General features: G+C 62.1%; 2 protein-coding genes across 2 annotated transcripts; both read right to left on the bottom strand.

Moving 5' to 3' along the window:
- Window positions 1-3,278: 3,278 nt before the first annotated feature.
- On the bottom strand, window positions 3,279-10,773 carry LHX3 (LIM homeobox 3). The gene is made up of 8 exons (XM_075558847.1): window positions 10,698-10,773; window positions 9,374-9,516; window positions 9,056-9,272; window positions 7,446-7,617; window positions 6,612-6,814; window positions 5,936-6,087; window positions 5,675-5,846; window positions 3,279-4,512 (listed from the first exon to the last, which is right to left on the bottom strand). The coding sequence occupies exons 1-8, from the start codon at window positions 10,771-10,773 to the stop codon at window positions 4,094-4,096; spliced, it is 1,554 nt and encodes a 517-aa protein (XP_075414962.1). The 3' UTR covers window positions 3,279-4,093.
- Window positions 10,774-11,850: 1,077 nt separating this feature from the next.
- Window positions 11,851-28,884, bottom strand: QSOX2 (quiescin sulfhydryl oxidase 2). Its single transcript, XM_075559801.1, has 12 exons — window positions 28,530-28,884; window positions 22,925-23,025; window positions 22,633-22,681; window positions 22,270-22,375; window positions 22,089-22,179; window positions 20,921-21,066; window positions 20,132-20,269; window positions 19,921-20,050; window positions 18,113-18,235; window positions 17,371-17,521; window positions 15,203-15,391; window positions 11,851-13,635 (listed from the first exon to the last, which is right to left on the bottom strand). Exons 1-12 carry the CDS (start codon window positions 28,843-28,845, stop codon window positions 13,169-13,171), a joined length of 2,007 nt encoding a protein of 668 aa, XP_075415916.1. The 5' UTR covers window positions 28,846-28,884; the 3' UTR covers window positions 11,851-13,168.
- Window positions 28,885-61,428: the final 32,544 nt, after the last annotated feature.

A 61,428-nucleotide genomic window follows, 5' to 3' on the forward strand; every position in this document is an offset into this window, starting at 1 on the left:
GTCCACGGTGCTGTGGACAGGACGCCTGTCTCTCCAGCCCTGAGGAGACCACTCCCGACAGCTCCCCACCTGCACCTGATAGAGCAGGGAACCCACTCCTGCCCACCGCCTGCCCTCACAGCAGCCTGTGAAGGAGGGTGAGCTCAGAGAGGCTGAGCGGGGCTACAAGTTCACACAGCGGCAGTGAGTTTGAAGGCAGGACAGGGCGGTGCTGAGGTCCCTCTGGCCCCCAACCTCACCCATGCCTGGCTCTGCTCCATCTGGAGACATGGGGGGGCACTCTGTAGGGAGACAGTGGCACCTCCACACATAGCGCCCATATGTGGGCCCCCACCCTCTCTGTGGCTCCCTAGCTCCCGGTCTACAGTCATGTCCACATCCTGTCACCACAGTCCTCTGGAGAAAACACGTGGACACGGAGAACTAAGGGCTTTGAGCTGGGGCCCCACAGGTCACCTGGTCCTGCAGGACCCCTTAGTCTGTGTCTGGGCAGGGGCGGGGCTGGCGGTCCACCCAGCACCCTCAGTCCAGATATGACAGCTGCCTCACTGACTCTGAGAGCCAGAGACGATATTTTCATGGTAAAGAATGTCTGGGCGTTGTATGGGCCCCGGAGGGAGGGTGGGTGCATCACCGGCAGGTGGTCCCAGCAGACGGATGAGGGTTCTGCTTATGAAGTCGCTGCTCCCCCATTAATTAGGGGGGAGGGGCGCACAGGCCCCACCTCGGACTTACCCAGGGCCAAAAGCCTGTCAACATTTTTCCCGGAGGAATGAAAACGTAAGAACTTTGAGATTACTCAATGTCACCGCAGCATAGCATCAGGGCACCGTGCTGCCTGTCATTTATCTCGTGTGCGTTTAAAGAGCTTTCTTCTATTAAATTTCTTAAAATTAATGTTTTATGTTGCTCACAGCAATTTGAACAATTATGGGCTTAAAGAATTGATCATTACGGCCTCAGGGACTTTGTGCCAGCCAGATCGCCTTAAAGGCCCCTGATTTACGACATGGGTGTGCAAACAGCCCAGGAGCCCCCTCCCCAGCCAGCCCACCCGCACCACCCCCTCTAACCCTGTCTTGTGGGGAGGGCCAGCCCCAGGATAAACTCCTCCGAGGGGAGCAGAAGAGGGAGGGAGTATGTCCCTGCGTCCCAGAGGGCAGGGTTGCTGAAAGGGGAGAGTCCGGAAGTTTCTGATCACAAGGAAAGAGCTGCTCTTGCTCTGGTAGGCATCTGGATCCCTCCTTATTCTCAGGTGGCCGCTCACATCTTCCAAGTGGTGGAATCACCATCTTAAACGTCCACAAGAGATGTCTCTGCCCTGGTCCCGCCAGGGTGCCCCCATGAGGGACCCCAGCGACTTTCCTGCTCCCCTACACACAAAGGGGAGCTGTGCTCCTCTGGCCACCGAGGACCCCGGGCAAGGAGGCTAGAAGAACATCTTGGCACCCACTGGAGAGATGGGAACCACCAGGGTGTGGTCCTCCCCACACGCCCAAGCTCACGTCTCTGCTGCCCCACTTGTGATCCAGGCTTCACCTTCAGCACTGCCCTCCCCCAACTCATTTGAATTAACCAGCTCCAAGGGACCCCTCCCCACAGACGTGCACCCTTGAGATCAGTGGCCTTCTTGCCTCTCACCAGGAGGTCCCTCTGCCCCCCTCGATCGATCCAATAGATCCCAGGATCAGGATCGGTCCAGAAGAATGTGAGGAGCATCGGTGTGGGCATCAGTCAGTGGATGCCCATGGCCCCCAAGGAGCCCAGGGGGCCTCTTTACCCAACTCTGTGTTAGGCAGCCCCAGGGTGCACCCCAGGCCTGGCGTGGGACCATGCTAGGCAGAGCCTTCTCTATCTACTGGTTGCCTATGGCTGCCAGGAAACTGAGGCTGCTGAGGTAGTCACGGTGGGCAGGACAGACCGTAGCTTGTGGCTTCCCTCTGCATCCCCTCCTCCAGGTCCACTCGTGTCCAGCCAGGGAGGAGTTTCGGCTGCCGGACACCCCCTCCCGGGAGAAGGCCCAGGATTATCGACTGGCCGCCAGCTGGAGCGAGCTGCCTGGTCCGGCTGCAAACAGGCCAAGGCCCCTCGGGGACATTTAGCACTTTATTAACCTGTCAGCGCCTAAAAGGTCCCGAGTGGCCTGGGGGCGGGGCTGGAGTGGGGGCCTGTTGGCACAGGGGTGAGACTGAGGATTTATGGCCATCCTGTCCTCCAGCTGCCACGCCTCTCGAAGGATCTGCCCTTGGACCAGAGTTCAGGAGCTGCTGCCTAGACTCCTCTGGCTGCCCCATCGACCACCGTCCGGCCCCTCTGCCCTTGAGCCCCAAATCCCAACTCTGCCCCGAATGTCCTGCTCGGCTGAGTCCATTCAGCCCCTGCCCCTAAGGTCACCATGCGTCTCCAGCTGGCCCAGGACTCCTTCGCTTATCCCTTAAGAATTAGTGCTGGGGACAGGAACCTGGGTGCTGAGGCCCCTTCTCCAGAGCAAGCCCGGGGGACCCTCGGTCCTCTCAGGACTTCCACACCTGCCCTGTCATCCAGGCCTGTCTCAGAGATGAAGCAGGGCTGGGTCTCAGAGGGGAGGGTCTGCCTGGCATCCCTGCTCCTCCTGTCCTCTCAGGGCCCCTATACTACAGGGGGTGTGGGGCTCCCAGGGGCTCAGGAACTTGCCTCACACAGTGGTGAGTAGACAGGTAGAATAAGGGGTCTGTGGGCCAACCCCTGCCATGGGTACACCAGTCATGCCAGGCCTTCCCCTGGCCCTGGGCCGGCTGGGCACGTTCTCCAGCCACCCTCCCAGGGGTCCTGGACATGCTTCCTCTCTGGGAGTCCGTGGTGGGCCCCACCCACCTCAGCATGCTGCACACTATGTACCCCGATCTCCTTCTAGAAGCTGGGGCCATGGGAAATCCAGGGGCCAGAAACCAAATCACACTCCCTGCCATCAAGTGGGTGCTGACTCACAGCATCCCAACGGGACAGGGTAGACCTTCCCCTGTGGGCTTCCCAGACTGTCACTCACCTCTTCTCCCTCAGAGCAGCTGGTAGTTTTGAACTGCCGACCTTGCAGATCTCAGTCCAGGGGCAGGAAGCGTAAAACCCATCCCCCAGAGGCCCCACACCAGGAACCAGCAGCTCCTCCAACAAACCTTCCAAGAACAGCCTGGTCTCGGCCGGTGGGCCAGCCTGCATCCCTGACCAGCATCCCTGCTCTCAGGGAAAACATGGACCTCCATCCACTACAGCCGACAGGTTTATTGAAGTCTTGGAAAGAGAAAGACACTGGACATTCACAGACCAACAGGTAGCTGCCGAGTGAGGGTGTCAGGTGGACGCCGACAACCCTGGCAGGCCAGCTTTGTGTGGTACACAGTTGTGACTTCTCCCAGAAACGGCAGGGCTGCCCATGGCGCCAGGGGTCCCTCCCCACTGCTGCGGGGCAGCTGCCCCGCCTCCCCTGGATAGGGCAGAGCCAGCTCCCTGGACAGAGGGCTGTTTGGCAGCGGGCACCTCAGTTGAGCAGGGTACAGCTCCCATGTGGAGAGTGGCTGTGACGTGGGCGGAGGGTGACAATTTAATGAGGTCTGGGGTGGGGGTGGGGGTGCTCCAAAACTCTGCCTTCAGGACCAGAGTTGCCCTGCAGAGAGGGGTCCCAGGGTGACCTCAGTCATCATTGGCCCTCGATGAACGGTCTGGTCTGCCAGAGCCAGAAAGGGCCCGTGTTTATTTCCCTCTGCACCTGCTGACACTCTGTCACCTTGAACCGACCACCGGGCTTTAAAAATGCGCGTGGGCGGCCTGAGAGTGCCGGCGGCGGCAGCGGCTGTTTTGATTTTGGAGCCGAAGGCTGGGCCAGGAGGGGCGTGGGAGGCGGCGGCAGCAGCGGTCTCTGCCAACCAGAGGGTAAAGGGAGCACTGCTTAGGAAGCAGCAAGGCGGGAGCTGTCCCCCGCGGGCCACGGGGTCCCAAGCTGCGGCCCCTCCGCCACTGTCCTCGGCCTCCGGTCTCTCTCCGAGGCTCCCCGCGGAGCGCGCCCTCGCCGCCGACGATCCTGGGTCCCGGGCGCGCGCTGGGTGGAGCCGGGCGGCGGTCAGAACTGGGCGTGGTCCACCTCGTCCAGCCAGGAGGCCGGGCTGGCGGGGAAGTCGGGGTAGCCCCCGCTGCTGCCGGTCGACAGGTCAGAGCTGGGTCCGTTCCCCGACAAGACCCTCATGGGCTGGGGTCCTCCCGGGGCCCCCGAGGGGACGAGGCCCAAGCCGGCCTCCGGGTACACCAAACTGGAGAGTAGGGGCTGCGGGCCGGCCAGGCCCTGCAGGGCGGCGGGGGACGGGGTCACGCCGAAGGGGCTGCCGGGCCGTAGCTCACCGAACGGTTCCGGGCCCGCCAGGCCTCCGTGCTCCAGCGCGAAGCTGCCCGGCGCCCCCGCGGGCCGGCCCAGCGCGGGGGCTGGCTCCCCGAGGCCGCCATAAAGCCCGTTGGCAGGGCCCATGTCCGCCATGGGGGGTTCATCTGCAAGGGAAGCGAGAGCCACTCTGGGCGCGAGTGCGCGCAGCCCCCTGCCCCACGGGTTCAGCGACTCTCTGCCCTGCGAACCAACCCACACGGCTGCCCTTGGCCGCTCCTGCCTGCCGGCACCCACCCCACCCGGCTCCATCCCTAAAACCACAGGCGGGAGTAGGCCGGGCTCCCAGGAGTGGTAGGAGACCACCGTCCTCCTCACCCCCACCCCCTTTCTCAAACAGGTAAACAGGCCACAGAGGTTGAGGGCCCAGCTCTGCAGGTGGGGTGGGCGCAGGTACAGGTGTCTAACCCAGCTTAGTAGAAAGAACATTTTATTTTAAAGGGGCCTTCACCCCCTGTTAACAGGTAACCCCCCCCCCCACTTTCTCCCATTTTCCTGACAGACCTTGACTCTCAAGATGTCTCCGGACCCTGCCTGCCCAATTAGTAAGAAAGGCAAACTATCCTATTAGACTTTGAAGGATCACCTGCAGCTGTGCTGTTCCCCCTAGCTCCGGGACACTGCCCCCACACCTGCCACCCAATAAAAATGTCACTGCTGAAACATCCCGACCCATAAGCCACCCACCCCCCCCTTAAATGATAAAAACCCTGTACTTTCTTTGGCGGAGCGGAGTTTTCCAGGCTCTAGCCTGCTCTGGAACCAGCTGTCAGAAAGGCTTTTATATTAAATGGCGTGAGAATAATCTCTCTTGGGTGCAAACATACACACGGGGGGAACTTCCCAGGCCTGAGAGTTGGGATTAGCAGACCCTTGCAAATGGGAAGGGGAGCGGCAGCTCTGGTCCCAGCAGCTTGAGTCCAACCCCCTCCCGCACCCCTAACCAAGTAGTTAGCATGCTGCCCTTCACACACACACACACACACACACACACACACACACAACTACCCCTCCTCCTCCAGCTCCCTGCAGCAGCTGGGGGCAGGGCATACCTGGGGCATCTGCTGAGATGGTCCCAGCCAGGGACAGCGGGGTCCTGGGGGCAGGCCCCCCGCTAACCAAGGGGACCAGGATCTCCCCTGCATATGCGCGGACCCAGGATGGAAAGACTGGAGGGGCCTGCAGTGGGGCTCACCAGTCCTTGCAGCCCACCAGTGTCTGCCTCTGGGGACGGCTCCACCAGCGGCCGCGGGGACGAGCCTCACTAACCAGTGAAGGAGACCTCCGCGTCGCTGTCCTGCCCCTCGCCCTGGACGCTGTCCTTGTCGGACTTGGAGCTGCCCCGGGAGCGCTTCACGTTGCGGAAATACTGGCCCCAGCGCTGCCGGCCCGCGTCCTTCTTCAGCCGCTTCTCCTTGGCGCGGCGGTTCTGAAACCAGACCTGGGGGCGGCGGGCGGGGTGAGCAGCAGGCGCGGCGGGCGTGGGCTCCGGTCCCCGGGGTTGGGGGGCGTGCAAGGCGGCCCGCGGACCTGCACGACGCGCATGTCCAGGCCGGTCTCGGAGGAGAGCTGCTCGCGCACGTGGCGCGCCGGCTTGGGCGAGTTGTTGTAGGCGCTCTTCAGCGTCTCCAGCTGCTTGGCGGTGATGGTAGTGCGCGGCCGCTTGGCCGTGGCCTCCGCTTCTGCAGTGGGGACGTGCGGGTGAGGAGGGCCTGCCTCACGGGCTCCCAATCACCTCCCGCAGGCCCCGCTACCGCTCCGGCCGGCCGTAGGGCGGAGGAACGCCCGGGAGGAGAAGAAGCCCGCCGCCGCCGGGCCGGCTGGGTAGGGTGGAAGTAGCGGAGGCGCAAGGGTTTCGGACCGCGCCCTCCGCCTCGCCCGCCCAGCAGCAGCGCGCCCCGCCGGGCACGGCGCCCCATCCTTCCAAGGGCTGCGCGGAGGGTTGGCTTTCCTGGTGCAATTTAGGACCGTTCCCTACCAGCCTCCAGGCGGGCGCAGAGCGCCGAGGGAGGAGAGCCCGAAGCCGGCAGCCCCTGCCTCACTGGAGCCCGAGGGCTCGGTGTCCCAGCGGCGGCACGGCCGCAGGGGAAGGCGTTTGAAAACTCAGCGCCGGAGTCCTTCAACTGCCCGTGTCCCCGAGCTGTGGCCCAATTAATGGGGTGAAAGGCAGGTAGGTGACCAGGCCCGGCCCGGGTTCCTCACTGACCCCGCTGCTTGGCAGTCTCGTAGTCCGCCTTGCAGACAAGCCGGCTGTCCTCCATCAGGTAGAACTCGTCGCCCGTAGCCAGCTGCCGCTTGCACACGACGCAGGCGAAGCAGTGCAGGTGGTACACGAAGTCCTGGGCTCGGCGCACCACCTGCGTGGGCGGGATGCCCAGCTGACACGCGGCGCACTTGGTCCCGAAGCGCCTGCGGGGCACAGGGCGGCGGCCGCTCAGTTCGCCCCGTGCGGGTCCAGAGCTGCGAATGCGCGAGGCGCCGGCGCGCCTCAGCACGAGCTGCCTGAGCTCCGGGACTTGGATTCCCACTGAACCGTTCTGGGACCATGGGGACAAGACCCCACCCCCGCTAGGGGCATCCCCCAGTCCCCCTTCCTCCACGATGGTTTTGTAGTAACAGGACCCCGTTACCATCCCAGGAAGAAGAAAAACAGTCCGTTGCCAAAGTTCTCCTAAAGCCTGCATCTCTTCCTTTTTAAAGGCCTGTCTTGGTGTTCCGAGCTGTGATGGTCCCAGCGTGGGCTATCATCCCCAGGAAGGAAATTGCCGCCCTCAGAACCCCCCTGGGGCAGCCCTGGCTCTGGCCACTCAGAGTCGGAATGGATTAGAAGGCTGCGGGGCTTAGTCAACGGTTAACAGTATAGATGGGATCGTTTCTCTCTTGGCAAAGAATACTTGTTGATGTCCAACCAGGGGCTCCGAGGTGGCTTGGCCTGGTGCAACGGGAGGGACAGGGAATGTGCCAAGTGGGGACGGTAATGGAAGGTTCCCCCACCCCCAGCCCAGGGGCTCCTTTCAGAGGGCAGCTGCAAGGCACTCACTTGAAGAAGTCGTCCTTGCAGTAGACGCTCTCTCCCCGGCTGAAGCAGCGCTCGGACAGTGGCGTGTGGCAGTCGCTGCACTTGAGACACTTGCCGTGCCAGTGACGGTCCAGCGCCTTGAGGATGAAGCGGTCCAGGATGTGCTGGTCGCAGCCGGCACACAGCGGGATCTCTGTGGGTATGGGGCTGCAGTGGGTATGGCCGCCTGGTCCCCCTCACTCGACCCTGAAGGCTGGCTCCCTGGCCCTCTGAGCAGAAATGGGGGAACCACCAGAGGGTGGGCATCAAAAGGTCCCCAGAAAAGCCCGCCCAGGGGCTCTGCTCTCAGAATCCCTGATGGAGGATGGGTCTTCCTGGTGAGCATCCAGAGCCAGTGGGTAGAGGCAGGCCATGCTCCTCTGCCCATCCGCCCTCACTTTGCCCAACTAAGCATCCTCACTGGTGGGAAGAGCCCAGAAATCGTCCCCATGGCCTCTTCTGACGCCCGGAAATATTTGTGAATGCGGGAGCAGTGCTCCCACCAACGGAACGGGGCGCTCCGTGGGCCGTGGCGCCGTCTCTGAGGCGGCTCCTCAGACTAGGACTTACTTAATTGAAAAGGGCCTCTGGACAAGGCCTGCCAAGCAGAGCAGTCACACAAACACGCACGGCCTCGCCCGGGGGTGGGAACTCAGCTGGACCCATATCCAAGGATCCAGTCCCGCTTCGGGCAAAAACAGAGGGACAGCCCTGGTGCGGGCAGCGGCGGTCCTCCGGTGCGCCCCGACCTATCCCGAGCGGCGACCGTCCCTGCTAGAAGTTCAGCACCCAGGCTGGGACAGCGCCGTGGCAGGGCCCCGGAGTCCGCCCGCAGCGCTGCAGCCCCGCACTCCCGCCCGCCCAACCCTGGAAGTCCAGGCGACTCTATCCCCGCGGGGTCTCGCACCCCAGCACTGGAGGGGCCTTTGGGGACTGCACACCCTCCCGGCGGCGCCGAGCAAGCTCTCTGGAGAGGCGTGCTGGGCACGCGCTTTCCCACAGACCCAGTTCCCCTATGCTCCCATCTCTCTCTCAGTTCCTGCTGCCAACCCCTCCCAGGAACCGTCGGGTATAAATAACGGAGAGGACAGGTGGGGGCCCCACAACCTGGATGGAGCACCTTTTCCTGCCAGACCGGCGCCCCCTGCTCCAATTTGCAGAGCCGCGGGGAACCCTAGGTCGGCTGAGCACCTAGGCGCTGAGAGCCCGGCGGACGGAGCAGGTGTGTTCGAGAGGTCTGCTAGACTTGGGCCAGGGACTTTCGCCCGCGGGACCCTGCTTCCTACCCTTTCCGCCCACGTGGGGAAGTTTCGGGGTGGCGCGGCCCTCTCGCAGACCTGGCGATCGTTGTAACGTTCCCGTCTGGGGCCTGGGCAGTCCTGGAGCTGGTCCAGGGCCCCAGAAAGGCTTCGGGCCGCGCGCCACACCGTGAGTCTGTCACAAACTCACGACCGGAGCTCTGAGCTGGGGACGGGGTTCCTGACACCAACGCCCAAGCAGAGCCCCTGGCCCCCGCCGGCCGGCCGTCGCCGCGACCAGGCCAGGAAGAAACGCAGACAGACCTCCCGGTCTCCCCAGGCCCGCTCACCCACCTCGGCGCAGGTCCTCCCTCCGCGCCAGCAGCGCCAGCAGCAGGTCCCCGCCCGCCGACTCCCGGGCGGGACCCAGCTCCCCGCGCGCCTCCATGGTCTCCGGCGCCGCCCGCCGCTCCCCGGCCCGCACTTTCCTGGGCCCTAGTGGCTCGGCGGTGTCCGAGCTACTCCCGGTGCTGCTTGGGCGCAGCGCAGGCGGCCACCCCTGGGCCCCGAGCTTCGGGGCGCGCGGGGGGCGGGGCGCACGGGGGCGGGGCCGGGGCGGGGCTGGGGTGGGTCGCAGGGACGCGCCGCTAGGCTGCTGCAGGTTCTGCTGGCCTGGTGGTCGCAGCGCGGGAACTCGGCCGGCCCGAAGGCGGGGACGAGCAGGTAGCAGCCGCCCGTCCCCGGCGACCCGCTTGCGGTCCGAGGGTGCTCACCGGGCCCCGCGGCTTTCTGGATGGCTTGGCTGGGACCCAGGCCTGGCTTTGTGCGAGCAGAGTGGGAGCGCCCGGAGTGGGGTCCTTGGGTAGATTCAGGGAGGGAGGCTGCGGCCACCTTGCTGGTGACAGTGTGTCCCTGGGCCCCAGCACAACCCGAGCGCGTGGAGGGGTGAGTATAGGTCCTGCTCGGTTCCCACTAGCCTCTGAGTCACCCTGTGGAGGACACTTCTGCAGTCTGTGTGCTCCTCCTGGACTTGGAGGGGGCAAGCCGGAATGCTAGGTTGGGTCCTTGACTCCTGGCCTCTCCCCAGCACCCAGGCCCTCCAGGAACTGGCTCCATCCTGTGTCCCCTTTTCCAGTATCTGCCCCCAAGCCACACAGGAATTCTTAGCCCGAATGTCTGTCCTGAAAGGCAAGCCAAGAAACCCTCTCCCGGCTGCCACCCTGCCCACCTGGCCCCAGCACCCTCGCTGGTGGTGTCCCCTCCAGGTGCCTCGAGGAGTGGGCAGGGCCCAGGAGCCCCCAGGAGGTGTTGGGGACCAGCAAGGGCAGGCCTTGCACCCGGGGTCTGAGGACAAGTCCTGTCTTCTGTGGTCCTGCCTCCTGCTTCTGACTGGGGGGCTTCTGGCCTTCCACAGCCAAAGACCCCCACATGAAGGGGGCAGGACTGTACCACCCCCTCCCGGCAGTGCCTGAGGAAGCATCGCTGTAGCCCAGAAGTGACAGATTGGGTGGGTGTCCATTGTCGCCTGTCGGTGAGTGACTATGGCCTGTCCCTGCTGGGTCCCTGGGCAGCGGTTGGAGGCAGCGACCCCACGCGCTCAGCATCTGGCCCGAGGACCAACAATGCCCTATTATTCCCCCAACGTGCTTAGCGGCGGTGCGCGCTCCGCAGCCCTCTGGCCCTCAGAGAAGACGGTTCAGTCGGGAGACCAGCAGAGCCTAAGCGCTTGCTGCCCGGAGCCGAGGGGTGTCCGTGTGAAGCGGGGGAGTTGGAGGTCGACTGCCCCCCAGCATTGTTCTGTCTCAGAGGTACCTTGCGGAGACGTCCCTCAAACCATAGTCGCGCGCACGGGTCTCTCTCTCTCTCTCTCTCTCTCTCTCTCTCTCTCTCTCTCTCTCTCTCTCTCTCTCTCGCCAGCCGCCCAGTGCCCTCCCTGCATCGGGCACCTCTGCCCAGGTTGGGGCAGGCCTGGCGGGGCTCAGCGCAGCCCGCTTACCCCGGGTTCCGCGGAGGGCGCACACCGTGGCGGCCGCGGGGGCCCCGGGTCTCTCTCTGTCCGCCTCCAACAGCATCGCGGCCGTGGGGTCCCAAGTGCGCAGCGCGGCGGCTGCGCGTTCCTTTTTCCTCTCGGTCCCGAGGCTCTGAGCTCCGAGGCCACCTGCGTCCCGTCTGGCTCCCCAGCCACTGGGCCCGCCCGCTGTCCGCGGTGCTGAAGGACACCGCCGCCCGCCCGCAGACCACGGCCCCGCCCCCACCCGACCCTGGGGGGCCCCGCCCCCGCCCACATGATGTCGCAGCCCCCACCCTCTGGCCCCTGGCCGCCTCCCTGCACCCCCTTGGTCCAGCCCCATCCCCTGGCCTTCCCTTCTTCTCCTAGACACCCCCCTCCTCCTAACCCCCGCTGGTGTCTTGTACTAGTGCAGCCCCCTCGGAGCCCAGCCCTCCCCGCCCCCAGGGCCTGCCCCGCCCCCTTCCTCCAGACCTGAGGTTAGCCCAAAGCCCCGCAGCTTCAGGGTGCCCAGATCCCCAGGTTGCCACGTCTTCGCTGTGAGCGGGCCAGGCAGCTAGTCAAGTCCACAGGGAGGCTCCTGCTGGCCAGCCGAGACCCACCTGCTGCCTGGCCTCCAACTTTCAGCCCTTTCTCCTTCCCTCCCCTCCCCTCAGCCAGGCCCTGGGGGTATGCACCTTACCCAGCCACCCCAAACATCAGTGGAAACCCCCACCCACCATAACTTGGGGCCTAATGGACCCAGGGCCACCAGCAAGGCCCCAGGCCCTGCTCCACCTAGCTGGGGTCCTGGCTGGGCAGGGGCCCTTTCTCTGCTACCCAAGCCCCCCATGCCTAGAAAAGTCCAGCCCTGGCCTTCCAACTATGCAGAAGTTTACAGCTCCTACGAGGCTCCCAGGGCCACCGCTCCCCCTGACCGCAGGTCGAGGTGTGGTCTCCTGCAGGCCTCTCTCCCCTCAGGAGACCCCCAAGGAACCTCACCCTCTACCCTTTTCAAACTCTTCCGAGAAGCTTCCAGTTCATCATCACAAGCCCAGGGCTGACAGGAGCACATGTAGGACGAGGGAGGGCAGGTCCTGGCCCCCAGGCCCTCCTGCCCTCTGGGCAGTCATGACGAACTTCTTAGAAAGAAAGTCTCTCCAAATGTCAGATTTCTTTATTTCAAAAATGTGCACATTATCATGTTCATTTAAATACAAAAGGTTCGCTTCCTCACAGGTCCAAAACTGCAGTGACATATCCATGCCTTTTAATTAAATCTTCCCATGAAAATAAATAGACATTTAAATTACAGAACTATTATATCCATCAGCTTCCATACCTCTTATAATACTTAGAAATCTAGAAAATATACCTTAACCTGTTCAAGGTGGGGTCCAGACTGAAAGCCAGGTCTCCCCCCAGAGCCCAGCTGAGTTGATGCCGAGCTGAGTGGGTGCCAAGCAGCCAAAGAACTCACTTGCTTCCCTTTCTCTGGGGGTCTGGCCACAAGGCCCCCCAGGGACTCACAAAGCCCAGCCCCGAAGGGCAACTTCACACTGCAGCTCTCCTCATGAAACAAGTGCCAGGGTCAAGGGCCCCAGAACGGTCCAAACCCCAGCTCCTTTGCCTGAGGGCCGGCAGTCACAGTGACCCAGCACCCTCCTAACAGGGAGAGGGGGCAGTTTGCCAAATGCAGCGGCTTCCAGGTGCTGAACAAAGTATCCAAGAAGGAAGAAACAGAGCAGGGCCTGGGGGCCCACGGTGGCCCACAGAGGCATGGCTTCCAGAGCTCTGGGGTTCCTCCATTGATCCCTCCCCAGAAGAGGGGCGAACACCTGAGACAGCCTGGGCGGGGCTTGTCCTTGCCCGTCTCCCCAGGTGATTGCATCCCACACAATGGAGAACCTGACACCAGCCATGAGAGGAGCCACCTGCACGCCTGCCAGGGCAGTTTGCTCCGATGCAAGTTCTGCCCGATGCTTTTGGGGGTTTTACACATCGTCTTGTTTCCAATATTAAGGCGTTGCCCAGATCAGGCCCTGAGACCCGATTACAGTTTGGCTACAATCATAGAGGAGGCCCCTCACCTCCCTCCCATCTAAGTTCACCACGGAGGCAGAGGCGGAGCACCGCAGCAGCTCCCCACAGTGTCCCCTCAGGCAGTTAAGGGAGACGCTTCTCAGAGAGGAGGGTGGCAGCTGGGTCAGCCTGGTGCCCACGCAGAAGCACAGGGCTCCATGAGGACAGAGTCCAGAAGAGTCATAAAGGCAAGAGGGGCCGAGGCCCCTTGGGGAGGAGGCAACATGGCCTGACCTCCAGGCAGAGGAGCATCTCAGATGGGCCTCTGCCCCAGAGAGTGCCCACTGGGTCTCTCGGACAGGCCTCTGCCCCCGAAGGTGCCCGATCCCCCAGGGAGGGGCCATCAGGGGCAGACAGCCCGAGGGTAGCTGGGCACAGCTGTGGGGTGGGGGCCCTGCCTACACGGTGGGCGGGCAGTGCTTGACCTTCCAGCGCCTGGAGCGCACGCGGAAGAAGAAGTACATGAGCATGAGGAAGAGGGAGGAGGCCACGTAGAGCAGTACACACAGGCTCATGTCCAGGCTGGAGAAGCCCGCCCCGAGGAAGGCCACTGTGACAGCGGGTGCCACATGGGCCTTGGTGTCCAGTCTGCTGGCCAGGTTCCCCAAAAGAATGGAGTGGGGGCCCAGTGCACCTGGTGGGCTGAGACTCCCGGGGTGCCCTCTCTCGCCCTCCTCGCCGTGGCCCCCGGGGTCTACGGAGTATGTGTCCAGGAGGTTGGCACGGCTGTAGTGTTGCTTCAGGAAGGTGAGCACCTGGCTCTCGTCCCAGCTGTCCACGCCCCGGACTTCCTCATGGCAAGCTGGGCAGAGGTCTGGGGTAGGCCATGGGGCCTTGGGGAACCTGGGGTCCTCACTCGGATGGCCTGGAAAAGTGAGAGGGAGGTGACAGAGCGCCTCCCACCCCTAGGGCACCTGCCCCTGAATGCTCCACCCCCCCCTCTCTACCTCCCACCTGGGGGCCCTGCCCCCGCACACTCCCCGTCTGCATGTCCTCCTTTGCTTTCTGAAGCCCCTCAGGCCTAACCTGGCTGGCACCTAGAACTGCCTGCCTCTCCCCTCAGCAAGCCCATGTCTACCCAGAGAGTGGCCCAACCTCATGCCGACCACACCCAACCAACCCTCAGCCACAAGACCTTCACCGCACTGGGACCAGGCCCCACCACCAACTAGGGCAGTCGCTTTGGGGACATTACGTGCAAGCGTCCTGCAGAGCCCGACACAGGGCACTTCTAAAGGCCAGAGGCCTACTGCCCCGCCCTCCCAAAAGCATACCAACATCACTCGCTCAACCACCCAGACCAGCAGGACTGTCATCTCAGGACAGTCCTCGTGCCCGCAGCCAGACCAGACGCAGCGCACCGGTACAATGACTACTCTCTTGGCTCCGTGACCCTCCGGGAAGCAGGGCCACCCCTTCCCTTGGCTGAACCACTCTCAGGACCGTGGGACCAGATCACTCCTCTGCAGTGCCCCCGTCAGAACAAGGGGGCAAAGAGTACAGAGACCCCACTCCCTTCCTCCTCGGCTAAGCCCTCAGGCCAGTGTCCCCACCAGCACACCTCAGCTGAACTGCCCCACCCATCCTGTGACCACTCCTCCCTCGCTGGACTGCCTGGGCCCCTGAGCACCTGACAAGCACCGCGTCACTAAACGACCCTGGAGAATCCTGCCATTGGGTCTGGGCTGCAGCAAACCCGCTGTGGCCCATCAGTCCCACCCACTGCTGTGCTGAGGGGACCCCTCAGTGCCCCTGTACACATGACCCCGAAGTCCTCACCCTGCCACAGCCCTCCCTCCTTGGTGGCGCACGACCCTCGCCCCTCGCTGTATGGGTGTGTGCACATGGCACAGGCTCTCAGAGAGCCGGGACTCCGGCTAGAGTCAAAGCCCTGTGGTTGGGGAGGGCGAGGCTGTGAGGTCTACGGGGACACTGGGTCCCCCGTGCCCACAGCCTCCATTCGCTGAGGCAGAGGGCAGACACCATCACCATGCAGACAAACCAATTTCCCTTAGTGCTCCTGCCACGACAGCCCGTGACGCTGCGGATCAAGCCGGCTGCGCCGCGCCTGTGTTTCTGTATTTTAAGCCTAATTTTAATCTGTCATTGATTTACGTAGTTTAAATTACTGAATTGAGGAAGGATGTGTGCCCTATTTCCCTCGTTTAAACACCATCAGGCGGACGCAATGGTTCATATTGGCGGGACCTGGTGATGCTGCTACAGCCCCCCACCCTGCGGGGCCAGTGAAGCTCCAGAGACTAAGTGGGGCAGGGCCCAACAACTCTGCTCAGCCGGGGCGAGCCCTGCAGGCCAGCAGGGGTGAGCACTAGGTCCTTGGAGGCCCAAGAAGCCCGAGTGGCCCCAGCGTCTGCAGGTGGACAGTGCCCTTGCTCCCTGGTGGACAGCCCTCCGGAGTGAGGTGCGCTCACCTGCCAGGCGGCTGTTGACGACATTATGTTTCTTCCAGAGCCAGAGCACAGCCTGGTCGGGGGTCTCCACTGCATCCATGGACTCCTTCGCCATCTCCTCAAAGTGCTCCCCACACTCCTTGCACCCAAAGAAGGTGCGGACGTACGCCCTCAGGGTCTGCAGCACCGCCTGGGGGGCGCCTTCGAAACCTGTGGGGTGGGAGTGGCATGGGCAGTGCACGCGGGCAGCAACCTCCCCAAGAGCAGGACCAGTGAGAGCCAGGGCACACGTGCTGCTGAGAACACAAGGCTGTGACACACCAGGGCCGGCACTGCCCAAACACACCCACCCACGCCGCTGGGACAGCGGACAGCCTGTGTGTGCTGTGCGTGTGGGCCCGCACGCCAGCCCTGTGCATGGTGGTGCAGCACGTCCAGTGTCTGCCGTGGCTGGGCGACTCCGACTGAAGACGCCTGAGAGCAGGCCCCTGGGGGCCCCGGCACTCCCTCTGCTCGCCGTCTCAGCCCTGAGAGCCCGCACACCGCTGCAGGGAGCTGAGCTGCTCTGAGAGGGCACAGAGATGCTGGCGGGATGCAGTCGTTCTTCCTAGACATGCCCACGGAAGGCGGCTGCGCCAGGTCCTGAGAGAGACCCTGGCCAGACGTCTAATCAGGGATTGAGAGGGCGCACTGAGAGCCACAAGATTAACACAGATCAGACACGGCATTAGAAGAAACGCAGAACACCGGACCTGCCTGGGGCAGCGCAGGGCCGCGCGGCACGCAGCCCACAGAGCATGCTGGCCCTCTGGGGGGGGGGGGTGCCATGGCTGATGGCAAGGCCTGTGGGAGCTGCACGTGCCTGCATGCAGAGGGCACGGCGGGGTGTCTGGGTGGCACCACGGCTGCTCATCACCGGGTAATCCCTTTCCCGGCCCGCACGGCCGCCACCCTAATCTGTAAAGTGGCCAAGATCCCAGCCTGCACCTGGGAGGATTGGGGCACGCAGGCTTTCGAGAGGGCGGGGACAGGGCTTAGGCAGGAATAAGGAGAGGGGGGACTTCCTAAGACATAATCTGCAGCCCCCCCTGACCCAATTCTCCTGCAGGAGACACATGCTTTGGCTCTGCATCAGCTCTCTTGGCCGAGGGGAAGCGGCCAGCCTCGGCTGCCCAAGCCTTCTCTGCACTGGTACCTGGTGCTCACGGCTTTCTCCAGCTTTACGGAAACGCTGGGCAGAAAGGAGAGCTCCAGACGCCCTTCTCCCACCCACAGCTCCCCCTTCTAGGCTGTCCCCACATTCCCGAGGGAGAGCCAGTGCCCCGGGTGCCAGTACTGGTGCCCGTGACTCACTGTGGGCAGCCAGAATAGACTGTCTCACAGACTCGGGACGTGAGCTTAGAAGGGCCAGTCCCCAGGCATGTGCTGCTGTCAGTGCCTGTCTGGTCCAGGTGGTGCAGGCAGCCAGGATGGGCTGCTGACAATTGGGTCTCAGGGGTCAGGCTTGGGTGTAGAGATGGCCGTGACCAGGGGTCGAAGGTGTGGGTCCAGGGGTCCAATTAGTGATGACCAGGAGTGGGCTGGGTGGGTATCAGAAGTCAGTGCCAGCGTTGTCTCCATTTCACTTGGCAGCCCCTGAGCCCCCCTAAAACACAAGCCCCCTTTCCCTGTGTGACTCTTGAACTGGAGGCTTAGAGCTTGCCTGAGCCCTGGAGATCACCCCGGTGAGTCACGGGGCAGGAGGATCCTCAGTCCAACACTGGTCCCACAGCCCGCCCTCCGCCCTCCGCGATGTGGCCGCTCCTCCCCACGGTGGCTGGGGTCCATTCTCTCACCACGGGGCGCGTCTGACTCTGGCCACTGACGTGCAAGAAGTGGGGCCTTGTGACCCTCCTGAGGGCTGTGCCACTGCAGGGGGGCTGGCTGGCTGTGGGGCCTGAGACCATCTGAGGCCCTGGGACCAGTGGCTCTCACCACGTGCTGTAGTCACCCAGCTGAGCCGAGCCCACACTGCGGCGCCCACAGAACCAGAAGCTGCGAGAAAGCGCCTGTTCTAAGGCGAAACAAACATCAGTGAAAGCAAAACACCGTTTTGCAGCAAACTAAGCCTTGCTCAGCCTTCAGTCCGCACTGGACGCGATGGGCCCTGGATGTGGCATGTGGGACCCAGCACACCTGGGCTGACTCACCTGTGCCAGCTAGCGCTTCTGGGTGAGCTCCGGCCTGAACCGTCAGGGTGTGGAACAACATCCAGAGGCCACACGGGTAGCCCCTCAACTCTGGTCTGCTTCCTTGACACCCAACCCACTTGACGTGATTGGTAAGGGATATTCCAGAAATCTGAGAAAATTAGAAAGACTAGCAGGTCATTTTAAAGTGAAAAATGCTGACCACTGCCCTTGACCGGGGCTTGGGTCCATGTGCGATCTCTGCCTTTCCCCCATGAAAAGCACTCCAAAGAGAGGGGGGCGAGGTGTCCCTGTCACTGGGGACCCCCTAGAGTGTGGGACTGTGCCCTGCTCTTCTTTCACTGGAGAAGTTCTCCCTGGGTTTTGGGGCGTTAGCAGTGCTCAGCATGAAGGACGTCATCTTCTCTCACAGCCAGGAGCAGTGACCCTGAAGCTCAGACCTCTCATTGGCAGAACAAAGGGTCAGGTGGTGGTGAGAGAAGGGAGGGGACTGATTGTCTGAGAGGGCAGCTGCTGAAAGCCCACTGGGGACTCTCTGTCTGGGTCACTGTGTGGAGATCACACAGGAGGCGGCATGTGCTGGGAACCCGGGTCCCGGTCTCCTAAGACGTGCTTTGGGTTACGTGGGTGGCCCGCGGAGCCCAAGGACCCATCTCCTGTTTCTAAGCAGGGCCCCCACTCACTCTCCCTGACTCCAAGCGTGGGCGTGTGTAGCGGGTGTGGCGTGCCCACGGGGACTCACCCGCATCTTGTTGTTGACCAGGTCAAGGACGGCGTTGTAGGGGACCCTGTCCAGGGGCAGGCTGCCCAGCCACTCCTGCAGCATCTCCAGGAGCTTTGTGACGGGCGGCCGGCCAGGGAACAGCTGCAGAGAGTCACACAGACACCCACTGGGGTCTGGGCCCAGAGCCCCTGGGCGACCACAGACCACCCCAAACTCAGCCACAGGGCGCCGGTCTGCAAGTGAGGGGGAGGCTATCCCTTGAGGGGGGTGCCCGAGGGGCTGGAGGGTGAACACGCTGTCCAGCTCTCCCAAGCCGCCCTCGTGTCAAGTACCACTTCAGTGACCAGCCAGAGAGAGGGGGCGTAATACCACCAGATGGAGAGGCCAAGTGCTCAGGGAACCTTCTAGAAACTGCTGCTTCTGGTTCACAGCAACTCGTGCCCCTTGCCTGCCGCTGTGACCCCTATGCAGGGCATGCTCTGGGGCAGGTGTTGACTCAGTGCCCCACCTATGCTATGGCCGGGCCGCAAGCACTCCACTAAAACCACTGTCCGCACGCCCCAGCCGCCTCCGGAGCAAAGAAGAGAGCTCACAACACCACCCCCATCTCCAGCCCCAACTTCAGCAGAGGCTGGAGTTCCCGCTGCCTCAGCTACCCAGGAGCCCCAACTCCCTCCACCCCGCTCTCCACCACAGGAGAGAGACAGGGAGGGCGGGAGGGTGGTGGTGCAGATCTCCCTCCACATGTCAGCCTGGGTGTCCTCTCTCCAACAAATCAAGGGGAGGGGCAGGCGGGGGTGGGGGTGGAGTGTGTATGTGTGTACCCAGGGGGGCCAGCAACTCAGATGTGCCCTGACCACAGGCCTAGCTGCCTGCTGGAATCACATCCCCCACAGCACAGCCCAGCGACATGCCCAGTTTCTGTCCCAGGGGGCCTAAGGGACCAGAAGCATTGCCCCTCCTAGACCAGGAGGCCCAGGCACCCACTCAGAGGGTCTGCCAAGTGAGGGCTGAGGTCAGAGCGTGTCAGGGACAGGTCTGCCCCGGCCAGTAGGGCGGCTTCCTGCTTTACTGCCCAGCCAGTCAGGAGCTGTTCCTAGCAGGGGCCCCCTCCAACCCCCTCCTCTCAAACCCAGCCAGTGCCTAGACCACTTCACTTGCTCCTGAGGCAGGAGGTTCAGTCCCAGCCCCCCAAACCTGTGTGCAGACCTGAGGCTGTTCTTGACCTCTGGCTCCCAGGCCCAAGCCCCTCCCCGTCCTCTCCTTACAGCTGCACCTTCTCAGGGACAAGGCTCTCAGGACCCTGCCTGCCTGGCCACCCTGTGGTCTCCAGCCTCCCTGCATCTGCTGGTTCCTGATGCTCTTGGGCAGGTCCTCCTAGCTGGGCCCCTCGAGGCTCAAGGGCTGGCTGCCTCCTCCTTCCCTGGGTGACCTCAAGAGTCCTCAGCTCCAACACCAGTTAAGGCGACCCCTTCCCTGAACTTCCCTGTCCCAACAGCTTCCCCAGCTCTCCAGGTCTGTCTACCCCCATCACAAGCCCACCAAGCCACCCAACTAGGAGTACAGGCCACCCCTCTTCCTCTGCGCTGCCCTCTGACAGGGCCACACTGAGCCCCATGCTGCACCCACGCCAGGCGGGCACCTGAGGCCAGCTGGGTTTCCGAGGCTGTGAACCTGTGCGGAGCAGAGGGCTGGTGGGTCTGAACCGCAGACTCCGGGCGAGCAGCTGAGTGGCTACGGAGAGTCAGTCTCTGATCTGGCCCTCCCCAGCTTTGCGACAGCTCAGGCATAGCGGTCCGGCGGCAGAGACGGGCACAGGGACCCACCTTGGCAAGTAGTGTGGTGAAGTCCTTGAGTGTCTGGAGCTCCTCCCCCGCCAGCGAGCGGTGGGCGGCCAACTCCACTCGCAGGAGGTAGTGCAGTGCCGATTCCAGGTCTGCAGTGTACAGCCGGGCCCTGGGGGTGGGGCCGCCGTTACCAGGCCTGCCCGCACTGCCCACCTGCCTCAGGGCCCCCATCAAGGAGAAGGGAACCTGCCTGTCAAACTCCCTCCAGACCAGGGTCTCTGTCTCCTCTCCTCCTCCAGGCTCTTCTGGCGGCAGGGAGAGTGGCCTTTTCCTCACACCGGGCAGTGACTTCAGGAAGGCAGAGAAGAAAGAGCGGAGCGGCTTCCCCCTGTGGGGAGTGGGCTCTGTTGGTCAACAGTCCAGACAGACCACGGGCCCATCGAAGAGCTCTGCCCGGAGCCTCTCCTCTGTAGGGACGGCTACTTGCTGGCTGGGGAGGTCAGGACGGCAGGTGGGCAGACTGGACAGCGAGGGGTACAGCTTGGTGGGTGAGGGAAGTAGGACGGATGCTCCCCTCTCTTAGCTGCCTTGCTCAACCCGTCCCTGCCGGGTAAGGTGCATGACACGGGGATTCAGGTGGGTGGGGCCTGCACCCAGTGGACAGGCCAGCCAGGCAGTGGGAGGGTGAGCCCTCACCAGGAGGGTGGAGGGGACCAGCCTCACTGCCAACAGGAGTTAGCAGTCATGGCTGATCTCACCTCCAGGTGCACCTGCAAAGCACCCACAGGTTCGGAGGCCTAAGCAGGGAGGGCCAGGGGCTAGCATGCTGCTTGGGTAGTCAGCTGGCTTGAGAGAACATGCTGAAGGGCCTTGTGGAGACATGAAATACAGCCTGGATGAATGGCCCCCACTGTGGTCAGACCATCACACCTGGGGGGTGGGCCAGGTGCCGTCTTTCCTGGTCCAAGAAGCCTTTTTTTTATCCATAAGTGTCCATATGTGGACGAGTCCCGGGACCCCCAGCAAAGCGGGCACTCACACGTTAACCACACCGCGTGTCCCGTTGGGGTAGCGCAGGTAACAGGAAGGGACGTGGGACACTCCCAGCTTCCTGAGTAGCTCGGGGTCTGAGTCCAGCAGTCTCTTCACCACCACCTCCTCGTAGGGGACCAGATCCAGGGCCACCTGGCAGGAGTGGAGAGCCTGTCAGCGCAGCACGAGCCCCTCCCAGCAGGGGAGAGGGGAGGGGGGAACGCGTGGCAGGAACCACAGCGCAGCCATGCTGACAGACACCAACCAGACACGTCCTCTCTGTACATAACCTTCGTGGGGAGGAGGGGACCCACAGCTGCTGTCGGGTGTCTAGAGGTTGACACCCACTCACAGAGCCCCCTGGGTGCACACTCTATGGGAGCAGACTGCCAGGCCTCCCTGTGGAACTGGGGGGGGGCGTTAAACAGCCAGTCCTTCAATGAGCAGCCGAACGCTTAACCACTGGGCCACCAGGGCTCTTCTCTGTGCACTTTCATGGTCCCTGTGACAGAGGGTCACAGCCAGTCCAGGGCAGGAACCCTGACCACATCAGTCTATGATGGCTGCCTGTGCCCAGTCTGAAATGCGGCCAGTTATGGGTGGGGCCATGCAAACGAGGTGCTCATGCTCCACCAGGGGACAGGATTGTGTGCCGACATCTAATAAAATGTACAGCATCGTGGGGGGCGGGGACAGGATCAAGCATGAGGTGCAGGGGGCCTAAGGGGAGACAGGAGCAGTGTCCTCTGGCTCTGGGGTCCCTGTGTGGGAACCCCCCAGGCCCAGAGAGATGGTGGCAGTGACCAGGGAGAGCCCTGCAAAGAGGGGCAGCAGAGGCCAGCTGGCGGACAAGGCTGATTCTGGCACACGCAGAGCCAGGCTCGGCTTGGGGCCCAGCTTAAGGGCTCTACCATCCGCCATAGAAGGCCCAGGAGGGGGTTTCAATGGGACTCCCCAGGAACCCCAGGATGGGAGCTCGGCCGCAGAGGGTTCCCCTGGGTGGCAGATGCTCACGGGGAGTCCCTAACCAGTCCCTGAAGTGAGAACAGACCCCACTTGGTGGGTCTTGGGGAGGGCGTAGCAGGCGGGAGATCCTCGGGATGGTGCAGTTTGAGATCCACGTGTCCAGAGGCCACCTTCAGGCCACTGTCCAGCTCCGCCTGCGCACATAGTACCTCTCGTCCAACGTAGGAGTCGCTGCTTTCCAGGATCAAAGCCATATAGTGGTCATCGTGGGTGTCCAGCAGGGACAGGGCATCCTGGGGCCTTTTCAGAGAAAAGAAGAGGCTTCGTGTGCAGCTGGGTCTCACTGCACGGTCTCTGTGGACACCACAGGGGACCCAGCATGGGACTTACGGGATGGGCTCCAGAGAGGGGCAGGCAGGGGGGCGGCTTCCCTCCGAGCTGTTCTGCAGGAAGTCAATCATGCTGTGCCTCACCGTCCGCAGCTCCCGGTCACCCCCTGCCGCACAGGGAGACGCTCAGGCCTAGCCACGCTGCCACCCGACATGAGGGGGTGACAAACACAAGCAAGCCCAGCACTGACTGGAGTGGGGGTCACGAGATAGGGGACAGGCCCTGGGAATGAGCACTGTGCCCCATCAAGAGAGCAGTGGCCAGACACTGGGGCTGAACGGGGCAGATACGGGGTGGGGGTGCATGCAGAGCCTGAGACTGGGTGGGACAGACACAGACTCGGAGGTTGGCTGACGCACTCACCTTGGAAACTGTCCCCCGTGGTGAAGTCCTTGGTGAGGGCTTTAAAGTACTAGGAGGAAGGACAGCAGGCAGTGAGGTCCGGGCAGCGCTGGCAGCAGGCCAGGGTGGGCGGGCCGTCCTCCGAGCCTCCCCCTCAGACTGCCGTTCTGCTGGCTGAGAGGGTGCCCGAGCCCACAGGACCAGCAGCCCGGCTGGACCCTGCCCAACCAGCCAGTGTGGGCTGAGTGGCAGCCATGACACGGGGACTCAGAGCCGGGAGGACAAGGAGGGCTGCCCAGCCGGGAGGACTCACCCGGAAGGTGGGGTAGAAGTGGATGTCGTAGGCCCGGCACACCTCATGGTTCTTCTCCTCGGCGCAGTCCAGCGCAGCCACGCGGATGGCGGCTGCCCAGTCTGAAAAGGGACCACGGCTCAGCTTGGCAGCCGGGCGGCCTCTCGGGGCTCGATGCTTGTGGAGGGGCCGCCTGACACAGCCTCACGCTTTCCACCACGAAGCGTTTCTGCGCCCGGACATCGCTTCCACTGACAGCACAGAGGAGGCTCTGCCATGTCAGCTGGGCCTGCACACCGCCCACGGCGCCCTCAGAGCGCCCAGCTGGCCAAGGCCTCGACCCCATGCACGGCCTGGCACCCCCCAGGCAAGAAGCGAGGTGTTGCTTTAGCAGGGTAAACTACTACTGCTGGGGCGAGCACAGCTCCCAGCCAGGCCTGCTGCGTCCCCACCACCAGAAACACCTCAGATGGACAGAGTGGTCAGTGTGCACCTGAGAGGGAAGGGCTCACTCCCCGCTTCAGCGCCCACACACACACCACCCACTGAACCCCAAACCAACAACTGCCCAAAAAAACCCAAACCAAGCACTGCCACCCAGTCGATGCCGACTCAGGTATCACGTCCCCCCCCCCCCCCGCTGCGCACACACCTACAGAGCGCCCTACAGGCACACACTCCGCTCTGAGGGTGAGAGGCAGGGGTACCGGAGAGGCGAGCCAGGCCTGTGCCCACCATCAGCAGTCCCACCTGGGCATCAGAGCTGCCTCTCTCCCGTCACACAGAATTGCTTCACTGCTGCAGGACACAGGGTCCAAGAGTCGCGGACACGGGCCAGCAAACAGGCTGGGGCCCGTCCAGGGCGGGGAGACTGGACCTCAGCATGCACCTCCTGAATCCTCGAAGCCCGGGCTGGTGAGGTTGCAGCCCCCCCCCCCCCCCCGCTCCTCGGCCTCCTCATGTGGTGAGCCAGTCAGTCTCTACCACGGCTGAAGTAGTGGTGACCACCTCCAATTGGGGATGTGCTGGCCACTCTGAGCACACGCCAGCAGCAGTCAGAAGGTCAGGGCATTTTCAGCATTGGGGCGGCAGCAGCCCTCCCACCTGCTGTGGTCCTGTAGGCCCAGGTCACTGCCAGGCCTTCAGTAGGCTCTCTATCTGTGTCTCCAACCCCCACCCTCCCCCCGCAGAGGCCTGCCCTACCACCCACGGTCTCAGACTGGGTCCTCAGACTGGGGTGGGGATACCTGCTGTCCGTCTTAAGCACGTGACTGAGCCCTTAATTCTCAGAGTCCCAGCAGGGTGCAGGCAGCAGTCCCTGTAGAAAGTTTGGGCAAAAATCCTACCAGCCAAAAATCTAGACATGCAGTCGAGCTGGTAGGGGGGCCCTTCCTGGCCCCCAGGTCAGCCTCAGAACACGGGCTGTTAGGCTGCCCACCAACGGCAGCCCTGCGAGCCTTACAGCTGTGCCCACAGCCCACCTGTCACCCCACACGAGGGACAACTCTACCCACCAGCAGCGCAGGCCTCCATCCTGGGGACACAGCCGTTTCAGGCCTTTGTTTCCAGAGCGCAAAGGCCGGGTGGGAGCAGATGCCGGGACTGCAACCCAGCAGATGGGCAGCATTCTCCACCACACAAAGGGTGCACAGCCAGCTCGGCACAGTGAAGCAGGCCGTAGCTTCAGGGTCTCTGCTCCCTCTGCCGGCACCCGCCCTCTCCACCTGTCGAGGGACCAGCCCTTGTCCTGCTCCCCAAGTGCCAGCTGGGGGGTGCAGAGGCTGGGCTAAGAGACAGGCGTGAGGCGGTGTGTCCCCACCTAACCCAGGGCGGTCCAATCCCACCTGTGAGCAGCCGGCGTGCAGCACCCCTACCACCGAGGCCACCCCCCCACCTCTATACTGGCCCAGCAACAGTTAGTTCCGGGCCATCACAGCAAGGCCACCGCGGGCTCTGGGACCGTGGAGGAGAGGGCAGGAGAGGGGAGGGGGCAGCAGTCCTGCCTCCTCCCTGGTGATGCCAGCATGTCCCGGCTCTGGCTCACCTGCCCACTCAGCCAAGGTTTCCATGTGCCAAGTTCAAGTGGCATGCTGGGCCAGCTGGCAGTCCACATGCTAGGGGTCTCGCCTGGCCAGTGCATCCAGGCTCATGGTGGCACAGGGGGTGGGTGGGAGCAGCACAAGGCTGGGGCAGGCAGTGGGAGCTCCCTGCCCCCGGCTGGCCTGCCCTCCAGAGCCCAGTGTGCACCCAGGCCTTCCCGAGCTCCAGCCCCAGAAGACAAAACCCTGAGGCTGAGATGCAGGCGCCAGGCCAGGCCCCAGAGAGAGCTGCCAACTGACCTCAAGTCCACTCCACACTCCTGCTCCCCACCTGTTCCCCTTCCCACCTGTTCCCACAGCCGATTGGCAGCATGTGGGAAGACCCCTGTGGCCACCCCCAGTGGGCCATGCTCAGCAGAGAGGTGGGTTTTTACCACTGAAGGTGGGTGGCGCCCTGTGGGCAGCATGTCTGTGAGCTCACTGCCTGTCCCGTGTCCCATGCCCATCATTCCCACAGCATCTCCAGCTGCTCTGTGACGCAGGTGCACCCTCCCAGGCCACACCACTGCCTGGCCCCACACTGCAGCCACCAGCCTACAGGCAGGTTTCGTCCCCAAAGACCCCACAGCCGGGTCACATGCAGACCCGAGACCACCTCACTGGGACACACAGGGCCGAGGTCGCCAGGCGAGAGTGAGCAGTGTCCTCCTGTCCCAGCCATCGTTAGACACGCCTGAGTAATGGAGACAGACAGCAGACAGGGACCACTTCCTCCTGGGTCTCTGGGCTGTGCCACCAAGGACGTGTGAAACCTGACACGGTCACTGGTACTGCTGAGTGACGTCAGAGGCTGCAGAATCAGCGCTGCCCGCTGGGCTCCGGACACAGGCTTCCCACTCTATCTCCCGGGCAGCGGCAGCGGCACAAATCGGGCCAGCAGCCACCGCTTCAGGCCATGGGATTTTTCAGGGGCGGCCGCGTGTCCTGCCAGGTCCTGGGAGTGACAGGCTAACCCTCGCCCACACAAACACCAGGTGGCACCTGGCTGCTGCAGACAACAGCAGCGCTTTTGTTTAAGCTGCCTCCTTCTGACATGTCTATCCCCAAACCCGGAAAACAGCTCACCAGAGAGGAGCAGCAGGGAGCTGCCAGGGAAGGCGAGGCCCCTGGAGAGTCCGAGCCCCACCACGCGGGCCCAGGATTCCTGGTGGTGCGGGGGCTATCCGCGGGGTTGCCAGCCACAGAGTCAGCAGGCTGGAAACGCCAGCCACTCCTCGGAGGCCGGGGCTCTCTGTCCCTGAAACCCACTGTGAGCCGGCGTCCACTCCATGGCTTCGAGGCAGGCCAGGGCTCAGAGACGTGACAGCGGCGCCTACGGCAGCTCCCCAGAGCTCCAAGAGGCTGCGGCTCGGAATGCCTGTGCCCGCTCTAGGCGGCTTCCTGTGGGCCCGGGGTTCCTCCACACGGCACACAGAGCTCACACTCCTTTCCAATCTGGACACCTTCAGCTCCCTCTCCCACCCGCCTGCTCTGGCTCGGCTATCAGACGGGGCCTTCCTCAGAGCTGCAGTGCACTCTCAAGGCTCCCCACGCCCGGCTCCCACAGCTCCCCAACCAACACCATCAAAGGCGGCATGCACACTTGACCTTCTCACCAGGGCTGCCTGTGCCTGAATTTATGTATTTGCTTCCGTCTCCCAAGAGCTTATGTGGGCTGACCATTCTCTATGGTACTGAGCTGTCTGCTTTCTCGAAGCAAAGGCTGCCTGGGCCAGCCCGCCCACCAGGGGTGCTCAGTTGGCTTCACTGGCCCCAGGCTCAACCTTAGACCTGCAGACGCCCTGGCTTCTGAGGCCTTGGGTCTCAGCAAAGGGAGCAGCTCCTGGGGGCGAGGCCTCAGGCCTCGGTGGCGTGCATGTGCATGCTAGAGACTCGTTCGTGAGGACACGCGAGGCTCAGTGAGAAGGCACCACCGCACAGCAGACACCCTAACTCCACACAGCACCCCCGCTGCACACGCTCCTTTCCCCAGGCACCTCCGCCTTCCTCTGTAGCTTAGTGGTGCCTCCAGCTGGTTGGTCTTCCCCCAAAACGCAGTGAGTGCCCTGCCACTCATGGCCCTCAGACAGGTGGCATGGGCACCCCTGAGGAACTTAAATCCCTGGTCCAGTGGGAACGCTGACTTTGGGGAAGCAGAGGCCCCCGGGCAGGGTGGGGTGAGGCTTCCCAACAAAACCATCTGGGACGGCCCGTGCTGCCCTTGAGAGAAGGACCAGGTGTCCTGTCACAAAGCCAAAATAAAGAAATCACAATAATCCCTCTGCACATGCCGCAGCCTTCTTCCTCACAGGAGCAGCCCCGGCTTTCTGCGCACGCCTTCCTACCAAGAGTCCGGCGAGAAAAGCGACCCAGAGGACGTCCCGAGAACCCCAGACCTCAGCCCCTCACGGGCTGGGCTGACCCCTCATGCCTCGCTGGCCCGCAGACGCCCAGGGAGACCGCCGTGTGGAGCGGCCCTCTTTCTGGAGGTCCCCTAAGGAGACTAATCAACGGCATGGCCCGGAGGACCACCTGTCACCCCCCCCCCCCCCCCCCGCATTCCCCCTCACTGCACACTCGCCTTGGTTGCAACAGCCCCGGTTTGGAGCCCCGGTGACATCCCTTCTGACAGACGTGCGACCAAAAGTCCTGTTCACACGTGGAGCAAAGTTTGTTCAGATATGAGAAAAACACGCGGGCTTGGGCAGGGCCTTACTTAAAATTAAAAAAAAAAACCATGTAGGAAAAGAAAGGTAGCAATTTGTAAACTCTCTTGCCCACTGAGATGTGTAATTAGAGATGAGCCCAGCACTCAGCACAGAGCCCAACCTCCCTCCCGGGGTGTGTGTGGGTGGGTGGGGGGTCTCCTCAGAACCCAGGTGACACTGAAGCAGTGGCGGGAGGCAGGAAGGATGCTGCAGATGCACCCTGCCCCGTTTGCTTTTGCTGGGCGGGCGCCACTGACTCGCTTCAGACCTGACATGACTCGCAGTGCCCATCCATGCCCTGGAGGGCCTTCCTGACATCCTGTGGGGGCCTCAGGAGCCCTGGTGGCAGTCAGCAGTTCAAGGGCACCAGCTGCTCCACAGGAGAAAGACAGAGCCAAGGGTCCACAGGGCGGCACAGCAGTTCCCAGGTGGTCCCGCGCTCCAGCCACCCGCTGCTTGGCATAACGACGGACGGACGGACGGACGGGGCTTCTGCTCCCTTAAAGGAAGCCCACGGAGGGAGGCAGCGCTAACCTGCCCTCAGGGTCACTGAGTCGGGATAAACTCGCGGGCAGCGAGTGCTGAGGTTTCTTGACGGGTCTGGGGTCCCGAGGGCAGTGGGAGCAAGAAGGTTTTGCAGCCAGAAGGTGCGCAAACCTCCCGGGGAGACGCGCCCGGGCGTCCAACGACGCCCCATCCAGGGAACGCACCTGGAACAGGATGGAGACGGGGCTTCCAGGGCCAGGAGTGGCCGGGGGTCGGGCAGGAAGTGGGAAAGCCCGGGGCCCGGGCGGGTCGCCGGGTTCCGGGTGGACAGGGGTCCGGGTCGCCGCGCCTCACCTCGCACGTCCCGGGCCAGGGCCCGCCAGGTGGGCGCATAGCCGATGCAGTGGCCGCACCACGAGGAGTAGAACTGCACGAGCCACGCGGCCGAGCTGTTGGCCGTGGCCTCGCGCACGCCGCCGCTGTCCAGCACCCACACGGCGTCCACGCCGGGCCGGTACAGCCGCGCCGCGCCGCCCGCCGCCGGGCCCGCCGCCGCCGCCGCCGCCGCCGCCAGCAGCACGAGCGGCCACGGCGGCCGCGCGACCCAGGCCTCCGCCGCGGGCCGCGCTCGGGCTCCGGGGCTGCGCGCCGCCGCCCCGGCCGCCGCCATGTTGGGAGTGCGCGCAGACCCCTGACCTTTCACCCTAGCAACCGCCGTCACGTGCGCCGCGCGCGCCCCGATTCCGCCAGGCCCCGCCCCCGGCCCCGCCCCAGCCACTAGGCTCCGCCCACGCCACTCTGTCCCACCGAGCGGCGTCCGGGCCGGTACCCATCGGGCCCACCCCCTCCCGCGCGCCGGCCCCGCCCCCGCATCGCCTCGCCCCGCCCCTCGCCCCGCCCCCGCGCATTCCGGTAGCCCGGGCGTAGGTGGTCGCGAGTTAAGCAATCGGAGCGGCCCCTCCTTATATTTGCATTTCGGATTAACAGCCGCCGGTATTAGCATAAATATGACCCATATCTGACATGCAAATCTGCTGGGATGTTTTCCCTGCCCACCCTGCCCTTGACTTTACCGCGGACCGGAAGGCAGGCGTGTTTTGAGCACTCGGGCGGACCTCGTTCAAACACCTAAGAGATAAAGCTGCCTCTGATTCTGTGTGCTGGTTTAGAAGAACAGGGCATCTGGCTTTTTAAAAATCTCCCTTTTAACCGATTCTCATGCTCGTCAGTTTCCCATCAACCTCAGGGTAAGACAGGAGAGGGCTGGAGCTGACACCTCACTCTGGTGTCTGATTAAATTTCAACAAGCAATCATGTGAATTTAGAATACTTTGTCCGAGGGTACAACTGCCACAAGGTGACACAGTGAAGAGAAGGCGCATGCATTCCACGGGTGATGGGGGGGGGAGAAAATGTGGGAGCAGGGCAAATCTGAACAATGGCTGCCTGAGCCCCAAGACAGTACCAAGCCAACATTATGTCGGCACAGCATCAGTAAGCATTCACCTCTCCACGGGTCTGCTAAAACTACCAGAGCACATGGTGGCTTCTCAGCAATCATCGGTGCGGCGTCGGGACCAGGAGGCTTTTGTGGGTCCAACACACCCCACTTTGTCTTTCATACCCAGGGAAGAAGGCAGGAGCGGGAACAATGTGGCAATTGCCCCCTGTACCCCTTCTGTGGGCAGAGGCGGAGGATAATGGTGGCAGGTTCACTCCCAAGTCACCAGGCAAGTTCTTCAGGTCAGGAGAAGCAGCCCAGGCCAGTTCTCGAAGCTCTGTGTATAAGCCGAGTCTTTCAGCACGTTTTTAATGCAGTTTTTGTGGTTAAAAAAAAAATCAGCCGGGGAGATTGTGAGATTCCTGGAAGTAAACATTGTGTAGTTGGAAAAAGAAACCAAAAACATCAGCTGATGCCTGAGCTGATAATCGGGCGGCTTATACTCTTCCTGAGGGCCAGCTGCCTCTCCCCGGCTGAGCCGGCTTGTCTGAGCAGAGCCAGACCCAGTTTCAGGGCCTGCAGTCCCTGGTGAAGCAGGACAGACAGGGTGTCTGTGCATGCCAAGACGGCAGAGAGAGCTGGGGCCCCAGCTGTAGGCCAGACCAGCACGGAGTGGAGTCCTCTCTGGTTTCAGTTCTCTTTCATATCGAGATAAGGATCTGTTTCTATTTGCTGTACCATCGAATCTGAGATGTTGTTTGCCGCTCAAAGGATGAGTGCAGCCTGCGTAAGCCCATAAAACACTGCTCCTCCCTGAGGTCTCCTCCTTAGTCCCCCTCGTCCTCCCACTCTCTCTGCATCCCTCCTACTTCCCGACCTACCGTGAGAAACGCTGCCTGCCAGCACCCCTATACCGGCTCAGTTCCTCTTGGTAACCCGGACTCGGACCATACCGCAATGGGCCCCAGAGAGCAGGCAGGCTGTCACAGATGTTTGCCAATGAGCAGACACTCGAGAGATCCGGTCGGTACTCACTTTAGCAAGACCAAAGTCGACTTTTGCAAAACAGTTCCCCAAGCCTCCGAAGACCAAACAAGCAAGCGGGGAGCCCCACAAGTGTTTCAAAAGCCTCACACCCACCCCCCATTCTCAAGTCCGGGCCCGCTTCATTAGTTGATGAACAATCCATCCCCCACAAGGTCACCTACTTCTTTGCTGTTTCTACTTCCGGAGTAGATGCCCTCCTGCCACCGGTCACTTGACTCACCTGGTTTACACACACACACACACACACACACACACACACACACACAGCACCGTAACCCAGGTGACTCACACCAGCCTTTGCCTGGCTGGCTACCTGGTAACTTGTTGGCATTTTATTTCCTTAATGGCTGAAGATGGACCATTCTGGAATCCATTTCTCCCCCTCCTTCCCTCCCTCCCTGCCTGCCTCCCGTCCTGGTTGGTGCCCCTGGGTCTGTGTCCCAAGTAGAAGACCCAAAGCAAGTGCAGGAGGAGTGTGGAGGCTGTGGTGGTGCAGTCCAGCAGTGGGGCAGGGGAGGGTCTGACGGGGGTGCGAGTGGAGGGAAAGCTGAGGGCACAGGTCCTCAGGTGGATAGCACTTGGGAAGAACAACTGGAGCAAGTGGGAAACAGGCCAGAGACGAAGTTGGAGAACTGAGCTGAATTCAGGAGCGGTGGTGTGCTGGGGACCCAAAGACCCTGGATCAAAACATGCCCTGCAGAGACTCTCGCATGAAGGCACAGGGCACAGGGCACACAAAGCAAAGCCAGCCCCCTCACCACCACTGCCACCAGAGGGGAGCTGTGGGCATGCAGGCAGTTCTGAGACTGCAGGATCCTGCTGGTCACAGACATGGCCCGTTCCAGAGGATAGAGGCCAGAGGAGCTCACCACAAGGCCAGGATGATGGCTCGTCCATAAACCGGTCGCTGTGCCAGGTGGATGGCCCTACGGGGAGAGGCCCACGGTTGGGGGTCGTGCAGGATTTCAGGTTACAGAAGGCACAGAACTGGTCTTGGGCTCTGATTACCTGGCTACGTGGTGACGCGTGACCATGAAACCTTGAGTTGTAACCTGATGGGACTCGATTTAACTGAGACAGCATTCGCCTGGTTAGGTCTGTCAGGTCCGTTCCAAGTCAAGCCTGCCTGGAAACACTGGCCTGCACCACATCATCCTCACCAGCATGGTGACGTCGGAGGCCATTGTTGTAGCCACTGTGTCTGTCCATCTGGTCCAGGGCTTTCCTCTTTGTCACCGCCCTTTTACTTTACCAAGCATGATGTCCTTCTCCAGGGACTGGTCTCTCCTGAGACCACGTCTGTGGCAGTGACATCATCTCTTGTCAACTTGGGCGAAGGGGTGGAGTCTAGCCTGTCAATGATGTCTCTGTATGGGCGTGGCCTTCTGCTGAGGATTCTGGGAACTCCTGTCTCCCTCCCTGGAGGTGGGACACACACATTTGCTGCAAGACATTCCTGTTGACAAGCCACATGGAGCTACGCTGATGGGGCCAGAGCCCTGGAGCTGGAGAACCCATTTGGAGACCCCTGCCAGCACTGAGATGCTTCCACCGCCACTGGATCCACAAGTTTCCACCCACTGACCTGTGATCTTCCTGCATTTGGCGTCATTGCATGGCTGCATGAGTCTGAAGAGGAATTCATGGCTGGTATCAGACTTATGGGCTTGATCTGGACTGGGATGGTTTATTGATATAAAACTTTCTCACACACACGAGTGTCTCTGGGTTGCTCTAGTCAACCCAGACTAGCATGAGGTTCAAAGCCCATAGGACAACGTCCTACCATCTTCCCTTCAAAAGAGCATCCTCGCTGGAGCTCCTCCAAGACTGATGTGTTTGTTTTGACCATCCATGGTTCTCTCCACAGTGAGCTAGTTTGTTTATTGTGCCAGCCTGACCAATAAACACAGGTGGGGTTAATTGAAGGATGGAGGGATAAATGGCTCGGTGAGCCTCGTCTTTCGAGTTCTCGGGTCTCTTGCTCTCTGATGGTCGGACCAGGGTGCAGCTGCCTTAGCCAGTTCCTGCTTCAGCTGGCAAGACTCACTTCCTGCAAGACATCCCTGAGGAGAAGCCACATGGACCTACCCTATGCAGCCCTGGGTGCTGGAGCAGCTGTGTGGAGACCCCTGCCAGCGCTGAGATGCTCACACATTCACTGACTCAGCTTTCCTTCTGCAGTCAGCATCATTGTGTGTTTTGTGAGCTGGAGGAGGACTTTGTGGATTGGTGTCGGACATATGGGTTAATGTTGGACTTGTGGACTTGGGCAGTACTAGGTTGGGATGTTTTCTTGATGCACACTTACCCTTTATATAAAACTCTCTCTTATACATCTGAGTTTCTGTGGATTTGTTTCTCTAAAGCACCCAGACTCACACAGCCAGCACTGGAACCTCAAAAGCATCCGTTCTTCCTGGGTCTTGCTGCGCTCAGGTTCCCTGGTTCTTGAGCCTGAGGGCAAAGCCGCCTCCCCTTGGCCTTGGCCCCACTTGCCGAAGCAGAGCCACGTTGCCCGTCTAAGGGCTGGCAGGCACTGGGAAAGTCACAGAAGGAACGCTAGTGGAGAATGGACTCGTGTCTAGATTAAAAATGGAGACAGCACTCCCACTGCAGCTGGCAGCTCCCCACAAAATGATCAGCTTGTAGACAGTGGCTGCAGACAATGTCGAGTGGGACCTGGCTCTGCCCTCGGGGCTGCCACGTACGAGGGCAGGAAGGGACGCCGGAGAAAGGGTGGGCCCCTTAGAGAGATGGTGCAGAAGGCTCAGGCTCTAGGCACCTTCTGAAGGCAGAGTCCACCGGATCAGGATGGACTGGAGCACCCGTGTGTGAGCGAGCGTTCTGTGGGCGCTGGGCACCTTGGACGAAAGGTGCCCTCTGGCTTCCTCTGTTTCATGGGCGAGACCAGGGACAGAGAGAGAGAGAGAGAGAGAGAGAGAGAGAGAGATTGATTTCACAGGGGAACGGTTCCCGGGCTTTAACGGAGAAATCCTTTCTGGGGGGATGCTGCGGAAATTTATTGCAGAGGTGAAGAGCATGGCCAGCAAGCAAGACATCACGTGCAAGACCGTGCAGGACAGTCAGCGGGGCACGGGAGCCTTGCCCCGGCTCATACGTCTGAGAACCAAGGCCCTGTCCACACAGGCCCCCAGCGCATCTCTCCACTGCCCGGGTGCCCTCCGGACTGGCTGTGGTGGAGAGTGTGGCCGGGAGTTTCCATTGGCCTGCACAGGAAGACCCCATCACAGTTGAAGTGACCCCTCCCAAGAACTCATCACCACGCAGAAGTTAGGAAACACACCGTCTGAGAGCTGCTTCCCTTTGGAAAAGAACTCACTGCCGGGCCCATTGAAAACCACTCCCTGATACCTGGAAACCCCAGTCAAAACAGAGCCGACGCCCACGCATCCCGCCAGGGCCTTCCTGGTGCAGTCTGTGGATGTGAAGGCACGCCTCGCTGACTCCCTCAGCACAAGCCCAGCACGGCTCCCACACGGGATTTTCTACATTTCTTACACAGCTACCGACACACGTCGCTGACACAAGAACAAAACCGCACCTTTACAGTTTAAACACCACCCAATCGCGCACTCTTGACTTAAACATGGAAACGTGTGATACTTGATAGGAAGTTTATTGTAGACCGCGTGATCTCGCTGCCTTGTCTGTAGGTCTGGTGTGCTTTCTGACGACGTGTATGTTGGTGACTGACGCAACGCTTTCATGAACGAAGCCGATGTACTGGGATTAACGCTGTTTAAGTGCGTGTCAAATGGAGGAGTATCCGTAGAGACAGACCACACAGAAAATTCTGAGATTAGGAGGCAATGTGTCTGTCTCATGAAATGGACAGAAGTCAGCATCAACGGTAGGAGGTAAATGTAAATGATTTCTGTCATTTCCTTCCACCCCCCCAAAATAAACAATTTTTGGGGGGGGCTTTTACAGATGTTCCACATTTTCATCGCATCAATTGCAACTACAATCGGCTTCAAGACAGCTTCTTCCTTCGTGAATTCCTAGATATCAGTCCCCATTTACCCCCGGGTCCCCCACCCAGGTTTCTGTTATTTTCGTTGATGAAGTTGAAATCTGTCAAACTGAGGCTTCCCGTCAACCTGGTGTTACCCAGAAGCCTTCACACCATCGGTGGTTCTGACCGTGTTGGGGAAGAGCCAGTCTGGGCCTGACGGGGCTCAGAAGGACAGCCTCATGGAGCCGGGTGGACACATGGCCGCTTTGTCACCTCCTGGTGCCTACAGACTGGGAGCCCCCCAAGGCTGAGGGCGGTGGCTCCAGACACCGGGCATGGCACCCCTCCCTCCAGGGTCCACTGTCGCCTTGCACTGGCATTTCGAAGGGCACTGTCCCTGGCTATGGTGCCCTGCCCCTCAGGTCCTTGAGGGCCAGCTGTCTGTCCTTACATCTGTCAGGCTATCCTCCTGGGGAGACTGCCAGTGACCAAGTAGTAGCCTGGCCCAGCCTGCTGCCATCCACCCCTGGCCACCACCTGGGGCCAGTTCCCTGGCTAGTCTGAGTCCAGGCTGGGGGTGGGTCCGTCAGGACTTCCTTTCCCACAGGAAGCCGTCCTCATGCCCAGCCAACACCAGCTTCCGGCACGCCTGCATGTGTGCAGCCAAGTGCTCAGCAGGTTCCCACACAGCCTGCGGCTGGGTCATGCACCAAGGATGCAACCCCACCCCGCCCGTTCTCTTGGGAGGGGGGGGTGTGTGGGCTGTCATTGCCAGACGTGTTCCTGAGACAAGGGCTCCAGGTCAACACCCCGCCTCCAGCAAACAGCCCAGCCCCAGCCCTGTCTCTATCACAATCACAGGGCCAGGCCCAGGCCCAGGGCCCACCACCCTGGGTCCACCACCACTGGATCAAAGCTGGCAGCTCTGCTGACCTTCAGAGTGAAATGACCTTGGACCTTCGGCCCAATTAAGGAGCCCCGGATGCAAGCACACCCATGACTGATCAGGGAATCTTCTAGAACTGTGATGATGCCCAGACACAGGCCCCTGGCCCCCAGGAGTCTGTTGAGACCCTCACAGGCCAGTCCTGGGGTGTGGAGCCTGGGCAAGCGCAACTCCCCGGGGCTCCCCCCACCCCCATCCTCCCTCTCCCCCCACACCCTGCCTGGTCTCCACAGGCAGGCCCAAGACTTGCCCGCCCAGCTCTGCGTTGCTCTACACCAGCCTCCTCGGACCTCCCATCTCTGTGGGGCATGAGGCCTCTCCAAGAGCTCAGGGGGCAGCACACTCCAGGCCCCGAGCAAGCAGACAGACCCAGCAGCAGCCAGCAGAACCAAGTCACCGCCCGCCAGCAGCCCTGTGTCCCGTGGCCGCTCCACAAAACCCGGCCACTGCCCTCAGACTCCCAGTGACTTGCATGTGTGCTCTCATGTATACACACGCATGTGCAGATACACAAACGCGTGCACACGAATGAAAACCTGTACACGTGTGGAGACACACATGAGTGCCTACAGGGCACCTGCACACACGAACACAATCACAAGGGCGCACACTCACGTGCACACTGGGGCACACACACAGCACGTTCACAATAAATGCACACGTGCACGCACACACACACCCAAGCGCACGAGCACACACACATGCCCAGTGATGCGCCCACATAGGCAGGTACACAGACACATGCATGCATACACACATGCCTGGGCATCACCCTACTAGGCTTCCCCTCAGCTCAGAGATCCCCAGTGGCCCAAGAGGTCCCCCATTTCAGCTCCCGGGGTGCCTGTGTGTTGTCTGTGGGCCCCCCCACCCCGGGCCAGCTCCGAGAGCGCAGCCAGGGAGTCCTGCAGGATCCTCCTGGTGAGCCTTGTGGAGACCATGGCCACCACCGCTTCTCTGTCCTGGCCACTGTCCCCGTCTCTGGGCCCTGCATCCTCTGCCCCAGTTGGGCCCTCCCCCTGGCAGCCCTGGTCTCCCACATCACCAAGACCGAGGGGTCCAATCCAGCTAGTGGCCACCACCAGCGCCCCTCCTGGGGGAGGGGCTGCTACTGTGGGGTGGGGGGATGAGGCTTCCCTTGTACTCCCACCTGGCACTTCCCTGGGACCTCGGCCCACCCCAGTGACATCCAGCTGACCAACAGGACCTAGGGTGCTCGGGGGCCCCGCCTGGCCCTCCCCACTCTCTGGACACAGCAGGGTGGTCCAGGGCACATCCCAATTGCCCAAGGGCCCGGCGCCTACAGGGCTGCCCGGGGCCTGGCTCTGGTGTTCCACCTCCCCAACCACAAGCCACGTTGGGAGACCCTCCCCTGCAGTCCAGGACAGAGGTGGGGGCTGGGTGGAAGGCCACAGGAGCCCCCCAGGGCAGTCACCAGCCCCCCTGCACAAGGAATACTGGCCACTCACAGACTCCTTTTCAGCCACAGAAACTGACATCCCAGACCCCTCCTTATGGGGTCTGCCTGGCCCAGCCCCCCATGGGCACCCTGACTCTGAGGGCAGGAGGACCTCTGGAACATTCTCCTCGGGCCACGAGGGTAGCTCATCAGTGGTTAGGGAGGTATCCTCCCCGAGGGGACCCGGGGAGGCTCCAGGACCCAGGACTTCCTCGGGCGGGGACGGAAAGTCTCCGGAGCAGATGCTGCTGTCCCAGCCACCGCCCTCAGCAGGAAGGGCCAGCTCCAGGGGCCGGGAGGGCAGGCTGGGGTCCCTGTGGCTAGAGGCCGGGAGGTCGATGCTGCTGTAGGACAGCACCTCGTCCACAGGGGACAGGATCTCTGTCAGGACCCCAGTCCCACGGTGGGGACCGGCTTCCTCAGCGGTGGCTGACGCTCTGGCCCCCGGAAACCATGGTGCCTGGATCTCAGGGTCCCCGGCTACAGCCGGCAGAGTCACTATAGTGCCCTGGGGCCCCTCGGAGCAGCGGCTCCCTGCTGGCGGAGGCCCAGGCTCCCCTCTGTTAAACTCCACCTTTGCAGAGGTCTCTGGAGAAAGGGACAATGAGAGGTCCAGGTCTCTGGCAGGGGACATCCGAGGCGGCCACACTGCTGGAGTGGCCCCCGGGGACTCCTGCTCTGTGCTGCCATGGTTCGACACGCTGGCCAGGCTCAAGCCGGCTCCGGAGGTGTCCCGTGTCTCCCCAGAGCCTGGGGAAGCGGGGGTCTTGCAGGCTGTAGCCTTGTTTTCCAGGCCAGACAAGGGGTGCCCTGATGCCGGCTCTGCTGTAGCACCGCACCCCAGGTCCTCCTCGCTGTCCTCACCCCAAATCTGGCTGGAGGCATCAGAGAGCTCAGAGCCCGACCTGGGCCTGCTGGCGTCTGGGAAGGGTGACAGCCAGCTCTGAGCTGGTCCTGAGCTTCCCGCCTCCGCCATCTCAGAGGACATGCTGGCCTCCGGGCCCTGGCCCCCAGAGGCCCCTCTGACCCTGGGCTCCCCAGGAGGCAGCCCCCAGGTGGGCCATGCCTGCTGCTCAGATAGGGAACAGCCAAGTGCCTGAAGAGCACCCGGCCCGGCCCAGCGGAGGCCTGTGTCCAGGCTGTCCTCAGCTTCCAGGTCGGGCAGGGAGGCCGAGCTCTCAGACAAGTCCACTCGGACCGCCAAGGCCTTCTGGAACTCCTGGAGGGAAGGGCAGCACAGGCTGCCGGAAGAGCCCGCTGAGGACCAACCAGAGCCGGAGCTTAGAGCAGACTCAGGGTCCCTGTCTGAAGGGCCAGAGAGCCCGGTCAGGGGGCTGGCCTCCCGTGGTGGCCTGTCCTCAGCTGCTCCAGGTCCTGCGGGGGGAGGGGGTGTGAGTGCGAGCTGGGCATGGGGGCCAGCACTTCCCAACCTTGCAATCGGGGTCCCCTCTGGGCAGCATCCCACCCCCTAAACTAGGGATAACCGGCTGTCACATGTGGGGCCGGGGACACAGGAGTCCACCTCCCAGACCTGGCAGCCCAGGGCAGAGTCATGCCCTCAGGGCAGCCATGTCTCGCAGATGGGTCCTGTACTACCTCCAGGCAGCTCACTGGCCTGTCCACCCTGTCCATGCCCACTGACCCTGCTCATCCCACTGCCTGCTCTGTCCACTCCATGCCCCCTGCCCACCCTCCCCCTGTGCATCCCTCTATCCCATCCCCCCATGCATGCATGCCCATCCTCACTGTCCACCCTGTCCCTCTGGCCTGGAGGGAGGACACCAGGCCCTGAGCGGGCTGCTTGCTGTTTCTCTGGAGACTGGGCTGGTGTCCACGGATGAACAACCTCCAGCCTCTCGCCCTGCCAGGCTGCCCGGGCTGGGAGAAGGGCGGTAGGGCAAGCAGAGGGGCTACCCTGAATGCCCCCAGCCAGGCAGCAGGGGTGGGGTCCCTGAGCAGTGGGGGAGGCGGCAGGTGCAGACAGGGCGTGGTGAGGACCCTGGCATCACCTGCTGCGATAGCAGGCTGGGCAGCTTCCAGAGGGGCTGAGGGGGCGGGGGGGTCCTCCAGGCGACAGGTCTCCAGTCTGCAAGCACGCCACGCAGAGTTCTCAGTGAACCCCAAGACACCCATGCCCACCCGCACCCAGGCCCTGACCGTCCTGCCCTCCCAGCCAGGGTCACTGGGAGCCACCATGGCCGGGCTGCAGACCTCCGATTCCCTCACCTGGCTGGGTGGGCCCACGCGCCCCGAGAGAGGGTGCTGACCCGCTGCTGTGGTCCAGGGAGCCTGCTTCGGCACCATGGGGAGTTTGGAAAGGGATGGCAGTGGCCCGCTCAGGCACAGAGACATGCTGTGAGCTCACACTCACGGGGCAGTGGTGACGTCACCTGCTCAGTTGCCGCACTCCTGTGATCTAACCCCCACCCCACTGCACCGCACCCCCGTCTCTCTGGGTGGCAACACAGAGGGGCCGGCCTGTGCTGGGTGAAATGTCCCCTAACGGGTACAGGTGGCCATGTGTGTGGCTCCTGCCTGGGTGCCTCTGTGGACCTCGCCACTGGAGAGGGCCAGGGTCACCAGCTGACCCCTTTGTTTCCAAGACTGGGTCAGATCAGACTCAGGGCAAAGGGCACAGGAGGGGTGGGGTCATCAGGAAGGGGGTGGGTCCCACCTCTGGGTATCTGATCGCCAGTGCTGTATGTCCTGGGGCCCCTCCGTGGGGCTCCCTGCCTCGTGCAGACCCAATTCCGACCCCTCTCCGCCTGAGATGCTTTCAGCCACCTGCTGGAGCCAGGGTGGAAAAAGGTCTTAGGGAGACCACATCCCAGACGGGCCCTTCTGTGGAGCATCCGCGCCCCTCAGCTGTGGGCAAGACCCTCTGCTCCCATGTGATTGAAGTCAACCAACAAAGGCCAGCCTGCAGAATCCCAGGGGCCCCCACTCACCAGACACCCCTCCCACAGTGGACTCCAAACACCCAGCCTCACACAGAGGCCACATGGAGGGGGACAGTCACATAGTAGAGTCCTCCCACCTTGGGAAGGGCCCGGTCACCCACTGTGGCTTCCCAGATTAGAAAGGACCAGCCACAGCAAGGCCTTCCACGGATGACAGCACCTGGTTTCTGCCTAGCGTGGAGTCCTGGGGTGCCGAGAACCATCCTCAGCTGTCTGGACGGGGCCTCAGGTGATGGTCCAGATGTCCCCCAGCCCCAGCCACACAGCAGCCCCGGCAACCAAAGCCAGCCCCTTCCCCTGCCCCCTGCTGAGCCTGACTCACACTTGCCTCCTGGGGCTCGGGGGGCCCATCCCCACCTGGGGACCGCTGGCTCTGTGCACGGCTCTCCGTCTGAAGCCATCCCTCCTCTGCTGTCTCAGGGCTGGGCCCGGTCTGGGGATCCCCTGAGGGCAGAGGGGCAGTCAGTGTAGACAGGATGCTGAGGGCACAGAGCCTAGGACTTCTGAATCCGGGGTGGAGGGTCGTGTCTCAACACTCAGAACAGGCCGGGCTGCTGAGGGCCCTGCCTCGAGGCCCAGGGGTTGTCCAGTGGCGTCCATGCACGGTGGCTGGGGGGCGCTCGCTGTGTGTTTAGCAGCTGGTGACTTGGAGATAAATGGCCAGGCCTTTCTTCTGGGGCACTCTGGCTGGGCCAGCCAAGTGACCATGTGCACCACAGCAAGGACCAAAGACCCACTGGGATACCCCCACCCCCACCCCCGGAGACACAGCGGCATCCTGCTTCCGCTCGGAGTAGCTTTTGCTTCTCGGGGGGAAACACCCCACGTGATGTGACCAGAGGTATGATCTCTCCTCTTGGTGCCCTCCCTGCCCGGGACCACAGGGTGAAGTGAGTAGCACCCGGGCAGAGGGAGTGTGGGAGGTCAGGAGGGAAGTGGACGGTGGACACAGCGGGGTGGCCAGCACGTGGGGCTGCTGCTTTCATGGGGACCTCTTACCTGTTCACTATCTTTCCAGACCCTACCCGCCCCAGGACCTGGCTGGGCTCAGGGGTCTGTACTTGCCCAAGGCCATCTAGACTGATATTGAGGGACCCTCAGTGGCAGTGACATCATCTGGTGTCAACTTGAGACTATTCAGAGTGAAGGGGTGGAGTTCAGTCTGTCAATCAGGTCACAGCTTGATGACCTCATCTGGAGGCACTAAGCGGATAAATAGCTCCCTGGAGGCCAGACCCCCACTCTCTGCTTCATATTCCTGCTGACAAGCCACATGGAGCGACCCTGATGGAGCCAGAGCCCTGGAGCTGGAGGAGCCACGTGGAGACCCACACCAGCACTGAGATGCTCCCACCACCACTGGATCCACCAGACTTTCCACCCACTGGCCTGTGATCTTCCTGCATTCTATGTAATTATGTGTGTTTCGAGAGTCTTAAGAGAAACTTACAGACTGGTATTGAACATAGGGGCTAATATCGGACTTATGGACTTGATCTGGACTGGGCTGGGCTGTTTTCTCAATGTACAATTGCTCTTTGATGTAAAACTCTCTCTTACATGCAGATGCATGTCTCTAGACTCGTGTCTCTCGTCTATCCGGACTAACACACCCTCCATCCTTGAGAACATCCCTCTGGTGGGGTGCAGGATGAGAGGCACCCTGGTCTGTAATTCCCCCCGCCCTCTGCCTGTGGGGGGTTACAGGCCGAGCCATGGGATATGCGGGCTTCCCCTGGGGGATCCTGGAGCCCTGAGGGGTCCTTTCCAGGAATCAGCTCTGCACCTCAACTACTGAGAAAGGGGTTCCCTGGGCCAAGGCAGGAAGCCAGTGCCAGGACGACACCCCAGGGTGAATCTGGGGTACCCAGGAGCAGGCGGCAGAGGCATTTGAGCTCTGGCCAGGGGAGGGTAAGTCAGCGGCTGCCCTCTGCCCTGGGGTCCCCGAGGTTGGCAGCTCCGGCCACTCTTCCTGTGAATACGTTTCTGTGTGGGAGCAGAGCAGACATTCGGCTCTTCTCACCCCTTCCTTGGAAGAGGACCACCCCCACAGAAGGGCCCAGCAGGGAGGGTGGTACTGCTGTGGATGTGTGCCTGGATGGCATGGCAGTATCCGAGCTGCAGTGGGCATGCCCCCGACCCCTACTTGAGGGTCTGTGTGGCCCGAGTCTGATGCTGCCCTAGGACATCCAGGGCCCAGGTGTGGGGCCGCTGTCCCAGCCAGAGGCTGCAGACCCACTCCCTTACCTTGGCCAGTGTAGCTGCAGCTCTCCACTGGCTGGCCTCGGGAGCCTGGTCTGTCACCGCCAGCTGTGTCCTCTCCCCATGCTGGCCTTGAAGGTGGCAGGTGGCCATTTCCAGCGGGAGGTGCCAGTGGGGGCGTTACACCCACCTGCTCCGAGGGCAGCCTGCAGAGTGTGAAAGGAGGTGTGCGGCCCCAGGTAACGGGCCGCCCGCCCCAGACTGCCCCCCACACCCTCTATACCCCTGCAGGGACAGGACTGGGCTGGGGGTCAATGCAGGGGGAGAGGAACATAGAGCCTGTCTCCCAACCCTTTCCGCCACCCGACACAGTCTCAGCCAAGGCCACAGGTCCCCAGCGGCTCAGACTTGAGCAGCTTGGAGGTGGGGTTTGTGTGTGAGAAGGGGAGTCAGGCAGAGCTAGTGTTCGTGTTTTTCCTGGTGCAGCGCACCTGTTGTTCTTGGGGGGCCCTGTGCTGTGGGCCTGGGCTCTTGGGACTCTGGTCAGCACGGAGCTCCCAGGAAGAACTGGTCCCATGTGTGCAGGGAACCCACCCCCCAGGGGCAGCCATGGAAAGGTGGACAGGAGAGGACGGCTAGCAGGTCCTCAGGCTCCGTTGGGTGCCCAGCCAGTGTCCCTCCAGAACATGCTGTGCCTCGCCCTTCCTCTGAGGTCACTCTGCTTTCTGTTCTCCTGTGGGGGGGGTGCGGAGTGTCCCCCTCCAGGGGTCACCGAGGGTGTGGCCAGGGGAGAGTGAACCCCGTCCTGACAGAGCTCCTGCCACCCCCTGCCAGAAAGTAGCTCCTATCCCTGACCTGCCCCCTGTGCCCCTGCACGGGGTCCAGGCTGGCTCCCTTCTCTCCCAGGAGAGCTGGGAGGGCACGGAGCAGTGGTCTCTGATGAGCCCCCCACTCCACCTCTGACACAGCCCCCACCCTGTAAGCTCAGGAGCTGCTGATGGCGATGGCGATGATGACAATGACGATCTGAACAAGGTCAAGCGGCCTGTCCCCGGGGAGGGGAGGGGAGGGGAGGGGACGTCTCTGCCGTGTTCCGCCCCCAGAGCTAACTGGGAAACCCACAGGGGTGAGCCGGCATCCACTCGATGGCCGTGAGTTTGGTTTTGTTGGTCGGGGTTGTTACCAATTGAAGGTGTGTGTGCGGGGGGTGGGGGAGCACCCTGTGGGGAGGTGGGGAGTAGGTCTGTGAGCTCACGTCCTATCCCGTGTTGCATGTCTGTCATTCCCACAGCATGTCCAGCCGCTTGCTGACACTAGCGCACCCCCTCCCAGGCCACAGCACTCCCCGGGCCCCAGGGGCCGGCCCTGTGAGGGGCTGTGAGCTGTGCAGTTCACATGGTGGCTGTTGCTGCTGGTGTGGGCTGACCTGTCTGCCGGTACACACGCACACACACGCACACGCACCACCACCCATCCCTGGAGGCCTCTCTGGAGACCTGGGGCAGCCCAGCGGAGTCAGCAGCGGGGGGGACCCACAGCAGGTGAAGCTCAGCTTTATTTGTGGGGGGCCGATGGGTGGGACTCAGGTGGGAGCTGGTGGCTGCTTCCGTTACTTGGAGGCTTTAAAGCAGACCTGCCAGCTGGGTGGGGTCTCTGTGGGGCTGTCGCATGCCCCTGGACTGCCGGGGTGTCCCTGCACAGGCCGCTGCCTTCTAGGAGGCGCGCCCCCTGCCTCCTGACCCCCACCCTGAGTCAGCTGCGGCTGGAGTCCTGTAGGCAGCGTGCCTGGGGGTGCCGTATGAGGGGAGAAGGGCCCCCTGCCAAGGAGAGCCTCTGTCATTAGAAGTGTGGATGGAGCCCCCGCCTGCCCCTCCCTTTCCCCACCGTGACAGGAGAAAGTGTCCCACGGGAGAAGTGGACCTTTTTCCCACAACCCACTCTCAGGTCAATGGCCACGGGCAGCTCCTCAAGAGGAACCCTGGGCCACCTGAGCATGCCCTGTGTGAGCCCAGAATGGGACAGCCCATCCCCTGCTGGTCACACCGCCCACGGCCCTGGTAAGGTGAGGAGGCTCACTCACCAGGCCGACGGCCAGCTCCAGCCCCCTCCTTGGGCCCCAGGCCTGGGCAGGGGGTTTCCTGAGCTCCCTGATGACTCACTGTGTGGACGGTGAGGTCTTGGGGCTCCTCAGGGCATGGAAGCTGGCAGGGTTCGGGGTGCTGCATGGGGTCGGGGAGCCTGAGGCCAGCTGCCCCTCCTCTGGCCGTGGGCTGGTCTTGGGGCCTCGGTGCTGCGAGAGACAGTGAGGGTGAGTGGGACATTGCTTCGGCCACTTAGAGGGCCCCCCGGGAATCATCCCTCCCAGGGAGGTGGACAGATGGACACACTGACCCATGCCAGGGCTTCATAGCACCAGTTCCCCCACCCAGGCCACACCCAAATGGTGAGATGATTATCACTCCAAACCTACAGTGCCCCTGGGGCCCACTCACAACCCTTGAGCCCCCTCCAGGTCAGATCCAACCACCTCTGAAGGATGCCCGTGGTCGGGTCCCTTCCCCACCTGCACCTGTCCCTACTCAGCCACAGTTGCACGCACCCTAGGCCCCGCGGGTGACATGGAGTGGGCCTGCAGCTCCTGCTGCAGGCGGGCGGTGCAGCGCTGCAGGAAGGCCACGTCCCGCCGGTGCTGCAGCAGCAGGCTCCGCTCCCGGTGCGCCGACTGCTGGAAGGCCCGCAGGCACCGGATCTCCTTCTGAGCGGACAGAGGGGACAGTGGCGCTGGGTCAGGAGGGTCAGCACGGGTGAGGCGCCTGGACAAGCACCGCCCTCTGTGCCCACTACACCAGCAGGGTGGAGGGTGGGGAACTATGACGTGGCTACACCCACCCACCGTGGGGCTGGCAGAAGCGGGCTGCCCCCTGCCCTCCTCCCTCAGCCCTCCGGGGACATTCCAGAACTGTCCCTGCCCCTGCCACGATGGGTGGAGGGGCTGACCCCCAGGCTGGCACAGACTCCACCTTTGTAACGATTCCCTTCATCCAGCACCTTGCAGTGGGGGTTTCCCGGTAGCTGCATCCACCAGCCCCTCTCAGCTGAAGAGACAGGTCCTGAGAGGGCCTGGGTCCAACAGGCTGCATGTGGCCGCATCCAAGACCCTGCTCTCTGCCAGCCAGGCCAGGCAGCCCCTCCGGGGCCCCTCCACACCCCCCGGCCTGCAGGTAGTGAGGGTGGGCAGTTCCCTGGTCACCCTGGGTGGTGGGGTGTCCCCCTCCTGGGCTGTCACCTGCTCCTGCTGAAGGTCACTCAGGACAAGCTGCTTCCTCTCCTCCAAGACTGCCTCTGTTGTTTCATCCCTCCTGCCCGCCAGACACCTGGGGTGGGGGGTGTGTGAGAAGGTGGCTTGTCAGGGGAGTGTGGAGCTGGGCCCCTCCTCCTATGTGTACATGCCCAGGCACACCCTCCCAGCCCTCCTGGGGCTCCCAGCCCAGGGCAGGGGGGGTGGGCCTCTGGGGAGGGTGCAACACCCTGCTGGAGAGAATTCTAGGGGGCAGGACCTCCACAGCCCTGACTGAAGTCTCAGGGGCCTAAGATGAAACTCCCAGGACACCGAGCACCTCTCTAGGGGGTGTCTTCTGACAATCAGCAGGGGCTCCAGGTAAGGACCCCCGTGGAAGAGGGGACGAGCCAGAAGGGGTCCTGGCCGAGGGATGGCCCCTGAGTCTCAGCTCTGTGTCTTAGTGCTGCCCTACCCCTTGCACGAGTGACAAAGCCAAGCTTCCAAGCTCACTGCCTAAGGGTGACCCACAGGACAGGGGGGCAGGGCTGCCTCTGTGAGATCCGGAGAGGAAGGCTTTCTCCTGCAGAAAGGCCGATGGTCTTGAACTGCTGCCCTTGGGGTTGGCCACCACTCCCTACACCACTACACATTTTGAGTGAAGAGCCGTTACAAACAGCCTGGGTACCCCGTTTCCCATGCAGCTGAAGCAGCAGTCTGTGGGTCCCCCCTGGGGTCCTTGGAAGTGTGCGCAGATTATGGGGAGCGGCAGGGGTGGTGGCACAGCTTAAAGCGTAATCTGTTGTGCAGTGGAACCTACGAGAACCAGGCCACCAGAAAAGGGACATTCGGGAATGTCCACTAAATAGTGACCAGAAGAGGTTGCTGGTCCCGTCGCGGGGGAAGAGAAGGCAGCCGCGAGGGCTCTCACAGCTTTCAGTGTCCGGCTAAAATTCTGCAAAGACCTGTTACCACCCAGCGCTCTCCAAATTCCTTTCCGGGCAGGGGACGGAGCCAGATGCTGGACCACCGGGGCGGTCCCTGGGAGCCGAGGGACCCAGGCAGGAGGCGGGGCTGAGTCTAAGGGCCCAGATGGGTGCCAGGGGAGGTTTGTGGCTAGGGTCTGAGGGCGGAGCCAGACGCTGGAAGGGGTGTGGCTTAGGCAGGAGGCGGGGCCAGAACCCCCCCCCCCGCGCATGCGCTCACCCACGCTGATGCTCCAGCCAGGCCAGCTCCGCCAGCACCTTCTCCTGGAGCGCCTTCTCGCGCAGGCGCAGCAGGGCGGCCTGGTGTTGCGCGTGCAGCTCCTCCTCCTGCAGGCTCTGCTCCAGCATCTGCAGGCCGAAGCCCTGGCGGGTAGTGGGAGGGCCACGGGTCACCGCCAGCGCCATCCCCAGGTCCTCGCTGGAGCCTCGGGGTGGGGCCACCACCTCCCAACGGAGACCTGACTCCAGGCTGGACACCTGCTCAAGAGGAGCAGCGTGGGTGACGTTGTATGCCAGACCCGCAGCTGACATGCCCTAGGACGACCTCTGGAAGCTGGGCATCAGCTCGTGGGCCAGGGCCTCCGCTGGACAGGGGACCCACGCCTGTACCTGGTCCGGGTCTTCTGGCATTCTCCAGGGCTCCCAGGGGTCCTTCCTGGCCACAGGTAGCCTGGAGGGGGCTCTGCTGGGCCTTCTTGCCTCCTGGGAGGGCCCTGAGGACAGAATGCAGGCAGTATTGGGGCAGCCACGTCCAGGACCCAACCCACGGCCATGGGGTCCCCTTAGGACAGAGTAGAACGCCCCCACGGGGTTCCCAAGGGAGCTTACAGGGATGAGCCCTGTGGCACAGGGGCTGAGACAGCCTGCTAACCGAGAGGTCAGAGGTTCGAACACACCAGTCTCCCAAGGGCAGCAGACATAGCCATGTGGGTCTTTAAGCTCCACAGCTTCGCAGCCTCATGGAGTGGTTTGACTCCATGCTGTCCCTGGGCCTCCCAGTCAGAATCAGCTGGGTGGCCACGGAGACCTCCACAGAAGCAGACAAGGAGCAACCGATGGGTTTGGACACCCGGCCTTTCAGTTAGCTGCCGAGCACATTAGCCCCTTGCCACCAGGAAGGGCCTCAAAAGAGCAGGCATGTCTGGGGAGGCTCAGCGCACCCACCTCAGCTTCACACAGGACTTGGGACTGCCATGACTCCAGAGTGGCCCTGGAGAAGCAGGAACCAGCGAGGCCCCGCTTCCTGCTGTGAGGGTGATCCCAGCCCCAGCACAGATGGGGGGACCTCTGTGCTGAGGGCTCAGAGTTGGGGCCCACAGCACAGAGTGGCCAAGAGGCAGAGTGTCACAGAGAGAACTCAGAGCTCAGTGTCCCCAGGAGTGTCGCCACCAGGCACCTGTGACGGACAAGCTAGTGCCGGAGAAAGAACCACCTGGAAGTGTGGAGGTGGGGGAACGGGCCTGTCTCCACCAGCCAGACGAGGACCTCCTGATTTATGGGTCACCGGGCAGATTGGCCTGAGGGCTCCCGCCTAGGTTACGGGAACGGTGAGCCCCAGGCTGCGGGCAGCTCTGACCCACCTTACAAATTACGCCAGTGAGCTCAGATCCACGGACCAGGCTGCCTCTGAAGAGCTGCTTCTCAGAGCAGAGCTTACTGTTCATCGCACGCTAGAACCAGTACCCAGAACACGCCATGCTGCAGGGCAGCCACCCACCACGAGGGGGCGGAGCGCCCCGAGGGCCGGGACGTTCCACAGTCTGTACCCCTGTGTTCCGCACAGTTGAAAAGGCAAACCGAAATGTGGGAAACCGTGACTGCCGACGTAGCGAGCACACATTGGCACCGTGTACCTAGAAGCTGGAGCTCACTTTGGGACTAAGGAGCGCCTGACCTACGCCATGGTATTTTCAATCATCTGTGCGTGTGAGCGTTGGACGCTGAATAAGGGAGACCTGGGGAGACTCGGTGCGTTTGGATGGCCGTGCTGGCGAGCAGTATTGAAAGTACCGTGGCCTGTCGAGAGAATAAGTAAATCTGGCTTGGAAGGCGGGCAGCTAGAATGCTCCTTAGAGGCAAAGATGGCAACACTGAGCCTCTTGCACCTCAGACATGCGTCTTGTCCGGGAGACCAGTCCTGGGGAAGGACCTCACGCTGGGTAAGGTGGACGGGCAGCAAAAGAGAGGAAGGCAAGACGGATTGACGCAGTGACTGCAGTTGAGGGGCTTACACGCGCGCGCAAGTGTGAGGCTGGCACAGGCCGGGCGGCGTCTTGTTCTGTTACACATGGGGCGCTCTGGGCCGGCACTGACGGGAGCGTCTGACAATGACAGCCGCGGCCACACGTGCAAGTAAAGCACGAATGGAGAAATAACAAGGTCCCAAGGTGACCTGGAAGCGAAAACCAAAGCATCGGAGACGGAGCATGGGAAGGATGACGTGAACAGCAAGCGAAACACCGTGGACGTCGCAGGGAAGCAGAAAGACGCAAAGAGGAAATGGGGGTCGGGGAGGAATCTCAATCCATGACAAGAGCTGTAGGCTTCAAGTGTCCCTTTCCCCTCCAAAGGCAGGCAGGCTGGAAAGCATGGGAAGAAATGATGGCGGGACAGGCTCCAAATTCGAGGACAGTGGTACACCTACACGTAGCTCCGAGAAGGCCTACAGGCTTGAGCGTCAGAAACGGGAAGAAAACATCCTCAAAGCCCATCGGGATGAAGTTGCTCAGAGCCAGCGCCGGAGAACATCTCCCCACGCAGCCAGAGAGCAGACAGGGAGAGGGGCGCGAGGAAGAGTGAGCAGCAGATAGCTCCCCGGAAGCAAGAAGGCAGTGGAAGGGCATCCTCAAACTTCCAGCCTGGAATTCTGTGCCCAGCCAACCTATTCCTAAGGGCAGGGAAAGGCTGAAAGAACTCAGCACCAGGCCTGTCCGAGGAACTTCTCCAGGGGAAGGTATGCTGGTGACAACATCTGGTGTCACTCGGGGACGTGAGAGGATGAAGAGTGACGGTGGAGTCTCGTCTGTCAATCGGTCAGGCCAGTGAGGCCTCTGTGTGGGCGTGGCCTTCTCCGGAGGATCCTGGGAACTCCTGGAGTTCCTCCTTGGAGGCCGGAGAGACTCTCTCTCTACTCACTCCCTGAGAGACTCTACTGACAGGACACATGGAGCTACGCTGGAGCCCTGAGCTGGGGAAGCGACGTGGAGACCCCTGCCAGCGCTGAGATGCGACGGCACTGGATCCACAAGACTGCCCACCCGCTGGCCTGTGAGCTGTCTTCCTGCACTCCGCATCATTGCATGTGTCGCGTGAGTCTGAAGAGGCTTTAGAGATTGGTATCAGACATACGGTCTGATATTGGACTTACGGACTTGATCGGGACTGGGCTGGGGCGAGTTCTCAAAATTCAATTGCTCTTGCATGTAAACCTCTTTCCTATATACATGTGAGGCTCTCTGTGAATTTGTTCCTCTAGTCTACCCAGACTAACGCAGAAGGAAAGGAAATCGGACCAGGTGGAAACCTGGCTCTATCCAAAGGGGCGGGCGCGGCGCAGGCACCAGGAGATGGGCTTTCTTGTTCTTTAACACCCAAAGCCAAGCTTTCCAGCCGTGAAGCCAACAAAGGAAGCAGCCAACTGGATCGCGGCTCTTCCACCCAGAAGGCAGCAGGAAACGCAGAGATCCAAAACCAGACGGGAGAAACGGGAAACAAGTAGCGGTTGACCCGCGCCGACCTCCTGCTGACATTCAGGGGCACCCAGCTACTCCTATGAGCACCAACTAGAAGGCGGGGGTGGGGGTGGGGGGGGAGACCCCGCATGCCATACGACTGTTACTGCCTACGAGGATCACGCTTCTCACATCCAGACCCGAGACCGGTGAAGGGATGGTGCATCCCGTCAAACACTAGCCTAACTGCGGCTGAGTTCATTCCACCTCGAGGCGACCCCACAGAGCCCCACCGAGCAGAGTAGAGCCGCGTGGGGGCAAATCTTCAGGGGCAACAGACAGCCTCGTCTTCCTCTGTGGAGCGGCTAGTGGGTTTGAACCAGACACCTTGCAGTTAGCAGCCCAACGCCTCGCCCGCTACTACCCGCAGTCAACAGGAACCTGGGGTGACGACAGTCACATCAGACCAGGTGGACTGCAGAGCAGAGCACATCACCGTGGTGTCGCGATGAAGGGGCCGGCCACCCAGGAGACAAGAGACATCATGGGCCTAGCAACGGAGCCCCAACATCAAGCACAAGCTGCCGGAACTGCGGGGGAGCCAGGCAGACCTAGTGCTGGCCGCGAGACAGCTTCCCCTCGGGCCCCGAGAGGCGTGGCAGCAAACCCCAAGGGATCACACACTGCCTGGCCAGCCACCTTTGTCCACTGTCACCAGGGACCACTCCGGCCCCAAAGCAGAAGAGGACATCCTTCTCCAGCAACCCAGCACGAGAGACGCCTACATCTTAGGACAAACTGCATGATTTCTAACCATGACCAAAGGAGAACTCCTGGCAACAAGATGGCCGTGTCCAGCAAGGACTGTCCTGCCAGGAACCACAGCCAGCTCAGATGAGACAGTGGGGGGGGGGGCTCCCTGCTCCCTGAGAGGGTCAGCTGTGGCCCTACTGAGTGCCATTGGATAAGTCACCCTTCATTCTGGGCCCCTGCCGGGCACCTAGCTCCAGCCCCGTCTGGCCCAGGGCTGAAGGGGCTCCTTGTGGGGGTCTTGGGGACACTCACCTGCAGCAGCTGACTGCAGACCCAGGTCCCCACACACCTGTGGCCGCTGCATCTTCCAGCTGGTTCCCGGCACAGCCTGGGTGGACTGGGCCCCAATCCGTGGCTGTGGGGACAGGACAGGCACCGTGTAGCACAGAGGAGACACTCATCCCAAGAGCATCAGCTGGGCAGGCAGCCACCCAAGAGAAGCCTGGCCTGGCATGTCTCCAACCTGAAGGCCACATGCCCCATCTGCAAGTGGGGCCAGGCAGGGCAGGGGTCAGGTGGGCACCTTGGCCGCAGGGCAGGGCCAGGGCTGAAGGGCAAGAGGAGTGGGGAAATGAGGGCTGCAGGGGAAACGCCCATGCTGTGTTCTGGGACTCAGGGGGGGACAGGGGCAGCTGAGCTCTGTGGGGTGGGGGAGCACAGGTGTGACCTGCTGCTAGGGGTGTGAACACCAGCACAGCACGCACAACATGCACACAAGCATAGAGCACACACGTGCATGAGTATACAAATGCACGCACACGGGATGCCAGCACACATGTTCATGAGTATGCACATGCATGTACAGGATGCGTGTACACTGCTTATACTTGCATGTGTATAAATGTACATACAACACGCACTAGCACAGCATGAGGACATGTGCACACATGCATAACCCACATAGCAATGCAGCATGCGCACATGTACACACGCGTGTTCACATGCACACGGACAGTCCGGGAGCAGACCCCTCCAGAATGGGCTGTGATGCAGCATTGCACCACGAGCCGGGACCAAGGACCCAGACGAAATTCATGCCCTCAGAGGGGCTTCAGGCAACCGGACATCCCACACATCCCGCCCCCAGTTCCGCCCTCTGCAGGGGCATCTCCATCCGCATGGCTACCCACAGGGCAGGCGCTAGGGTGGGTGGGGCCATGTGGGAAGCTCCCCTCCCTGCCTGGTGTGTGCTCCAGTAGGAAGCCCAGCTGTGGGGCCCTGTGAGCCTGGGACAGGTCCCCTGTGGTCCTGCCTGGACCCTGCCAGCACTCCCAGCCCACCTGGGCTCCTACTGCTTGCTGCCAAAGTTGGGTCCACTACCAGGTCTTGGCTGTGTACCCTGTCCCCTCCCTCCTGAGAAATGGCCCAGTCTCTGGAGACAATTGCGAGGAGGGGAGGCCTGGCGGCCAGGTCAAAGGGCAGTGCTGACCTGCAGGGGGGGTGGGAGGAGCAGACTGTCCAGAGTCGCCTGCGTCTCTCTGATCTCACGCTCCACCTTCTGCTGCAGGAGGGCCAGTGCCTGGGCCTGCTCCCTGTGGTCCAGCTGCAGAGAACCTGGCTGAGGGTCCCCTGGGAACAGCCTTCCCAAGGGTCCCTCTTGCCCTCCCGGCTCCCATTCCCCAAACACAGAGGTCCAAGGGGCAAGGCTGTCTGCAGAGGACACGAGCACTAGACGTACCTTTAGTGACTTTAGAAAGCTTAAGGACTTCTGCTGGATGCTGGTGAGGTGGCCACCCTGCAGGTCCCCTGGATGAGGCCTGCCAGGTCCCTGCCCACCTGCAGAACCAGAGACGGGCAGCTGAGCCTCTGAAGAGCCCCCTTGGTTGCCCCCACCGTGACTCGGGAGCCCCGGCAGGCTGGAGGTGGTCAGGGCTGCTCTGCCTTGGCAGGAAACTGAGGCACAGCTAGGCCCAGCAGCCTGGCAGTGAGGGTGAGCTGTCATCGCACCGTGGAGAGACCCCTTCCCCACGTGTCCTGGTATAGCAGGAGGGGGCAGCCATCTCTCACCTGTCTCCCCTCCCTGTCTCCCCCCAACCCAGAGCCCTGGCCTGGCCCTTTGGCCTGGCGCCTGCTGAAGTTAATGGGGCCAACGCATGGATCTGCCACCAGACAGACCCAAGTCCCAGTCCTGCTCAGTGACTCCTTAACCGTCAGGCATTGACACGTTCCGTCCTGACTCACGGGGACGCGGTGCACAACAGAAGGAAACCCTGCCTGGCCCTGCACCACGCACAGTCTTTGTGGCTGAGCCCACCGCTATAGCCACCGAGTCGAACCCCCTCGTTCAGGGTCTTCCTCTTCCCCTAGTGCAGTGGTTACTGGTGGGCTGCGAGCCACGGAGCCGGAAGTTCGAAACCACCACCCACCACTCGGGAGACGGACAGGGCGTTCTCGTCTGGTGGAGAGCTACAGTCTCAGAGACCCACAGGGGCAGTGCCGCCCTGTTCTATACGGCATCCACTCGGTGGTAGTTTGGTTTGGTTTGGTTTGTATTTTACTAAACATGATGTTCTTCTCCTGGAACTGGCCTCTCCTGACGACACACCCAAAGCACGAGGACTGAGTCTCGCCGTCCTGCTTCTGAGGAGCCCTCTGGCTGTGCTTCTTCCACGGCAGACTGGCTTGGTCTTCAGGCTGGCTACTTTCTCTCCTCTTCTTCCCCAACACCGACCATCCAGGGAGCCAATCCTTCCGCAGTCTTGCTTTTCCGCTGTCCGGCTTCCACGCGTGGACGAGGTGTTTGGAAATCCCACGGCTCGGATCAGGCGCACTCCTTAGTCCCCCGCTCGGCGTCTGTGCTTGGGGACATTGGAGAGAGCTCTTCCGCAGCACGTCTGGCTGCTCTCAGTGGTGGAGATCCGGCACGATGGCGGCCCCTGCTGCACTGTTTTCTTTATGCCGGGCGTCATGTCATCGGAGCTGAAGGCTGATCTTCCTGGGGATGTGCTTCCTATGTCACCGCCGGCTCGTGAGTCTTCCTGGAACCCCGAGGCCCTGCTCCTCAGAGGGTCCCCATTCACGGCGACTTGCTCAGCACGCAGAGGGATTCCGTGTGGCGAGAAGATGCCACCTTGACACTGACCTTCCCTGATGTTAAACCACGCAGCCTTCCCTGGCTCGGCTCGGAGGACGGCCTCTTGGTTACACGGAGGTTCCGCATGAGCACAATGAAGTGTTCTGGAATTCCCACTATCCAGTGTTTACGGTCCACACGTAGGCATGATGGTCGGATGTCTTTGCATAGGCCATGAAGCACAAGCCAACGTCTGTCTGGCAGTCTCAGCTCGAGCATCTGACGTCACCAGTGACAGCCGTTCATCTAGCCCTCTTCTGGACCCTGAACCTCACAGCTCTGTGTCCCCAAGTGCTGGACTCTGCGGTGACTCAGGGCGGCAAGGTGACCTTGTGTCCTGGGTGTAGGTCAGAGACAGGCCGGGGAGCCAGCCCCTCAAGTAACACTAAAGAGCCCAAAGAATCCAACCCCTTCCCCTCCAAAGCACCTGCGATCAGGGTGCTGATTCAGATATGGGTCTGGGGCCCGGGGAAGATGGGAACCTGAATCATGAGTGGGAGAGCCCCGGGCCGGGGAGGGCAGTGCCCCCAACACAGCAGTCATGTGGGTTGTTTGCTATTTCACGTAACGTGAACAAAATGTCACATTCTGTCCTGGTCACGCTGGTCCCATGCGACTGGCTGGTGGCTCCCGCCCAGCAGCTCAGCTCAGGCATCGCACCACCCCAGTGAGTGCTCCTGGACAGCAGTACTGGTCTTCACGCTTCAGTCTACAAGGCCCTGCTGGACAGTACTGGTCTCCAGGTGGATGGCTAGGACATGCTGGAGGACAGAGCTACCTCCAGCAGGAGCAGCTGCAGGGTGGGCTCGAGCTGGGCCGTGCTGTCCACTGGTGGCCGGTGGTGAGAGAAGCCCCCTCTTCCCCCCAGCAGCGAGGATGACCAGGGCAGCATGTGGCTGTGCACACATAGTCATCCCTCACTCAGTGGCTCACTCGCTCCAAACCACTCACCCACTCACGCTTTCACTCACTCGCCCATTCACTCACTCACTGACTTGCCTGATGGTTCACTCACTCGCTCACTCACCCACTCCCTCACTCCCTCATTCGCTCTCATTCACTCACTCGCTCACCCACTCCCTCACTCCCTCATTCACTCACTCACCTCCTCACTTATTCATTCATTCATTTACTCACCTACTCACTCATTCACTCTCTCACCCACCCACTCACTCGCTCAATGGTTCGCTCACTTATCATTCATTCAAATTCAGTCAAAGATTCACTCATTCATTCCATCATTCTCTGTTGTTCACTCACCCACTGCTTTACTCAATCACTCACTCACACATTCGTTCCTTCACTCCCTTATTCAATCACTCATCACTCACTCACTCGCTCATTTACAATTTCTGCACTCATTCTCCAGGCACAGGACCCCCCTCACCCCCCAGTCAGGTGCTGCTGCTGCACGGTCTGGAGCAGACGTGGTCTTGCCCGGGGTTCTCAGGTCCTGGAGGAGCCAGGTCTGCAGACATAGCTTCACACTGACATGCATACAGAGCAGGCTGCTGGGGGCGAGGGCAGATGACAGGCATCTCCCCAGCTCTGTGGATCCTCAGCTTTCAGGAGACCCCATTCCAACCATCCTGGGGGGGGGGCAGCAGGAGTACTGGGGACTCTGCCTGAGCATGTCCATCCACACAGCAGCCTGGCACACAGGGGTCAGCTATGCCCAGAATTGCAGGCAGACTACCTGCCTTGCCACTCCTGGGTGGGAGCCTGGAGCTCACCCTGCCACCCCGACATCCAATGCCAGGAACAGGGGCGCTGTCCAAGAACTCCAAGTGCAGCCAGGGCCAGCAGCCTCTGACCAAATTGAAAAGGTCCTCAGAGGGCTGACAGCACACCAACCTTGGTGGCCACCGGCCCTGGCTCCTTCCCCAGAGCCTGCAGTGTGGGCTGGGCAGGTGCTCGGGGCCAGCCATCAGCTCTCCCACCTACCTTTAGCCGGTGGCACAGGGCAGCCCTGAGGGGGTCTCAGAGGAGCCAGGGGCGGAGAAGCCATGCTTCTCAGAACCCTGTTTGCCAGCTAGCGGTTTTCCCTCTGGGGTGTCCCAGCACCCTGTCCCCTGCAGAGGCGGCCACGCTAGCTCCCGCTGTCTGAGTCCTCCAGCACCCTGTCCCCTGCAGAGGGGCATTGTGGGGGCATTGCGCTAACCCCAGCAGTCCCAGGAAGAACATGGCTGCAGGCTATTGACAGGAGGGGTCAGCGGCTGGAGGGGTCACCGGAGCCTCCTAGAGCATGCGCTGCTCCCAGGCACCAGCCTCGCAGAGGTGGGGTGGTGGGTGGGATTGTAGGGAGCTGTGGCCGGGCCTTCTGCAGTCCATCTCACAGGCTGAGCCCACCCTACGGGAGGGCCGCCCACCAGGAGCGAAGGACCACTTTCATTGCCTGTGGCCATGGCACCAGCCACCAGGGGACTATTAGCAGGGGAAGGACCAGGAAGGGAGGCCAGAGCCAAGAGGAGCAGGCCTCACCCTCACACTCGGGGACAGTAGCCTGTCCATCTGCAGGGGATGGGCGGTGCCCCCAAATCCTGTCGGCCAGGAACCTCTGGAGGGGGACTTCTTTGCAGGTGCAACTCGCTGGCATGAAGTCCCCATAGACTTGATTCCGTCTCCAGGAGACCCCGATGGGGAACAAGGAGCGGCTCCCTGGGGTCTGGGCTGCGGCTTAGGGATGCAGACAGGCGGCCTGTGTGTGAGGCACCCCGGGAGGGTTTGCACCCAACCGTTCATCTCCCCATCTGCTCCACCAGGGCTGAGGGGCGTGGCCCTGCACCAATGACAAGCGTCCCCACAGGGCCACGCAGAAAGCACATGAGGACGGAGCAAGGACTGGACTCCTGGAGGCCCAGAAGCTGGACACCAGGAAGGGCCACCCAGCAAGCCCAGAGGGGTGCAGTCCTGCCTCAGAGGAGGGGCCAAATATAAGTCAAGCAGCCACAGGTGAGTGGCCCCAAAGCCCAGGGCCCACGGGTAGGGCTTCTGAGACCCCGTCCCCAGTGAGAGGGCAGGTGAGAGCCAGACAGGGAGCAACTGTCCCTCCCACTGTGGTGGCCAAGGAGCGGGGCAGAGCCTCCTCCCCAGAGGGTCCATGTGATGCACACAGACGCACACGCACACAGGTCCCCCGACATGCTCTCCGTCATATGCACATGTTCACATACACACAGGGTGTGGCCCTCCACACGCCTTCTGCCCTTCCATGTACGCACATGCATGCACACAGACACACACAGACACACATTCACACACAGGCACACATTCACACACAGACACAGATACAAACGTGGTGGGACCCTGGCATGCCCTCTCTCACACACATGTATATATACACAGTGGAACCCCAACAGCCCCCTGTATACACATGTACACATGCAGATACACACACGGTGGGCTCTGATAAGCCTCTCACACAGAAACACATGCATACTCGAGGGGGCCCCCAACACCCTCCCTTGTACACACACACAGATGCACACACAAAGTGCACCTTTGTACCTGCCTGCACCCCTGGTCCCGCCCAAGGCCTGTACACAAGGTCGCCCTTACCACAGGTCGGGGTGGTCCAGGGACAGTTTCTGCTTGGGGTGTCCTCACCCAGCAGGCACCCAGAGAGTGCCCTTGCTCAGGGGTCCCTGGCAGGTAGCAGGGTCCCTGTAGCGAATAGGGTGCTGGCCTCAGCAAGAGGCCCTGCCCAAGGTGCAGGGTCTGCACACTGCTCTGAGGAAGGCACAGGGAACCAGCCACAAACCGGGGTCCCTTTGACCCCACAGTCCAACAAGGGAGCCCCTCCAGCTCCTCCCAGGGCACTCAGACGGGAAGCCTGGCTCCCGCTAAGCCAAGCTAGGGCTAGGCAGGAGCTGCCTCTGCGGTGGACAGGTCCCCCTGATGTCATCCTCACCTTATGCTCCCAACAACAGTGCTCTCGTGTGGGAAACCGGCAGAAAAATAAAGAAGATGCTGTTAAGGACCGCCAGTGTCACTGGAGGTTAGTGACAGGGAGGCCTGGGCCGTGCCACACTTGCGTCAGATGGGCAGCCGGGCCCACCGAGGGGCTTCAGGGACGCGTCCTCCCGTCAGCCAACGGCTCTGTGAACCTGGGCAAATTCCTTGTCTACAACCAGGAGTGGCAATGCGGCAATCATAAAACAATGAAAAAAACAAACAAGCTAATCCCAGGCTTCCAGAACGTTCTGTGGAAGCACCCAAGGCACCTGGAGCCTGCAGAGGGACTCGAGTTGACGGGCGGACGGACGGAGGCTGAGAGGCGGGGGTGGGGGGGGTGGGGGCCAGAGCACGTGCAGACAGGTGACAGAAACCTCCACAAAACTTTAATGCGGCTTCACGGACCCCAGACTGGCCGTGCGGCGGGGCACACGGACTCCCCGAGGTCCTCCCGGGGGCCCTGACCAGCCAGCCCAGGGCCTGTCCACGAGGTCACCCTTACCGCAGGTCGGGGTGGTCCAGGCCCTCCTGGCTGGCAGCTCCTCCTCCAGCTGCAGGGGGCCGCCGAGGGCGTCCAGGGTGGCGGGTCCCCAGAGTGAGCTGGGGCACACAAGGAGGAGGGAAGCACAGGCCCTGTCAGGCAGGTTGTCCCCGCCAGGAGGAGCTGGCAGACTCACCTTCCCTGCCCTCCGGGGCCCCTCAGCCGACCTGGCCACACCCATCTGCTTGGCCAGCCCCTGTGGCCCAGGGTGGGGGTCTGCTTATACACCTGGGGGCCTGGCACCCCCCGAAGCAGCCTCTCCCATGGCTCTCACAGCTCTTAGCAAGAAGAACCAGCGGCCAGCCCATGCTGCCCCCTGCTGGACACTGTGAGTCAGTTCACCAGCACAGGCGAGGGGTGGGGGACAGGACCCCAGAGGACCAGGGGCTAAGATGAGCCAAGCCCACACCCCATGAGGTCCAGGCAGGCACCAGGAAAAGCCAGGGTGGGTGTGCATCCCTGGGGGTGACCAGCAGGGCAGGCAGTCGTGCGGATTGGGACTTGGGGAGACCCACGTGTCAGAACTGTCCCTTGGGGCCTTCCCGGCTCCAGTCTTCGCAGATGGTCATGCCTTTAACCTGTGGCAAGCCGGTGGGTTCAAAGTGCCCACCTTTCCTTTTACCATCAAGCACTTAACCACTGTGCCACCAGGGCAGGGGAGGGAGGAGCCCAAGGCATCCTCCAGCTGTCTGCACACACCTAAATCCAGCAGCAGATGGGGCACCCCCATGCTGGCCTAGCAGAGCCTAGCAACGCAAAGAGCCCCACACGCAAAGCAGCGTCCTAGGGCACTCCAGGGGGCCCCCTCACCCCGGGAGTCAGTCGTACACAGCCCAGCCCCGGGCGCCTGGGAGCCACCCTGTGACTTGGGATCACCAGGAGCTGAGTCGTGGGCCAGCTGGGGACGTGGGCCAATTCACCTGCCTAGGAGGGCACTCAGGCGATAGAAGGAGCCCACAGGTCAACTCACCTGTCTAGGAGGGCACTCAGGCGATGGAAAGAGCCCACGGCACCGGGCAGCCTCTGCTCCAGCGCTGAAGCAGATCTGTGGCCCACGAGCCCTGCAGATCAGGGCACCCTGAGTGTCCTTGCTGAGACGAGGGAGGGCAGGGGCTGGCGGGGACCCCTGTTTGGGCTGTGGGCACAGCGGTGCCCCCTCTCACCTTAGGAGCCCTGGTGGCGTCGTGGTTCGGTGTGGGGCTGCTCACTGCAAGGTCAGCAGTTTGGAACCACCAGTCCCAGAAGCCCACGGGCAGCTCTACCCTGCCCTTAGGATGGTCATGACCTGGCATGGGCTCGAGGGCAGTGAAGTGTCCAGAGGACAAAGAGGGTTTGTGCTCAAGGCTAGCCTCCCCACCCCCAGATGTCCTCTCCAGACAGGGAGTCACCAGGACCACGTGCCCAGGGTAGGCCGGGGGCAGTTGTGGAGGGGGTCCAGGCCCAGGATACTTCAGCATTTGGGCCAGCACGTTGGTCTTGGTTCTTGTGAGGGTGGTGTTTGGAGTTTCCTCCCCACTTCCGGGCAACTTGGACTCTGGGGGCCCCTACGGGCCAGGGCAGAATGCACCCCGCAACACTCTCTAAAGCCTACTCCCTAAGCACATTTCTTGTCAGTCCCTCTGAGCAGGAGTGGCTGCCACGCTGTCATGATGGCCCCCTTTTAGGAGAGGAAAGCTGGGGCCAGGAGGCCAGCCAGGGCACGAGTCCTCATCACCAATGGACACCTCACTCCCTCGAGCCAACGCCGGCTCAGAGCGATCCTACAGGACAGGACAGAACTGCCCCCGTGGGTGTCCGAGATGGAGACTCTTGGTGGGAACAGACTGCCCTGTCTTCCTCCCACAGAGGACAGGTGGTTTCGAACTGCTGACCTTGTGGCGAGCAGCGCAGCCTGTCACCACTGTGCCACCAGGTCTCCTACGTTGGGGAAATGAGGGCCTGGGGGCCCCTAGCCCAGGGGACGTCCCCACCCGACCCCCACTGCCTACCTTGGATCGTGCCAGCGCCAGTGTTCCAGGGACCCGCCTGCTGCCACTCCCAGTCAGAGGGCAGTGCCTCACTGTCCGACAGGCTGGGGGAAGAGACTGGTGCCTCCTCCCCTGCACTGGGCACCCAGAAGCTGGACGAGGCTGGGGCTGTGAGTGTGGCCTCGTTGGGCTCAGGGCTGGGCAGCAGGGATGAGGGGAGGCTGCCAAGGGCCGGGTCCTGGAGTGGATCTAGAGCCACCGGACTCTGTAGCCTTTGGGTTAGTATGTCCACCCGCTGCTTCAGGACATTGGCCGTGGCCTCCAGGGCCTGCAGCCGGGCCTGCTTGTACTGGAAGTGCAGGGGGCGGGCCTTGCCCAGGCCCTTGTCCTCCTCGGGGTCCAGGTAGATGCACAGGTGTGGGGGCGGGCAGCTCACGGACAGCTCTGGGTGTTGCCAGGGGCGCCGGGGGGTGCCGTCGGACAGCAGCAGGGGGCTGCTGTTGTGAGTCTTGGGGCGGCTGAAAGCTTTGTTCAGGCACAGGCAGAAGCTGCAGAGAGAGGGGCAGAGGGGCGGGTGGCCAGCTGCACAGGGTCAGGCAGCACTCAGGCCAGGGGTGTGTTCTGTCTGTCCAGCTGTCCGCAGCAGGGACCAGGGCAGTGTGGGCGCCACACAACGGGCCTCTCGTGGCCATTGGAAAGAACTGCCCTGAAAGCGACGCAGGTCACCCTGAGTGTGGGTGAGGGGCAGCCAAGGGGCCACTAAGAAAGGGAGACTGTGCGTTGAAATAAAGCATCCCTGCCTTGGTAAAGCAACCGCCACCGCCACTGCCGAGAAGCGTGGTTGCATAGCATCACCAGGGCCGTCGAGCAACAAGTAGGACAGGGGTTGAAAGAGAAGCACCCCCCACACTTCTGCAGCACCCCGGAGCACACGTGC

The sequence above is a fragment of the Tenrec ecaudatus genome, chromosome 10 (genome assembly GCF_050624435.1).
Source record: "Tenrec ecaudatus isolate mTenEca1 chromosome 10, mTenEca1.hap1, whole genome shotgun sequence".
NCBI lineage: Eukaryota > Metazoa > Chordata > Mammalia > Afrosoricida > Tenrecidae > Tenrec > Tenrec ecaudatus.

Excerpts from the sequence above, each read along its gene's own strand:
- LHX3 (XM_075558847.1), bottom strand. The coding sequence starts at position 10,773 with ATGCTGTTGGAGGCGGACAGAGAGAGACCCGGGGCCCCCGCGGCCGCC. Across the intron at positions 6,815-7,445 it reads TGCAAGGACGACTTCTTCAA|GCGCTTCGGGACCAAGTGCG; the intron begins GTGAGTGCCTTG and ends TGTGCCCCGCAG. Across the intron at positions 6,088-6,611 it reads CGAGACTGCCAAGCAGCGGG|AAGCGGAGGCCACGGCCAAG; the intron begins GTCAGTGAGGAA and ends TCCCCACTGCAG.
- QSOX2 (XM_075559801.1), bottom strand. The coding sequence starts at position 28,845 with ATGGCGGCGGCCGGGGCGGCGGCGCGCAGCCCCGGAGCCCGAGCGCGG. Across the intron at positions 21,067-22,088 it reads ACTCCTACGTTGGACGAGAG|GTGGCCCTGGATCTGGTCCC; the intron begins GTACTATGTGCG and ends CACTCCTGCCAG. Across the intron at positions 20,051-20,131 it reads GTCTGGAGGGAGTTTGACAG|GGCCCGGCTGTACACTGCAG; the intron begins GCAGGTTCCCTT and ends CCCCACCCCCAG.